The sequence below is a fragment of the Etheostoma spectabile genome, chromosome 9, assembly GCF_008692095.1.
Source record: "Etheostoma spectabile isolate EspeVRDwgs_2016 chromosome 9, UIUC_Espe_1.0, whole genome shotgun sequence".
Classification (NCBI taxonomy): Eukaryota; Metazoa; Chordata; class Actinopteri; order Perciformes; family Percidae; genus Etheostoma; species Etheostoma spectabile.
Window position 1 is genome coordinate 38,464,004 of NC_045741.1, and position 67,488 is coordinate 38,531,491.

A 67,488-nucleotide genomic window follows, 5' to 3' on the forward strand; every position below is an offset into this window, starting at 1 on the left:
AACATGGAACTTCCCCAGTTAATTACTTAAATTAAGACATACTATGTTTTAGAAATATTTGGAAATGTTGTTTAAATATGCAAATTAGGCATTATATTGTTTGTGTGTAAACACACAGCGGTCTAAATAAGAAACTTAATCTCAGTATCATTTAATTAGATACACGTCTCGTTTAAGATAATGTGACAAATCCAATATGCAGTGGTAAGGACCATTGGAAGTAAGATCACAGTGATTTTTCTTTTTAAAAAAAGCCTAAAAGGCCTACTGAGTAAGGAAAAGAAAACAATGTGTAATGTATGTAAAATAACAGTAGATAGTTCAAATCAAAGTGAAAACAGTGATTCATTTTGTTTGTGATGGTACAGTTTGGGACATTGGTGGTTTATCGTGGTACGGCACAGAGGCGGTAAGGTTTGGGACACAGAGTTGCCCCTAACTTAAACTCCAGAGTGGGCGGCTCTCCAGCAGGTGCTGAGAAAGAAAACCTCTGAAGGAGGCAGGTGAAAAAGAGGAACAACTCCATCCTGGCCAGCTGCTCCCCAAGACACACACGCTTCCCTGAGAATACACAATACAGCAGATGAGTTGTATTCCCGCAATATTTATTCACTTTGATGATCTTTTTCAAAGAACACAAACACCTGATTCCCTCCGATCTACAAGTAAATGGTTAATTCAGTTCAATTCAATTGTATTTATGTTATCAATTCATTACAAGAGTTAAACAGGCAAATGATTTTTATTCACTTCTGTGAAGCCCTTTAAGGTTCAAGCAAAATATGACTGAACTTTAGAGGGTCTGACTTACCTGCTGAAAAAGGAAGGAAGGCTTCTCTCTTTCTAAATTTGCCGTCCCCATCCAGAAAATGTTGAGGGTTGAATGTGTGTGGAGTTTCCCACATCGACTCATCACATAGAACCGAGACCAGTGTGGGCAAGACAAGGGTGCCCTGAGGAAAGACCATTGATGAAAACGGTTAATCAAAGCAATATCTCCTTTGTATTGTCTTGTTTTAAAGTGCCCATATTATTGGGAAAAAAACACTTTCTGGAATTTGGGGAGTTATTTTGTGTCTCTGGTGCTTCCACATGACTACAAACTTGGGAAAAAACTATCCATGTTGCTTGGAGTGAGATACGGTTTCTGAATGTCCTCTGCCTTCAGTTTCCCGGTGAACTAGGTGGCTAACCGTAGCATGCTAACTCGTTCTCAATGGCAAAACACTGGTACAACACACACTAGTTGACCATACTCTCCAAAAGAACAACTTCCTGTTCCTGTTCTGCAGGTATTCCACAAGTGGCCCTGGTCTAGAAGAAGTCTCCCAGCTAATCCTGGCTTGTACTGACCAAAGTTGGTAAAACAGAAGCTAGCTGATGTTACCACTACCTAGCTACTGAGCATCTGCGACTCCAACAAAGATAGTAAGAAGTGAGATGTCTCACTAAAACGCTAAAACAGAGACCCAAACAAAAAGGGTGAAAACAAGATCTGCAACAATGTGCAGTACTACAAAAATATGGTTTTAAAAAATGAAACCATGTAAACCTATTCTGGTACAACCTCAAAATACAATTATGACCCGGAAAACAAGCATAATATGGGCCCTTCAATAAACCAAAATTAATATGTAAAATGTACAAAGTTCAAACAGCAGTTGGTGATGATAATTATTGGAAAAATATATATCAATCAAAATTGGAGGAATTATTTGCTCAATTGTTGTTTCCAATGTCAGTAAAGTATTTCTATTCTCAACAAATAATTCAACATAGACCAGGAGCATATCTTGTGCTCCAAGGCAAATAGAAATTTAGTTATCTATAATTGCATGACAACTGGCCTCCCAGAGGAGGCACTAAATGGACTTTGTAGTAAGTCAAATTAAATAATTAAGTGGAAAATGTCTGGTATTTTCTTATAAAAAAGGTTATCATAATGAGTATTTTCCACATGAATTCTGATTATTAGTATACCATTAGTATACCATGGAATTTGTCAATATTAAGCTATCAAAAAGTCAATGTATATTGATTTTTCAGTTCATATCATTTTTTCAAATCAACTTTTTTGGTCTGAATCACGTCTTCACGTCTTGTGCAAAATGCTGCTGCTTGCTTTTTAACAAATACATCTAGACGTGTACATGCCACTCCCGTTCTCTACACCCTGCATTGGCTCCCAGCGTGTTTTAGAATAGATTTTAAGATTTTATTATTTGTTTTTAAATCTTTAAAAAGTCCTTTTCTGATTTGACTGTTTTCTATGGTCACTCTTTCTATTGTATGATATGTGTTTTTACTCTTGGTTTCTGATAAGCACTTAGAATAACTGCTGGGTGCTGTAAAGTGCTATGTAAATAAATTTTGATTGATTGATTGATTATTTTATTAAAGTTATCTTTACATAGTTGAAAAGGAATGGTTTGAGTCTTTGTGGGAACTGTGTTTTTAGTAGGTTGCCAAGAAATAACACATCCAAAAGTTATGCTGCTAGAAAATCCAACTTGGAAAACAAAGAAGAAGCAAAATGCTCACATGAAAACAGTAATTGATCACGTGTACCTTTGGAAGCTTGTACTTGTCGAGCACAGTGTCCTTGCTTGTCATGCGAGCCACATTTAGGGGAAGGATGTTGGCCATTCTCTGGATTTCATGGATGACTGCATCAGTATAGGGCATCTTTTCTTTGTCCGTCATAGAGGGCTGTCTGGATGAGCCAACAACAGTATCTATCTCAGCCTGGACTCTCTCTGCACACAGTGAAAACAGGAAACATGTGACACTGTGCACCTCATAGATGGCTGAGGGGAATTTGACGTGCATCCCCACACTTACTCTCCCAATGCAGGCCAGACCTGTGAGAGTCTTCTGAAAGACATTGAGTCAAGCCACGTACAAACCATGCAGGAATGGAGTGGGACAGATATTACTCATACGCACACCTACACACCTTGAAGTGAGGGTAGTAGATCATGTACAGCAGTCCCCAGTGTAAAGTAGTGGTAGTGGTTTCAGTTCCAGCAACAAACAGGTCCATAGTGCAGATCTTTAAATTATTTAAGTCAAAACCAGAATCTTTGTCCTTCATCTATCAATAACCCAGAAAGAGACAATTTTTAGTATAAGTTGACATGTCATTAAATACAGAAAACAAACATAATACAGACAGACGCATGAAAACGATCACCTCGCCCATCTCTGTGAGGAAGCAGTCGATGTAGTCTCTCTGTGATGAAGGGTCAAAGCTTTCTCTGTGTTCTTCAATCTTGATGTGTATGAAGTCAATTATATTTTGTGTCAGTGTGAATATCTTCTGGTGTGGTCCAGGCAGCCACTTCATCAGCCAGGGTAACGTGTTATAAACCTAGAGCATGAAGACAGGTACCAGATCATTTGGGGCAATATACTCAGGATAATCTTTTAGCCTATGCTTGCCTTTCACATATTTTAAGTTGTTCTTTTTCTTTCAATGTATTCTAATGGTGTACCACATAGATATATACAAAGATGTATAATGTATGAGAGACGGCTGACTCATTATGAACGGGTCCAGCACGGGTCGAACGGCGGATACACACGTGTGTGTATTAAACGTCTGTATCTTCACTGCGCTGCATTTTTATGAACTATGATATTCTGGCCATGGTCACATCTCTGGTCCTGGTCCAGCTTCGGTACAGCAGCTCCGTCTCCCACGCTGTTACTCTACCAACTGAAGTTAGCTGCATCAAAAACTTCTTCTGTGTTCTTCGCCGTAGCGGCCGCGATAACAGTTACCGCGGAAACACTGGTACAAATACAGGTTTGCCCCCTCATACTTAACAATATACAGCTGTGTTAATGAAAAATTAAAACTGTAGACATATATCAGAAGTGTGGACCGGCGGCGCTGTGTGGCGGGGCGCGGAGAGTAGAGAGAGAGAGTAGGACGAGAGAGCTAGAAAGATCCAACACAGGCACGGCTTTACAGACGAAATGGGTATGTAACGCAAAATTAAACCGTATCCATATAAACAGCTTTGCAGCGGATGCGAGGACATTAGCACCGGTGCGTCCTAGAAGAGTAACAGCTAACAGACGCTACTAGCTAACAGCTAACAGACGCTAACTAGCACCGACTAGCACTGGTCACTGCTGTTGTCTGAAAAAACAAATGGGACAAAGTGTTGCGTTTAATGGTAAACTGGTAAACCTTGAGACCGACGTATTACCGACTGCTATCTGTTGAGTTTTCCTCACGCTACTCTGTCCTCTGTGACTGTCTAAACATCCAAAAAACATATATCCACCCACTCCTCAAAATCAGCTGACTCTCTCGATATAGGCCACTAAGACATTTTGCCGCAATGTGCAAAACCAACTTTTTCAAACTCCTCCTACTCGACACATAGAATCTGCAGATGGAATTGACCAAATGTTACCAAAAGAATTTGGCTGGGTTAAACTACGTGCAATTTACGAGCAAACACAATTTTGTAACTAGCTACAAAACACACACTTTAGCATATCTCAGCCAAATTAAAGGCTAGCTGTGCAAAACTTTAGCTGATGGATTCATTCCACCCTGAGCAGCTGTAGCAAATTTGACAAAGATCGGCCGTTAGAGTGTGCTATAATCCATGTAGACGTGTGTTGCCAATAACTCAAGGCATGTGAATAGGGAAGACTTGGGGAAGCCACAGTAACTGTTATCAAGGAAAAACGTGCTATTATTGTTTGACATGCCACTCTGAGGATCTGTACTGTATTGGTATCTGGACTGATTATACTTGTATTTTACTTGTTTAAATTCAGGACTTTTACTTGGAGTGTTTTTACTTCTGTATTGATAATTTTTAGGGGTGCAATGAGATACCCAGCTCAAAAGGCGAGACTATACGTGAGATTGGGTTCACAAGATCAAGACAAGATTTTAACACTATTTTCAAGAAAAACTTAAATGAAAAAAATAGTATTGGAAGAATAGTTAACAGTTACACTCTTACTTATCCATATGTATGGTGGAGAGATGGTCTCTTCACCTAGAGAACCAAGGTTACAACGTAACCAAGCCTTTTCTGGCAGTAGTTGTTTGTTTTGTACTTAAATTTGTCATACAGTAGAGAGGGAGAGAAATAGAGCTTAATTTACTATTGTTTCACATTGCTTACATTCTAAAGCACAAATCAGTTACCATCAAACACTCAAAATTATTTTTGTGGAGAGCGGCGTACTCTCTAACGTTCTAACACTGGGGTTTACAGTCAGCCTCTTGTCTGACATCGCTCTGCAAAAGTTAACTCTGAGTCAACTTTGGAGAACGGGGGGGGGGATGTTCTTCTATGCTAATTTTGAGGTCAAAGTCCGACTCATCCGTCATCAGAATCAGCTTTCTGATTCTGATTCTGATGCTGGCTGCTGCCCTGCACTTGTGTACTGATAGTGCGGTCCATCTACCTTGGAACATGGAAGCCGAGCTGGGAATAATGTCACACCCGAGTTGAATGAGTTCCATTTACAAGTCGGATTTTCATTGTTTACATTCGCTCCTTACCTCAAGTGAAGGAGTTTAAGTACCTTGGGGTCTTGTTCGCAAGTGAGGGACCATGGAGCGTGAGATTGGTCGGAGAATCGGAGCAGCCGGTGCGGTATTACATTCTGTTTATCGCACCGTTGTGACGAAAAGAGAGCTGAGCCAGAAGGCAAAGCTCTCGATCTACCGGGCAATTTTTGTTCCTACCCTCACCTATGGTCATGAAGGCTGGGTCATGACCGAAAGAACGAGATCAAGGGTACAAGTGGCCGAAATGGGTTTCCTCAGGAGGGTGGCTCGCGTCTCCCTTAGAAATAGGGTGAGAAGCTCAGTCATCCGAGAGGAGCTCGGAGTAGAGCCGCTGCTCCTTCGCGTTGAAAGGAGCCAGTTGAGGTGGTTCGGGCATCTGGTAAGGATGCCTCCTGGGCGCCTCCCTAGGGAAGTGTTCCAGGCACGTCCAACTGGGAGGAGACCTCGGGGAAGACCCAGGACTAGGTGGAGAGATTATATCTCCAACCTGGCCTGGGAACGCCTCGGGATCCCCCAGTCGGAGCTGGTTGATGTGGCTCGGGAAAGGGAAGTTTGGGGTCCCCTACTGGAGCTGCTGCCCCCGCGACCCGATACCGGATAAGCGGATGAAGATGGATGGATGGACATTCGCTCTAGCCCTGTGTGTTGCAATACCAGAACAACGCATTACACCGTTTTTTGGGCATACAAACAGCGTAACAACATGTCCACAGATAGAACTGTAAAGGTGCCCTTCCACTTGTATTTCATTACTTTGTGGTAATGTCTGAAGTTCTACCATGGACTCTGTAACATTTTTTGTGGGAAAAATGCCTTGGTTCTAATACTGAAGTCGCACTGTTATCTGTTTTTGTATCTTAAGCAGTTTTTTACTTCTCTTTAATGTTTAATTTCTTATACTGCATTGTAACTTTTTTCTGATATTTTACCTGTTTTTTAATTTTTCTTTTAATTTTTTTCATGTAAAGCACTTTGAATTGCCCTGCTGCTGAAATGTGCTATACAAATGATGCTTCCTTGCCTTGCCTACATTGTTTCAAGCCATTCTAGTGTGGTTTAGAAAGCCTGCAGGAAGACTCAGCTACATTTGTGCCAGTTCTTATTATTATTCAACCAGCTAAGCTGCTTGACTAACAACTAGCCAATCAGAGTTCAGTTCATTTTCATATTCACCACATAACACAAACACATATGGACCTAACATATTTCAATAAATGCAAGTAAAACGGTTTTGTGTGGCAGGGCACCTTTAACATGCCTGATTGAATGACCTAGACACAGTGAGACACAAATAAGACAAAAGTGCTTAGACCTTTGTTACTACAGCTTTTACAACTGTTGATACAGGGGGCAGCCATGTTTCAAACTTTGACCCAAGGATGTATTAAGAGAATGCATACAGCATTTGGTGCAAAGCCCCGTTCATTCCAATGTGAATTGCTCAAAACTATATAAAACAATCATGGAGCCTGAAAATACTCTGATGTTCTCATGGTTGTAACTTTGACCCATGGATGTACTAAGAGAAAAAGTTCTGGAAGTAGTGGAACGCACTATGATATCGCGAGACACTTTTAACCCTGACAAGAAATCTTGTCACGTTTAATATCGCGAGATCTCGTCACACCCCTAATAATTTTACTTTAGAAAAGGGTCTGAGTGCTTCTTTCACTAATGGTCCCACATTCGTGTCACAGTTTCTCATTTCTCATTTTTTAGGTTTGTTTTATTTAATTCCATACACTCTTGACTTATGGGGTCTGGCTGGATAATTCCTGATTTAAAGAAAAAAAAGGTTACTGTGTGCTGCATCTCGTTTACAAAGGAGGCTCACCTGTGCCCAAAAACCTCCCTCCAAGTACAGTAACTCATTGAAGGTCTGAAGAATCATGTGGTGCTGCTTGTCAGTGTACTCAAAGCGATCCCCAAACACCAGGCAGCAGATGATGTTGGACACAGCACTGTTTATCAGTGACTGGGCATTAAAAGGCTTGCCTGTTAAATAAAGAGAAAATGTAGATAAGACACACAGAACAGAAAAGGACAAAGTCTTTTCGATAATGAAGCAGGGAACTAAAGAGTCACATGCACACGATCTAAAGGCCATTACACACCAGGGATGTTTTTTTTTTTTTAATTAAATTGCACATCAATATATTTTTTCAAACTGTTTTTATCACCAGTCCTTTCAAACGTGAATATTAAGCGGAGATAAAGCAACATTTTGTTTTTTAGCAAATAAAGAAATCAACCAATCACATTGTGTAGCACTTGCAGGAATTAAAAGAACAAGAAGAAGTGCAGGAGTCTGTGTAAGGCAAAATATTTGCAGACAATTATTTTGCATTTTCACGTTGCTTATTCATCACGGCCTTGGTGTGTAACGGCCTTAAGGTGCATGGTCCAATGCACTAGGCTGGGGGTGCATGCTTCTGTGTTGCAAGGCTAAAGATAAAACACATGGTCATAGAATAACCAAGAATAAACGATTTACACAGATCTTAAACCATGTCATTCTGCATAATGAATACTTTTCTCTTACTTGAAGTACTTAAAGTAGTAATATACCTATAATTTGATGCTAACACTTTTAAAATTTTACCTCAATAAACAGAGGACTTTTTTGTATTTCTACATTGACATAGTATTAGGCTACTTCTAATTTTAGTACTACTTATAGAAAGTTTTTATATCTTCTTACCACTTTTACAACTTGCCTTTTTATTTCATTTTTCAAGTTTTTTTCCCCCTTATTTATTTCCTGTACCAAAACGAGAATACGGTAAATCTTAAAAGGGGCGTTTCCGTCCTAATTATACTTTTGAACAATAGTTTGACTTGGGTGCATTCACAAAAAGACTCTAGGTTGCATTTTGGTGAGAGTTAGCTTAAAGTAAGGGTTATATAGCATAGCAAGACCCTCCTCCACATTGCTGCGAAGGAGGGTCTGTCTAGTCCACAGCATTCCAGGATGGCAGAAAAATGTGCTCTGGTTTATTGGCATTTCTTTAAACAAATCACAAACGTCTTGGGCGGTGCTAAGCACCGGACAAAGCAACCGTGCTTCTGCATAATAGCCTCAGCAAAGAACTTGTTTTGGTGGAACATGTGTATGTTTAGAAGTTATTTTAATTTAACAGGAAACTCAGATTGGACAGATAGTTTAGCTAGCTGTCTGGATTCACCATGCAGAGATCTGAGGAGCAGGTAACCTTAGTACTCATAAATTGACCGGAGTTCAGAACGCCAACAGAAAAAAAATGGAAGGTGATGGACATCCGGCCTAAATGAGGGACATCTGGCGGAATTTTTGGCATCACCTGAACAATCCTGGAAATTAAACGTTGTCGATATACACTAAGTAAGGGTTAATGCCAGAAGAGGGGCTACTATCATGAATTAATGAACGTGGAGGTCATCAATCACCTGATAATGGACACTTTGAAGGGCATTACGTGCTTATACCATTGTCATTTGTCAAATCATTTTTAAAAGAAATGTCAATGTATAAAAATTATTATATTTAATTTAGCCAGTTTATGTCAGTTTCAAGTGAACTTCTTAATACTGTTTCTTATATCACTTTCTATGGACACCTTGCAGTCAATCAGAATTTAGTATTCACTCAGACCATGGTATAAGAAGCATTAGCTGATTAGTAGTTTGATGAAAATAAATTGTATTTAGTGCCTTGTTGAAGGGCATATGCCTCAGTGAGGAAATGGCACTCCTGCTGGATGGATGGCTCCAGTGACTTCTTGCCCAAACCAAAGTTTCTGAGCGTACGAAGAGCAAATCTCCTCTGCTCCTTCCATTGATTTCCATTTGATACCACCAGACCTATCAGAAACACAAAACAGCATTGGAGAAGTAACTGGAAACAGGTTTAACTAACAACTAGCTAAATGCTACTATGCCAGTCTGATGCCAAAAAAAACTTTTGAACAAAACGCAGTACACATTACCTTTATTTCCAACTAAAGTGTGAAACAACGGTATGGCAGGACGATCCATGTAGTCCTCTCCTCTTTGGACCAAGGCCTCTCTCACAAGCTTGTAGCCATTGAGGACCACAATCCTTCCACCAAAGAGTCGAAGGCTAAAAATGTTTCCATATTTCTCTGCAAACTGAATACAGAAAGACACTTGAGTCGACATACATTCTGAGGATGTCAACAACAAATAAATCAGTCTAGCTTTAGAGGGCTACTGCAGAAACATGCACCTGGCTGATGTGGCTCACTGTTAGCGCTGCATGTTAAACAAAATGGACATTGCAATATATTTTACCCCTGCTTTATTGGGATATGAAACATGAAGGCATGAATTGTAACCATATAACTTGAAAAACTCTATTTGGAAATTCTCACTAATCACTATTTTTTGTGCTTTATTGAGTCAGTCCTGTTCCTTGGTGTCATAGTTTAGTCATGCATCCTTAAAGGAGAAAAATTGTAAATAGTAAACAGTCCAGTCGGCTGATCGGGGAGGCAGAACTTTACCGATTGCTCCTGTATACCAGACAGTTATAAAAGGTAGCTAACTCTATTTTAAATGACGACTCCCTTGAATTTAAGCTTCTTTCTTCCGGACGGAGGTTTTTAGTCCCAAGGTGCTGAAAACAAATAGCTTTGTTCCTGCTGCTATCACTGAACCCAAATTGCACAAATATGACAGGAGCATTATTTAGTTGGGGTTTAAACCTGCTTTTGTCTTGATTTGAGAGAACATTTAAATTATTTTATTTCATATGTTTATATGTATCTCTCTGTCTGATTGGTGGAGCCCTGATCACTGGTATCAGATTTTACGTACTTATGTACTTATCAGTTTTAGCATTGTGTTTGGTATTTTTTTTTTTAAGTTGTGTCATGCTACATTCTTTCTTGCTGCAGAACAAATGTACCTTGTACCATGTAATGATGTAACCTGTACCTGATATACGGCGCCGCTCTCGCACTGCGGCAGTAGCAACAAGTCTGTCAGACGTTTGGATGTGGGTGCAAAGTTGACTTTTTTGTCCACCAGCCAAATGGCCAGTGACTGTTAACATTTTACTAGCCTCTCAATAGATTGGTGAATTAAGCAAATCAACCAGCCACTTAGGCCAAAAAAAAAAAAAAAAAAATCGAGTCACCCTGTTCACGATTTAATTTTAAAATAATTGTGAGTTTTAAATATTGACTATTTGAAGTAGGTTTTAAAGCACTTCCAAGCGCTGCAATGCTCTCCCTTCTCTTCATTGAAGCCTCTATGTTTACAAGTTTGTGGTGATGCCCAATCTGCTCTAGGTGCCAAAACAAAATCAATGTTTGGTACTGCCAATTTGTTTTTTTGTGTTGGGGTTCATGTGTGCAAAAAAACGTTTGTAAGAAAAGAATCTTAGTAGAGTATCGTGATATCAATTCTAAGCTAAAAAAATCGTGATTCATATTGTTCCCCAAATCATGTAGGCCTAGTATGTGTGAGGAGATAACATGGTCACAGTCTAATTATTGCTAACTAAAATGCTAGTTAATATTAGTAATTAAACCGAAACAGCTAATGTAAGTCAAAACTGCCAGTGAGCTTATCCTGTACTGTTAGGTAATGCCTTTACAATGAGAGAGTAAGTTGCATGCCTATTTTTACCAAAACGTCTGCTACGGTGCCATAACATGAGATATAAGGTAATGGAGTGTTTCTTTAGAAATGGAGTTACTTTGTTAACTAAGGTTCGGGAGCAGGGCCGCGCCTAAACCACACCTCTAATCACCAGACAAACCTACATATACCGTGCTGCGCAGGCAGGCTCGTGTCTCTGATTGCTTGACGCAAGAGTGTCAGCGTTTCACGCTCTCAGTCATGAGTCCGGAGATATGGCTAAGCTCGCCTGATGTCAACGACGATCTATTCGAAACAGGGCATGTTTCAGTTGCGCCGCAGCAGTCGGATCCCGTCATATGTCTCAACGGTGGCGATTGCGGTTCGCGGTCACCGTGCCTCGGCTTCGCCCGGATCTCCACTACTCCACCAAACAATCCTCGGCTTCCAGCGGCTCTCAGGCTTCTTCCCCTCAGTCTGTAAGGTTGGGAAATCGGATCCGCTGGGATCGGCGTCCACCCTCTTCTAGTCATCAGCCTTCCGCCCTTGGATGCGCCCGCTAGTCTCTTTGGCGCTGCGCGCCCTCTTTTGTGGCGCGGCCGTCTTTACCTCCGTAGATGACATCCGATATCAGAGACTGAACCGTGGCCCGCCTTCAACGGTACCTCACTGACAGCAGTACTGCATTGTACCAGCTCTTCCTAACCTCCGTTGCTACCCCCGGAGGCGGCATCCTCCGGGCCTCCGGCCCTTCCGGGTCCCCTGCCACCGTCGGCCTCGGCCAGTGTCGTCACGTGTGTCATGGGCCTATTCGGCCCTGGGATGCATCACCAGCTCCCCCTGGCGGGAGTCAGGTCGTATTTCCCCATGTACCTCTCCTCACTATGCGGAGCTCCTACGGCGCAGTTTTTTCTGCTATTGAGCTGTTGCCCGCCGTTAGTGTTTTGGAGCACTTGCCAGCAAATAACTTTGCATCTACTTGGATCTTCTACTGTGACTGTTATTGCCTCTAACTATTCAAATGCTCACATGTTGACAACTTCTCTCTGGCCTCTGTGACTCCGGTCAGTCAGCCCGCTTCGTCAGCCTCCACTACTACCCCTGCTGCAACAACCTCCAGGACTCCAGCACTTCTCGACGGCCACGGCACTCTTCACCAGCTTCCAATAGCGGTGGTCAGGTTGTTTTTCCCCATGTGCCTGCTCCCTTTGTCTATCATGCCTCGGGCGTTCTCCGCCTTTTCATCCCTGTGTTCGCAGGCTTCACCAGTCCCCGTGCACATGCATCCCTTCATCCCTTCCTCTAGCCTACCCTTCCTTCAGCTGTTCCTAGCCGATCGGCTTCTGCTCCCTCCCTTTCCCTGCTGGCCGCACTGCAGTGCCACATCCAGCTACTCAAGGGGACCTACCTACTATCGTGCTCGACGATTCTTAGTCTTCTCCTTTCCAACTGGTCTGTCCTTATCGCCATCCCATCCACGCATCCCCTCCCTTCCCCAACACCCAAATGTATTTTGCTCTTTGTGTTAACGATTTTTTCTCTAGCCATGGCAACTCCAGTCGCTCGGCCAGCTTCGTCAGTGCATTGGCCTTCACCGGTCTCCCCTGCTCTGCACCAGCTTGCTCTCTGGCACTTTGGGCCACGTGCTGTTGTTGACGATTTCCCCTCAGAATTCAGTGATCGTGCATGGAGTCCTGGTCTCCTTTGTCAACATTCCATAACCTTTGGGCTTACCCCATTGTTGGCTTCCTTACTTTTGGGGGCAAAAATGGTCTCAAGTTTTACTCATTTACTCAAACACAGCAGTAGAAGACATCTTAAATAAAGAAATTCAGACACTCGGCTTCAGAATCAAACATTCACCCCACACCATTGCTGCCGTTTTTAGCCACAACGTTCAATTAACACACCAGCTGAGAAACCTCTTACGCATCACAAGACGCCATCATCAACAGTCTTGCCCAGCACTCACTCAGCCTACTTAACCGGCTAAAATTGCTTTAAGGCAAGTCACATATCGGCTTCCGTTACCCTCTCTGGATGTTACCTCCATCTGCAATCTCATTCGTCTATAATCCTTCTCTTCATCCGGTTTATCAGACATCACCATCCACACCTCAAACTCTCTCATATTCACACTCAGAAGTTTCCTTCCCCATCTGTCTTTGACCACAGCTCCTACCTCAACCCTTCAAGCCACTAATCAAATACATTGGCTCCAGGTACGCCACCAAGGCATCTACACAACGCCCAATTTTCACTATTCCAAAATGGCCACCAACTCTGGTTTCAGTAACATCTGAACAGCATTCTTTGCATTTCAGCCATATCACCCAAACATTATTCCAGCCACTCTTTCCGCATCGGTGCAGCATCCACAGTCCCCAGATCAGGCATCTACCACTAAACCATTCAGTTCCCAGGCCGCTGGTCATCCCAGGCATACCGATCTCACATTCACAAACAAGCTCAACAATCTCAGTTAAGCCCAATCACAACTCAGTTCTACACAATCTGACACTTTTGGGGGTCTGTAAACTATTCGGGCAAAAACTGATTCTGAGACGGAACCCCCACCCTGAGTCTCTTCCACCCGGTCCTTACACATCCTCCCAGACCAGCCATCAGAAGACATCCACATCAATTCATCTATCTGCACATTCACAATGTCCATCTGCACATTCATAATGTTCATTAAATCTTTAACTAACACATGGTTGTGGCGTGGTCCATGCTAGTGAAATGGAGTTAATTTGTTAACTAAGGTTTGGGAGCAGGGCCACGCCTTAACCACACCTCTAATCACCAGACAAACCTACATTTACCGTGCTGCGCAGCCAGGCTCGTGTCTCTGATTGCTTGACCCACCCTCCCTTTCCCTCTCGTTCATCCATCTTCCCCCTCTTCCCTTCCTGCTGCACATCTCCCTCTTGTCTCTTCTAGGTACCGTCTGGGGGATTTGTAAACTATTCGGGCGAAAATTGCTTCTGAGACGGAACCCCCACCCTGAGTCTCCTCCACCCGGTCATCACACATCCTCCCAGACCAGCCATCAGACAACATCCACATCAATTCATCTATCTGTACATTCATAATGTTCATTAAATCTTTAATGGTCCATGCCAGTGAAATAAACAATGGACAAATAGAGTCTTTAAATGTTTCAGATGTAAAGTTATTAGCTGCTAGACAAAATGAATGGAATGGTTTGTGGATGCTCGCTTAGCTCCTTGGAAAGAACTTTCACTCTCTTGATACTTCCGGATTCTGAGCTGGTTGCGGTTCCACCAGAGTTCCACTGGGGGTGATCACAGGCACATGCAGAATGAATGGGACTCTATGGAGCAATACCCCTCAAAATCCACTTTTCTTAGGACATAATGGAAAAGTCTAGTAATTTGAATGTTGCATTTGAAAGGGGAGGCTAAGAATTTTTTTTTTTTAAAGTTGCCTTATTAGCATTCAAAAAAAACTTTTTTATGAAAGATCATTGAACAAAGCAACTAAATGTCCAAAAAAAAGCTTCAAAACAGTGGGAGAAAAAACAAAACAAAATGTCGCTAATGAGCAAAGGCTACCAACATGCTATTTCTACGGACTAGAAGAAGAAAAAGGTAAACAATGGCAGAACTGGCAACAGCATTGACATCAATGCTTCGATTTGATTCAATGACCTACTTTGTCGAATTAAGCCTTTCATTCACCATAAAAGGACTTTGATCTTAACCCAGTAAGTTTACAAGAGAGACTTGCATGCAGTCACTCTGAGAGTCCTGGCATCCGGTTACCCTCGAGCTCTTGAGTTTCCTGTTTCCGCTTTGTCATGCACCGCTTAAAAAAAAATAGAGTGGTGCGCACCACCAAGATCTACACGACAAGGACAGGAAATCATGAACATCAACATCTGGATGCTCATCAATTAGACTTTTTATTTCGTGGGGGAATGTCAAGCTCCTAAACTAGATTCTTTTTGTAGACTACGACCTATTCCATGAGAAACAGACGGACACACTTTCATGGGAGGCATTTGGCAATTCCATGTAAATGTCATCCTTACCATGGAAAAAGTAAAGTTGTGCTCATACACACAGAACTGTTGTTAATATATTCCTTTAAGGCTATATTTTCCTTTATTTTACCACTGAGATCAAAATGTATAGATACGTATACAACAATTGGGTTCTATGAAATTATTTATTTTGGATTGAGCGAGAGCCGAACAACATCTGTAACTCCACTCTCAATAAATCAATAACACACTTTGAATGGGTGTTCTTATAAGCGTCCAGTGAGGAACAGGTGTGTGCAGTTGCTTCTCTGGCCTCTGACTTTGACGCTACAGAAGAGGAGGCAAGTACCACCTCAGAAGAGTCTGAAGTGGAGGACGATCTTCATTTAATTAAGGATTTTCTTCAGGGGTGGTCCTTAAAAAACAAGATCTCCCACACTGCCTTGGATGACCTTCTTAAAGGTTTAAAATACAGTGGTGTGAAAAAGTGTTTGCCCCCTTCCTCATTTCCTGTTCCTTTGCATGTTTGTCACATTTAAGTGTTTCGGAACGTCAAACCAATTTAAATAATAGTCAAGGACAACACAAGTAAACACAAAATGCAATTTGTAAATGAAGATGTTTATTATTAAAGGTGAAAAAAAATCCAAACCATCATGGCCCTGTGTGAAAAAGTGATTGCCCCCTAAACCTAATAACTGGTTGGGCCACCCTTAGCAGCAACAACTGCAACCAAGCGTTTGCGATAACGTGCAATGAGGCTTTTACAGCGTCCTGGAGGAATTTTGGCCCACTCATCTTTGCAGAATTGTCCTAATTCAGTTACATTAGAGGGTTTTCGAGCATGAACGGCCTTTTTAAGGTCATACCACAACATCTCAATAGGATTCAGGTCAGGACTTTGGCTAGGCCACTCCAAAGCCTTCATTTTGTTTTTCTTCAGCCATTCGGTGGTGGACTTGCTGGTGTGTTTAGGATCATTGTCCTGCTGCAGAACCCAAGTTCGTTTCAGCTTGAGTACACGAACAGATGGTCGGACATTCTCCTTCAGGATCTCTTGGTAGACAGCAGAATTCATAGTTCCTTTTATCACGGCAAGTCTTCCAGGTCCTGAAGCAGCAAAACAGCCCCAGACCATCACACTACCACCACCATATTTTACTGTTGGTATAATGTTCTTTTTATGAAATGCAGTGTTCCTTCTACGCCAGATATACTTGGACACACACCTTCCAAAGAGTTCCACTTTTGTCTCATCGGTCCACAGAATGTTGTCCCAAAAGTCTTGGGGATCATCAAGATGTGTTGTGGAGAAATTGAGACGAGCTTTGATGTTCTTTTTGCTCAGCAGTGGTTTTCTCCTTGGAACTCTGCCATGCAGGCCATTTTTGCCCAGTCTTTTCCTGATGGTGGAGGCATGAACACTGACTTTAACTGAGGTCAAGTGAGCAAGTGAGGCCTGCAGTTCTTTGGACGTTGTTGTGGGGTCTTTTGTGACCTCTTGGATGAGTTGTCGCTGCGCTCTTGGGGTAATTTTGGGCGGCCGGCCACTCCTGGAAAGGTTCACCACTGTTCCATGTCTTCGCCATTTGTGGATAATGGCTCTCACTGTGATTCGCTGGATTCCCAAAGCTTTGGAAATGGCTTTATAACCCTTTCCAGACTGATAGATCTTAATTACTTTCTTTCTCAATTGTTCCTGAATTTCTTTGGGTCTCGGCATGATGTGTAGCTTTTAAGGATCTTCTGGTGGACCTTACTGTGTCAAGCAGCTCCTATTTAAGTGATGCCTTGATTGTGAACAGGTGTGGCAATAATCAGGCCTGGGTGTGGCTAGAGAAATTGAACTCAGGTGTGGACAACCACAGTTATAGTATGTTTTAACAAGGGGGGCAATCACTTTTTCACACAGGGCCATGACGGTTTGGATTTTTTTTCACCTTTAATAATAAACACCTTCATTTACAAATTGCATTTTGTGTTTACTTTTGTTGTCCTTGACTATTATTTAAATTGGTTTGATGTTCTGAAACACTTAAGTGTGACAAACATGCAAAGGAACAGGAAATGAGGAAGGGGGCAAACACTTTTTCACACCACTGTACATGGCTACACCGAATTGCCTTCAACTGCTCGTACTCTGATGAAAACTCCAAGACACACTGAAGTAAATACAAAATCGGGCATGTAATACATACATTTTGATTTCAAGGACACATTCACAGAACACCTGCAGCTTTACCCCAGATAAGGTATTGAAGTATTAGGAGAAATAGAAATCTCTTTAAATATGAGCTGCTGCGCATCCAACTAATAACTCAGAGAAAGTTCCAGGTTCGGAAAAGAACAGTGGAATAATATGAGGAGTGGAAAGTCTAATATTTAAGGGCTCCTCTCTAGTAAATGTTACCAGAGAGTGTTGGTAGAAAACAGAGATAATGAACAAAAACACGAAAAGCACAATGGAGCGTAATCCAAAGCGCGGCCATCTGCGGCGCCATCTGGCAAATATGCTTATTTATTTAAAGTAAGTGCTGTAGTACAACTAGCAGGAGACAAGTTAAAATTGAGAAAAATTATAAATAAAATGTATTATTATTTAGCCTACTTTGGCTTAAAAGTGAGCAGAGGGAATTAATGTTCCATGGGAAATGTATCCAAGGACTTAATTTAAAAGCCCTTATTTACAACATGAGAACATGTTTCACAACCATATGCACAAATCTCTATAAGCTATGTCTAATTCTTTGTACAATTAATGTTCATACAGAAAAATCAGAAAGGGACAAAAACTAGAAAAGTAAATAAGTGACTTCAATACATGCTGTAGGCATATACTGTATGTAAAACAATATTCATGTTTTTTTATTCTTGTGACATCACCAAAATAAAAAGATTAAGAAGCATTGTGGTGTTCCCGGTGTGATGAATGTAAACTGCACTATATACATATTTAGACCACGTTATTGGTCCAGGGATGTGAGACTAATTTAGAAGGTTATGAAACCAAAGTAAGCTATAATAAAAAACATTAGGCCTACATATTAGGGAGTAACAAACTATTAGAGAAGGACAAGCAACAAGAAAATGAATCATGAATGTATTGGTCTCTGACCAGTCTGGCATTAATATCATCTGGGAATATAGGAATATAGTGGACAGTGATGCAATGTGCAGGTCTGCCGCCGGGCAGCGGCCGCACGCCAGGCGGCCTCGACACACTACCGTCCCACCGGGAAAAGTCCAGACTCTCCCGATTGCCACTCCGCATCTGGGTGCCAGCGCAACCATTTCTAACCATCTAAACAACTGCTATTGTAGGGTTTAAATCAAACTCGTGACAACAATAGTGACAAGTAATGCATGTTAATAAAAATAAAGCAGAACACATTCAGAAGAAAACAGAATAACTGTTCAACACGTTTATGTTGGATCAGAACCACAGTTGATTTAACACATGAGACTCCAGGATTAATCTTAGCCTGGCTGTTAGCCTGTTCTGGACCAGGCTAGCCGCACAGAATAAATCCCAATGGTTGCTTGGCTGGGTTTCATTTAGCCTGGTTTTGTGCAACCAACTCAAAGCTAAATTCCCGTTAAATTTGAATATCCAGGCTTAATCACTTTTCCTGGTTTTGTGCAACAGGCCCTGGGACTGAGAGGCTTTTCAACGGTATTTACTAAACCACGCCCTGGTGGTAGTTCCCCTTCAAGGGGAACTCGAACTGCGTTGGTTACGACACTATGGGAACGCCTTTAGGCATGACAGGGCTGAATGCGAATGAAAACTACTCCAATCCTATTGGTCCTAGTGAGAGCGGTAGCATGTGACGGCATAACCGTAAGGGCATATATAGGCACGCCGGCACATAGCTCATTAGCTTTTTTCTATTCAGCAGGCACGTTGGTTGATGTTGTGTTGAAAGATTCCAAGTTATCCTACTCGCCTGGAAGTTGCAGTCTGTCCAAGCAGTTAACCAGTTCCGGAGATGTGTGTCTCCCTGCCCGTGTTTCATCACGGTAGGAGACTCGCATGAGCTGTGTGTTGCTTGTCTGGGCCTGTCGCAAGCCACGGCAGCTCTCGAGGGGGTTGTTTGTGTCCATTGCGTGGCCCTGCCCGTGCGGGCACTGCGGTCCCGCATGGCTCTCTTTTCCGCGGACGGCCGGATTCGCTCTCCCGTGGCTCGGGCCCCGCGGTCGCTGTGGCGGCTCGGTCATGTGGTTTGCGGCGTGATCTGCTGGAGGTTTCCAAGACGGCTGATGCCCCGACTCGTCCTTCGTCTGCCGGTTCCGACTCCCCCAGTCCCCGTTCGAGGGCCGGCTTCTCCTTCTTCTGTTCGGGGATGCTGTCTGACGCAGTGTTTTCACTAGTGCTCTGCGGAGCACGCCGTGCTTGGCAGCGTGGGGGAGGGAGGGGACTTCCGGGTGTCGGTCCGACGTCATCTGAGGAGCGCTGAGTGTGCCGGATTATGATTGGCTGCTGGGAGTGGTGCCGCGGGGGCTCCCGCGCTCCCCTCCCCTTCCCAGCAGGTCGGACCTGTGGGCCGTCATCCTGTGACGTAGGGGCAGGGCACAGTGGTCCTGACTGTGTGTTTGGCCCATGGAGGCCGACTGAGGTTCCCTCCTTGGCGGCCGCTGGCGATGTTTGTTGGTGGGCTCTTCCTGGCGGCCCGTAAGGGTTGTTGTCCCGCCGCCGTGGCGCTCAGGACGCGCTGGCTGCTGCCGGGCCTTCTCCGCTCTGCTAGCCCCGAGGGTTGGCAGTAGGCCGGGGGTTTGGCTCCCGGACTGTGGATCATCGGCAGGTTCTTCCTGACGGCCCGCTAGTGTTGTTGTCCCGCCGCCGTGGCGCTCGGGACGCGCTGGCTGCCGCCGGGCCTTCTCCGCTCTGCCAGCCCCGAGGGGTGTCAGTAGGCCAGAGGTTTGGCTCCCGCACTGCGGATTATCGGTGGGCTCTTCCTGGCGGCCCGCTAGCGTTGTTGTCCCGCCGCCGTGGCGCTCGGGACGCGCTGGCCACCGCTGGGCCTTTGCCGCTCTGCCAGCCCCGAGGGGTGGCAGTACGCCGGAGGTTTGGCTCCCGGACTGCGGATCATCGGCGGGTTCTTCTTGGCGGCCCCCTAGTGTTGTTGTCCCGCCGCCGTGGCGCTCGGGACACACTGGCCGCCGCCGCGCCTTCTCCGCTCTGCCGGCCCGAGGGGTGACGGTAGGCCGGAGGTTTGGCTCCCGCGCTGCGGATTATCGGTGGGCTCTTCCTGGCGGCCCGCTAGCGTTGCTGTCCCGTCGCCGTGGCGCTCGGGACGCGCTGGCCACCGTGCCATAGGCGTGCCTATACATGCCCCTACGGTTATGCTGTCACATGCTACCGTTCTCACTAGGACCAATAGGATTGGAGTAGTTTTCATTCGCATTCAGCCCTGTCATGCCTAAAGGCGTTCCCATAGTGTCGTAACCGACGCAGTGTCTCGTTCCCCTATCTCGGGGAACAAGGGTTACATACGTAACCCGAGACGTTCTGTGTGCTATTGCGTAGTTGAATAATATTTAATCTGTTAAGTTAACATAGCGGACACCTAAGTATTCACCTTGTTGTTCTGTGTGCTATCGTATAGCTAGTTGAATAACTGTTAATGTGTTACCGTCAGAGGCGGACTTACCATTAGGCAAAGATTGGCAATTGCCTTAGGGCCCAAGCTACCAAGGGCCCCGTAAAACGCCTCATAAACTTATGATTACGATTTGTTGTCTTGCTTTTCACCAATTAATTATATCTCTAAACATTGATACGCTAAAGTGCTATCCGATTGTTTAATTCATGATGAGAAACTCCCCCCAGTCCCCACTGCATTGGACTATTCCATTATCCTACTGCGCTGTAAGATGGAGGCTACAGACGGTTGGAAAATGAAGCGAAGCTACCGAAGTGGTTCTGAAAAAAGGAAGAAGCGGGAAGAAAGCAGAAAGTTTTTAGCAAAACTTCCAAAGGTATCAACCTTTTTCACGACGGCTACAGACAACACTAAAGAGCAGAATGAAGCCGGTGGTTGCGCTAGCAATGCTAACACTGATGAAGAGGAGCTACCCACCGGCAGTGTCAGCCCAGGTTGCTCTAGTGAAGACTGGAGAAAAGTTACAAGTAGGCCCTACGTCTTTCTCAGATAAATAAGGACTGAAAAGGGGGAGAACAAGGGTTGTGCCTGTGTTTGCCTTAGGCCTCAAAATGACTAAATCCGCCCCTGCCTACCGTATGAATGCGACTATAGTCCAGTGTTACATGTTAAAATAATTTAAATTTATCATTCCAATACACATCTTGCACACTACATTTGCACTATTATGTCTATATTGCCAATAAAACTGATTCTGATTACCGTAATGTATATATGTTTTGTAATTTTTTATATAGTATATTAAAGTTTTAAATCCCATCTAGTTTGCCTCTTCATTATTTCCTGGGCGCCCGGCCTGTGCTGTACCTATAACGTCACCTTAATTAAAAAAAAATAAGCCCGACTTCTTTTACCTGCATCTAAATCTCATAATGTCAAAGCGTCCTAAACTGTCTGGTGCCCAGGGGAGGAAAAAAAGAAAAGAAGAGGAGGAAAAACGTGACAAAGACAGAGGTAATGTTACAGTAAAGGTGATGATGATAATGATATTATTTTGCTGTTGCAGAACAATGATCCATAATAGCATTAGCCGTTAGCATGACATAGTTGGCTAATCAATAAATAGCGAGCGCTATCTGTTAGTTTTAACATCAGTTAATGTTATGGAAGGGCCCAGTTGTTGGAAAATAGTGATTTAAATGCCCCCCCTCTTGCCATCCTCAGGCAAATGTGTATATATTAGATTTATTAAGCAGATATTATAATGTTAATTGCATTGACATGGTTATTTTACCTTTTCCCAGGTGGTAATAGTCGTTCAAAATACTATTAATTTTTCATACTTATAAGCCTAGCTATTAGCTGTGTTATAGCTCATATTATCTTAAGTGTGTTCATCATGTTAAACTATGTTAGTGTTAAAGTGTACATCATTAATGTTACAGCAAAGTTAGCATTCCCACATGCTATAGTATATTATTCTGCAGTTTACCGATCCATTGCATTATTCTAATTAGCATTTCACTGTAATAACAATAAATTACAGTAATAATTTTTCTAATCCAAAATTATATTGTATATTATAAACAATAGTGTACATCATGCATGCATCTCTTTTTTGTTTATATTATTTAATTTAATTTTACTTTATTCTTGAAATAATGTGTTTATTATTAGACTGGGGTTTCAAGTAAGCTTTTTAGTTTCTTGTGAGTATATGTACACTAGCAGACATGCAAGTACTGTACAGTGATGCAAGGGGGCGCCACCTAAAATCTTGCCTAGGGCACCATATTGTTTAGGGCCGGGCCTGGTTGCAACATTAGGATAACGTTCCCCTAACGTTACCTTAACGTTGCAACCTTTAGAGAACGTTACACCCAGAACGTTAAGGAAACTTTCCGATTCACCAAGGCACAACCAAACCTAACCTTCAGGGAACCAAACATTGTTAGCTGGGTGGCATGCAACTGCGCGGACCTGGCTCATCTTGAACGAGCCTGCTGGTGCATACCTCTCTGATCTGCAGGTGGAGTCGTGTGGAATCAACACGATGAAGGTCTCCGATAAAAGGAAGAGCCCACGGTCCTGGTGGAAAGTTGGGCGACACCCTGTTCTTCAAGACATCAGCCAACAACAGAAAAACAAACAGAAATATCAAAATACTCCTGCCGCCTATCCACTCCAAGCCGAGTACACTTTGTATTGTGTCCATTTGTTAATTTATTTATGCTAGTTTGTTAATTCAAGGGCGTTCATTTATCTATCTGGGCTGTAACGATTTACCAAAAATTAGGATAAGACTTCCTGTTTGCATGCCTGTGACCTACAAAATAAAAGCACGTCCTGCATCAGATGCTCAACGTAGCCTAGTAGCCTAATGCAGAATGGCCAATTTCATGATTGAAATCATTGGATTTTAACTATAGATGCATCAATTTGTAGGCTACGTATTATTTTATATATTTGAGCAAATAAAGGTGGAGCTAATTAAACTTTCCGTAACTAGGCCTACTTAGTAGCCTATATACTAGGCTACTGGGTAGCTTCATATTAAGTAGGTATAGTTAATTAGTTGATTATATTTTGATAGTTTCAGTAAGGTGCATAGACAGTTAAAGAACTGGACCAACAGATACCGTGATTCTGGACGGAGAGCGGGTTAGGAAAAGCATTTTGTTGGTCACTATCAAGTCTATAAGTAAAATCATACTGACATATTTCCATCTGTCAGCAAGCGGACACGCTGCTGTCCGTCACCTTTGGGACACACCCAGCTAACAACGTTCGTTTTTGGTTGTGGGAACGTTCCCTGAAGGTTTGTTTTGGTTGTATTTTGGTTGTCTGTTGGTTAATTGGAAGGTTTTCTTAACGTTCTGGGAACGTTCGTTTTTGGTTACCGCGAACGTTCTCGGAACGTTCCCCTAACGTTCTCTAAAAGTTACAACCTTTAGAGAACTTTAGGCGAACGTTCCGAGAACGTTGCAACATTTAGCGAACGTTACGGGAACGTTCCCTTAACGTTGCCACCTTTAGAGAACGTTAGGGGAACGTTCGCTGTAACCATAAACGAACGTTCCCAGAACGTTAAGAAAACCTTCCAATTAACCAGAAGAACGTTAAGAAAAGATTAGATTCCCCTAACCTTTAAAAAAAACCTAACGTTGTCCGTTCCGATCACGGGGACAGAGACGGGACAGCTCGCTTCAACGCAGCGTCTAACTCCTGAAAACAAGTTCCATCTCACAAATGTATCTGTCTCTGAGTCACCTCAACCATCGAATACAGCAACAGGAAATAATACACGGCTTTTTTTTCCCTGTGAATTTGTTTTTAGAGATGTTGGTGCATGAATTCTTTAACAAAAAAAAAAAAAAGTGTTCCCAGCACTGCTTCTTTCCATAGCACACAGCGCACATGCGAAGACTTCAAGTTCCAGCCTTGTTTTTCAGTTCAGAGGCCCCAGAGGGCACCAGTGTTACATAATATTACATAATATTTCCTGGTTGTGGCTGGTTAGGAGCACAGTGATTTTACAGAGGGCCTTTTGAAATACACTAATCATGATTTTTCATGCACTCTTTGAATATTTGGACTTTACTGGTTGGCTGTTGTTGAGCTTTGTAGTGTTACTCCTGACAGATGTGGTCAGAAACTGGAGGCCACAGAGCTTTCCACCTGGACCCTGGGCTGTGCCTTTTCTTGGAAATGTCTTCACAGGAGTTGATTTCAAAACAATGGAAAAGGTGAGGTGACCCCTACCGCTTTACTTTATATTACTTAGATTTAAGAATGGTGGAGAAGAGTTGATCTTTAATATTGTAGCAATTTTACTTATGTAAAGTAACCTTGTCAACACGATCGGTATAATGAGTAATAATAACACCATTACATTGCAACTCTTAAGGGTTTTCTCATCTACTGCCATAATGATTCCAGTGCATACAATATTCATTCATTTTACCCCAAAGTGCCTCATAAAGTTAATGTCAAGCCCTAATGCACCATGGAAAATGACTTTAAGTCACAAATAACAGTGACAATTACAAACACCACTAAATCAGTTATAGCCATAAGCGGCCATAAAGGTTTTTGACAAACAGAACTTAAATAGGGTATGTGAGTTTGAAAAGCACATTAGCAACATAAAATAATTTACAAAGCTCAGAACATGGCATGTAATCCGTGACAAACTGCAGGTCAATGGAATATAAGTAGGCCTACTCTTTTATTTAGTTTGTCAAAAATCATAAAAACCTATTTAATGGGAGACAACCCACGTGAATAGGATCAATTAAATAACTAATAGATAGCTATCACCATGAAACTTGGACAGATGATTAAGGCAGCTATCCTTTGTATATTAAGTTTTCTGAAATGTTATGTTAAATATGGAAATGATTCATTATCTATGCCCTTATTTGCATATTTCAGATGTGAAATCTGAACATTGTAAAAACTAAGGTTCAAAATTCTTTTATTTTGTTGACATATTAGAATCAAAGGGTTTTACTGAGGCGATTTTGGATATAGTATCTCTTTTTATCACTGCATGAAAATGGTGTCAACAGACATAAAAAAAATCTTTTTTTTTGTCACGTTTTTAGTTATAAAATGTTACACAAATCAGGCTATGAATGATAGCTTATCTGAATGAACCCCTCTGTAAAACCCTTCAGAATATAGATAATAAGAGTGAAACTGGAAGGTTTGGTGTATGTAAGTGCTGCTGAAGTGGAGATTTCTCGCTCAGAGTCTGAGAAAAAAACCTTGTGTGAAATGGCCTTTGAAGATATAGATTATAAAATATCTGACATTTTGCAAGACATTACAGATAGCAACATGGAACTTCCTCAGTTAATTACTTAAATTAAGACAAACTATGTTTTAGAATTTTTTTTAGAATTGTTGTTTAAATATGTAAATTAGGCATTGTCTAATGCTAACTTTTGGTGAATTTGGAAAAATGTTAAGGTGCAGATAGACAAAGGTTAGAAAAACAATCACCAAAATGTGTATTTTGAATGTTGTTTTTTTAGTCTAAGAGAAGACATGATCCAGAAGCTAAATATCCCTAAAACAAAAATTGAAAAATGATGGTTTTGCCTGGGATGTCTCCCCTTAACACAGAAAAACTTTAATTCCTCTAATATTTTTGTTGTATCCTTTACTCCTTTATCTGACCTTTTAAGAATATGGATAGTGCTAAATATAATGTTATTAAGTGTGTTGCTACGCATAGAGAGAGTGGGTGGGGTGGTGTATTCTCTTTTTTTTTTTTTTTTCTTTCTTTTTTGGGTGGGGGGGAAGGAGTGGAAAAAGGGAAAGAAAAAGGGAAAAAAAGAAGAATGTTGTATCCTTGATGTAGATTCTGTATGGACACACATTCTGAATAAACATATATATACAAAGAAAAACTGCATCAACACAGGAACAGTTGGTACAAGATGAAACTAACAGTATTATATAAGAATGCAAGTCCAACCTTTTGCAGTGGTTGCTAGTGGCTGTTAAACTTTAACTTTACAGTTATACCGGTAGTTATTTTCCATGTTGTTGAAATTGTCTACTCTTTTTAAGCAATTCACCGTAAAAAAAGGACTTAATTTCAATTCGTATTAGTTAATATATACAATGAATACCAAAGTCTTTGTGAAACATTCCCACTTATGAACGTAATTTGTTTTAAAATGCAGCTTTCTCAGGAGTACGGTCCAGTGTTCAGCTTGAGGAGAGGCAGTGAAAGGATGGTGTTTATTTCAGGATACAAGATGGTCAAAGAGGCTCTTGTTAACCAGCTAGACAGCTTTGGTGATCGACCTATTGTCCCTCTCTTCCATGTGGTCTACAAGGGGCTTGGTGAGTAAATGTGAACAAATGAGTGAGAAATACAAGCCATAGAAATAGAGAGTATAATGAACATTCCCATTCATGACACGCGCCTTTGGCGTGGGATATCTGGGTTTGATTCCCACTGCGATATCAACCAACGTGTCCCTAAGCAAGACACTTAACCCATAGTTGCTCCAGAGGAGTGCGACCTCTGCTCCATATAGCAATTGTAAGTTGCTTTGGATAAAAGTGTCATCTAAACGACATGTAATGTCGGAGTGCGGCCATTTATACATGTATATGTACATTGCAAAAAAGCTGTGACCGTTGCGGGTTAACTTCAGTAGTGGAAAATTGTGGACTCACTGAGGATGGGGTTTTGCAGAAAACCAAAACGAGCAGAGCATACTTTAACCAGTGTATTAATAAAGCATGGCTAAAGCATGACTAGCCAGCTGTCCACTAGTTAGCTATAGCTAGCTAAACAGCAAGCAACAGAGCTGGGGTCCCTACCCCTCCCCTCCACTCTGGAGACGGACAAGCTGGCTAGCTAATTTGTCTTGGAAGTTTACACTCACTCTTGGCGAAGAAGTCGAACCGGACGTTCACTCCACCACCGACTTGAGCGTCTAAAGTTACCAGAAGTCATTCATTTTTTAATGGAAGCCGGCTTCTCTCAGCTGCAAGGAGCGGCAAATCTGTCAGCGTCGCGTTAAACGTCAATCAGAAAGTTGAAATTTTTCAACTAAGGTGTAGATAGAAGGTGGTGCTTTCTGAAAGCGGACAGCAGCGGCTAACGCCAGCCGCCAATCGGAATATAGACGTCCTCGCGCTGGGTGATCCCGGAGAAACATACGATGTAAACTTTCATTCCTGCCAAAACATTAATGCTGAGGACAAGTTCATAATCGCCGTTGCTGGGTTACCTATTGTTTATAATACAATGTTGTTTGTACATAGGGACCAGGTAACGTTATCTGCGGGTCACATCATCTCTAATGGTCCGCTCACAGTGAAGTCCTGCACGAGTCACTAGATTAGTCTGGCGGATGCTCGCTCTGCCTGCACGCCGCTACGGCTCAGCTAACGAGCAAGCTAACTGCTAACAGACTCCGCTGCGACAAATTAACAATACATCTTCTGTCATTATAAATGTAATTTATAAAAGGTGTCAGTGTCCGTGTATTGGCCGTGCCGTGGCTGCGTGATCTTCTCCCGGTCGAACAGAGAACGCCGCCACGTCAGAGAGGCCAATGCAACAAAAAGCTTCCCCGTATTTTTTGACAAGCGTCCTTGGCGGGATGGCCAGAGCTTTTTTGCAGCTCAAATCGGTCGACTTGAGCTTCTAAAATTACCGGAAGACATTCATTTTCCATGGAAGCCGGCTTCAATCAGCTGCAATGAGCAACAAATATGTCAACTTTGTGTGCTGAGCGTTAATACGAAAGTTAACATTTTTCAATTTTATGGTAATGAGGAAGCGTCCTTCACAGGGCAGCCAGCCAGAGCTTCTTTGCAGCTCAAGTCAGCGGCGGTGTGTACGCACGGTAACTAACTAACAACATACAACAATCGCCATTTTCTTTTTTAACTCAGCAACTGACTACAACAAACAGTTCATTGTCCATTCTTTATCTATGTTGAGAGCATGGTACAGAAAATGTATTTTGCTGTATTAAGTTCTGTCCCAAAACTGAATATCTTTATGCTGTGTTAAAGGATTTAACCAAAAAGCATAGCTTAGTCAGACAACTTACACGGGACAAAGTATATTGTCCCACCGTGCAAGGATCCATTAAATGCAGCACACTACCAAATTAGAAGTGACAATAACTCCTTATTTTCAATGTACGTATGTGCTCAGAAATGATCGACTTCTAACACTACATGATTGCTTTGTTAAAAAATGTTATATTACATTCCCACAGGAATAGCTTTGAGCAGTGGTTACCTGTGGAAGAAGCAGAGGAAGTTTGCTAACACTCACCTGCGTTACTTGGAGAGGGCCAGAGGTACTGGAAAAATACATGAAAGGAAACACTTCCTCTGTGAAGCCTTTAAAGAGGAAACAAGGCAATAGAGATACATCTGTTATTTCACTGAATGATTTACATCCTAATGGATATCATACTTTATTGAATTTAACTTACGTGTTTTCCAGGAAGACCATTCAACCCCCACTAATTATAACAATGGATGTGGGTAACATCATCTCGTCTGTGTTCTTCGGACATCGCTTTGAATACAGTGATCAGAGCTATCGGAGGTTTCTGGAGGTGGACAACGAGGCAATTTTTCTCCTGGCTCTGCTCAGACAGGTAATTCCTGATCTTACTAAAATACCATTTGTGATCATACAACAAACTGTGCTGTTGGTAGATAGCTGATCTGAGTTGTCCCGTTGACAGCGATGATGCTCTCCGGGCTTGCTGAAGTACCTGCCAGGACTCACCAGACTGTACATGCCAACTAACAGGAGATCCTGATTTCCTGCAAAAGGAAGTAGAGAAGCACCAGGAGGAGTGGAACCCTGTGACCCTCGTGATTATATTGATGCATACCTGTCGAAATGAAGAAGGTAAGATATTTCACATTTTAGTAAAGCTCAACGGAATCCTTGCAAAGGATAGCTTTACCAATGTTCACATTTGTCTGGAACCAGTGGCAGGCCCCCTATGATCCCGTTTTTGGCATTGACTGCATAAAATATGGACGTAGTCTCTGTGAGTCACCGGTGAATGTAGCCTACAGTCTACAATCACCTCCTGCAGCTAACCTGTCTCAAAGGTAGAATGTCCTTTATATTTTTAGGCTGAATATCATAATGGTTAAAACAAATCCACCCCGTACAGTAAAAATAGTTTAAAAAAATAAGAAACTGTTTTGCTTGCTGTAATCATTTCTCTGTTTATCAGCCATGGACAGATTTTTTTTACGCTATTCCAATTCGAAATAGCAGTAAATAGTGGAGGAGGACGCAATCCACAGCACAATGGATGGTCATTGACAGAAAAAAGAGGATCCCATGTGGTTTTAACGTTGAAACCCTGCTGATATGCCTCCTCGAACCTGATGGAGGATGTACAGAAAGTTGCACCACTTTACGTGGGCCCTCGTATACATGATGCACTACCCAGAAATACAGGGTCCGTAATTTATCATCACACATAGGAAACATGAGTATTCTCATGATATTATAGATGGTGTTGGTTATTTCAAGTGTATAAGTGTTAATGACTCTGCTCCTAATTCAGATAAAAGTCAGGCAGAGATAGACAGAGTAATCGGACAGTCTCGTCAGCCCACCCTAGCCGACAGACCCAACCTGCCTTACACTGACGCTGTCATCCATGAGACTCAAAGGATGGGAAATATAGTTCCCCTGGGGTTCCCCAAAATGGCCAGTAAAGACGCTACGCTTGGAGGATACTTAATACCCAAAGTAGGGACTATTTACCAGACTCACCCAGTCTTGACAAGCTGTAATTTGTAAATTATTAATACACAGCTGATATCAACCCCTTATGCTTATTTTTCCAGGGCACAACTGTAAGTACAAATCTTGCATCTGTGCTGTTTGATAAGAATGAGTGGGCGACCCCAGATATCTTCAATCCAGAACATTTCTTGGATTCAGAGGGCCGGTTCCGTAGAAGAGACGCCTTCTTACCATTTTCAGCAGGTTTGCCAGATACTCCTCCTCTTTCAGTGATACAGTTTAGCTGACAGGAATTACTGCCAACATACAGTAGTTCATGAGGGTATAGATGTAGACTGGTAACCTAAAGCTGCTGTCAACTGTTTCCTCACAGGAAAACGTGTGTGTTTAGGGGAGCACCTGGCCAGAATGGAGCTGTTTCTTATCTTCACATCTCTCCTCCAACATTTCACCTTCTCCCCTGTTCTTGGAGAAATGCCCAACGTGGAAGGTGTAATGGGCTTCACCCATTCCCCTGAGGAGTTCAGGGTGCTAGCTATCCCTCGCTGATTTGGCCCCACATTTTCTCATCCCTGCATTACAGTAGCATAAAGCATCAAATACCTCCTAGACAACAATACTCAAGATTACATATCTGACTCACCACTGAAAAGTAGTTTGCATAAAATATAGACATTCCCCACCAAAATAAATAAATATAAAAAATAAAGAAGAGATTCACAGTTATCCAGGTCAGAGGGTAAACAAACCAAAAAACATCCGCTGTTCTACAACATACTTGTACTGATGCAACATTGACCAAACCTTGTCTGACAAGCTTTTATCTCAGATAATATCAGATAATATCTCAGGTGATTTCAGTTATTCTGGCTGATTAGACCTTTGCTCAGTTTGAATGTGGGCTGGAGTTTTAATAAGAAGGAATGTCCAGTTCTAACAGGTACAACAAAACTCACAGGACTAACAGGAGACTCAGGAAGATGCCAATCAATCAGTCTATGCAGACACACACAGTCCTGGGAAGACGTCAAATCAGCCAAACTGAAAACACCTGTGTGGACGTTCATGGCCTCTAACGTTCATAAGCTGTTGATCCATTAAGTGTTATAATGTTTTTCTGAGTAGATAATTAATCAGCATGGAGCAACAGGAAAACATAATATATACTCATGTATCCATTAGAACATGATGTCACGTAATAGCTTCACATTACCTAAGCATGTTATTCATATTAGCCTCTTTGATTTTGTTGCTACTCAATCAAAAATGTATTCTGTTGCAAAGATAGTACATAACCATGTATCTTCATCTAAAGGCATAGATTTTTAACAAGTAAGTATTTTTAAAATCAGTATTAACCTTCAGTCTGATTCAAGACTCCTCGGCTTTGTGTCGGGGTCCTGCATGACCCTGGGGTTCTAAAGGGATGATGTAGAGCGAGCAAATTTTGCGAGATTTGCTAAAATAGCAGACCACAGAATGTAGTGATTGACCAGTCAGTCATGTATTCAATAAATCTTGCAATGACAATGTTTTATTCTGTTCTTAAATCAATAAATGATTTTGGTTGTGTTACAGAGTTGTCCATTCACATAGATAGTAAATTTAACCACCTGATCAAAAAAGTCCCCTCTTTATCCACTTTAATACATCATAGATTAGTCATAATATTTTGTATATTTCATATGAATATGCAAAGTAAAGCTATAAAAATAGATAAATAAAATGTACAGTTGGCAAGTATGAGAAAATAAAATACTCAAAAGTACTTTAAAGTTGTATTGAAGTAGGTTACGCAAATTTTGTTTAAAGCACTTGAATAAGACTTTATGTTGTTTAGTTTAAAACAGTTTAAGGAAATGGCCAATCATAGTGTGAATAAAACTCACTATTTACATTAGTACAGTACTTGATTTACAGCTGAATGTTAAAAAGTACACAAGCTTATTCGTTAACAGTAATTTAACCACCCCTGTGGTGATCAAACAACAACCTGTGAAGGCTTGTGAAGCAGTGTCTGAGGAGGCAAGTGATAGGCTCAGGGACTGCTTTGAAATTACAGACTGGAAGCACTCTGCAACCCCCCACGGCACCGACATGACAGCAGACACAATGCATCACAGACTATATCAACTTCTGTGTGGGAACACTGTGCCCTCCAAGTTGGTCCGTGTTTCCCAACAACAAACCCTGGGTGACTTCTGAGATAAAAGCTCTGCTAAATGAGAAGACGAGGGTTTTTGCATCAGGGGACAGAGAGGAGCTGCGCAGAGTCCAGAAGGAACTCAGACTCAGGATCAGGAGGGGAAGGTCATTACGGAGGAAATTAGAAAAGAGTTTGGAGCAGAACAATGCTAGGACGTCTGGAGAGGCTGCAGAACATCTCCGGCCACGGCAAAGCGGTGGGAAGAAGCCAAGCCGGAGGAGACAAGGACTGGGCAGATGAGCTGAATCTGTTTTTTAACAGAGTTGACTCTGCCTCCCCGCTCCCTCTTCACACCCCCCAGCCCCCTCTTTCACAACCTCCTGGCCTTCTCCTCCTCCCCCCCCCCCCTCCTCAGCCTGCCACCTTCAACGACCCGATCAGCAATGAACCCACCGCCCCTCCTCCCCCTCTCCCCGCCATCAGTTCACCCCCCCCTCTCCCCCTCCCTGAGACCCCCACCTCCACCCCTCCACACACCCCAGTCATCCTCCACCCACTTCTCCATACAGATGATCAGGTGAAAGTCAACTGAAGAAGCTCAAGGCAAGGAAGGCCCGGGCCCGGACGCATCACCCAAGTCTCCCCCAGGACTGTGCTGGGCCAGCTCTGTGGTGTGTTCAGGCACTATTCAACCTGAGCCTGAGCCTGGAGAAGGTCCCAGCCCTGGGAACCTCCTGTGTGGTCCCGTACCAAAGTCACTGCGACCCAAGGGGCCAAACCACTTCAGGCCCGTTGCCCTGACTTTCCCTGATGAAGACCATGGGGATCATCCCCGGCTCACCTGCGACCCTGGTGGGCACACAGCTGGACCCCCGCAGTTTGCTTTCCAGCCTGGGATTGGAGTGGACGACGCAGTGACTACCTGCTGCCACAGATCGGCTTCTCACCTGGGACAGCGGGCACTGTGAGAGTCATGTTCTTCGACTTCCCAGTGCTTTTAACACCATCCCAGCCTTCGCTTTCCCCAGAGTGAAGATGGAGAGTGCCGGAGTGGACCAACATCTGGCTGCATGGACTAACGCACCTCACCAACGACCACAGTATGTGAGGCTCCATCACTGTGTGTCTGACGTGGTGCACTGCAGTCACAGGTGCCCCTCAGGGTACGGTGCTTCCCCCTTCCTTTTCACCCTCTACACCTCGATTTCACACAAAACCCCCCCCCTGCCACACCAAAAATTCCCTTGAACCCCCCTTTTGTTGGTTTGTCCTAGGGGAACGATCTGAAAACAGGTCTTTTATAAAGGGACTTGTAGCTGGTGGGGCTCAACCGTCAGTTTAACACCAGCAAAAAAAAAGGAGGATATCGATTCAAGGAAAAACATCCCCCTTTCCCCGGGTGAGCTCCAGGGTGGACTTGTGTAGTGGAGAGCTAAAAATTCCGGGGTTTTCCAAAACAAAACAAACGGCTGAAAACCCCGCACTCTACAAAAAGGGCCAGAGTCCCCCTCCATCTGTGGGGAGACCGGCCTTTGGAGTGGTGGATTTCCCCCTCCCCCTTTCTAGACTCGTGGGGGCCCTTTGCCACCTCTACGCTGTGGTCGCTGGGGGGGGGGCGCTCAGGGACGGGAGCGACTAAATAACTGACCCGGGAGACGAGCTCTGTCCTGGACTGTCCTCGGCCCCCCTAGGGGAAAGGGGAGGGGAGGATTTAGCCAACGGACCCTCATGGACAACCTCTCCCCCCTAAAACCCACTTTTGGGGTCCCTGACAGTCTTCAGCAGCAACTGATACACCCACGTGTAAGAAGGAAGGTCCCGCAGGTCCTTCACCCGGCCGCTGTCAACTCTAAAACCCTGCCTCCTGATAGTGTTGTGTTTTGTTCCTTTTTTTCTCCCATCCTCCACACACTTTCTTTTTTATCTTTAATATTGGATTTTTTTTTTTTTATTCAAGTACTTTTTTTCAATATTTGGTTCATTTAAAAAATTTTAATACACCGCTTTGCTTCTTTGCTCTAAAAACATTAAAACTTAACTTAATTTTTTAACGTCCTTTACACCGCAATATTTTTTTCTCTTATATGGCAACCGCACTTTTTAAAATTCCTTTTGTTTGACGCATTTTACTTACTCAGTATACCATATTTTCATTGTCTATTTCTTGCCTGTTTTTCTTGCCTTGTATTTCTTTCGTGCTTACTTGTTTGTGGTGTTATTGTTTTGTTTTTCTGTTTTTTGCTGTTGCTGCTATGCTGCTACTTGTAACGACAGAATTTCCCCGTCGTGGGATAAATAAAGTGTAATTAATCTAATCTAATCTAATCTAATTTAGATTTACTGCGAACCGTCACAGGAAGTGCTTTTATTTTGAAGTTGCATACACGGAAGTTGTCTGTTGTGTACTCTTGCTAGCTTACTGAGATGATCGTGAGACGCTAGAGCAAAACATGTTTGTCACGGTTTTTTCCTGGGAAGAAATGTTTAGCGATGTTGGTGAATTAAAAAAAAAAAACATGTCTAAAATGTTAAATGCGTTGTAACTTGCGTTACAATGATTGTATCGCGTTACCAGGTAACGCGTTACTCCCAGCACTGCTTCTTTCCATAGCACACAGCGCACATGCGAAGACTTCAAGTTCCAGCCTTGTTTTTCAGTTCAGAGGCCCCCAGGAGGGCACCAGTGTTACATAATATTACATAATATTTCCTGGTTTGTGGCTGGTTTTGCAGGAGCACAGTGATTTTACAGAGGGCCTTTGAAATACACTAATCATGATTTTTCATGCACTCTTTGAATATTTGGACTTTACTGGTTGGCTGTTGTTGAGCTTTGTAGTGTTACTCCTGACAGATGTGGTCAGAAACTGGAGGCCACAGAGCTTTCCACCTGGACCCTGGGCTGTGCCTTTTCTTGGAAATGTCTTCACAGGAGTTGATTTCAAAACAATGGAAAAGGTGAGGTGACCCCTACCGCTTTATTTTATATCACTTAAGAAAGGTAGAGTTGCAGAATCCAGGGCTGCCAACTCTCACGCATTGGCCGTGAGACACACGCATTTGACTGGTTTCACACGCGCACACGCCACACCCCCGATTTCTCACGATGAAGTGTCAGCCCAGTTGGTCAAATTTATGAAAGATGAGTTTATCTATGTTTTTACCTGTTGAGCCACTTGTGATCGACTAGTTGTGCTTTCAGAGACTGTGAGTGGGTTCAAGAGCGCTCCCTGTCTGTGGAATTTTCAAATTGTCGCAAAATGAGAACCCTTTTTTTCACGAGCCATCCCAGGTGCATTTCACCGGCTTCAGGTATGAGCTCTGAGGATCACAGACCCGACCGGCGCTTCAGGTATGAGCTCTGATTATCACAGACCATCCGTCGCTTCGTGTCCACCTCTCTGTAAAGATGGAGGTGAGCAGCGCGGCTGGTAGCGTAGCAACTTCAGTTCATTATAGTTGACTCGCTCTGCTGTGGGCAGTGACGCGTTGCATCCATGCGTAGACCTCCGATAAAGAGCAGCGTACGGACCACCTCTAAACTCTGTCAGAGACCAGAGACCCAAAGGGCCTCTGAGTCTGTCAGACGGTCTGAATGAGATCTACCATATCAGCGGAGCAATGACATGCACAGCAGACTATATTACAACTCTCACATCTCGGACAACAGAGATGGGAGGAGTTATAATTTGAATGTGCACAAAGTTGTAAATATGAGCAGAAAACTGGTGAAACACATCTGAGCTACTATATACTATAATATCTATAATCTATATATCTATATATATATATATATCTATATATAAATACGATACTGCAACGTTGGGCCACTATTGTGCATCTCTAACCTCTGTGCATCTCTAAATGTAACTGTAAATAATTAATTTGATGTTTTTAAAATGAACAAATAGTCTTTATTTTCACAAAAAAGTAAATCCAGTAAGGTGGGCCAGAGGATGAGGGCCAAACATTACTGAACATTGGCACAAAGGTTAAAGGAATAGAACTTATGCAACTCAGTGGTCTCATTCTTTAGAATTTCAGTGGTCTAAGTTGATCCTCAACATTAATTTAACTTTGGGTCCCTGGTCCCTACACCAGGGACCCCCTGGACCTGTTCACCACAGACCCAAATCTTCTCAGCTGTTGCTGACATATGCTACTGTCTCTTCATGTGGTTCATTATGTTTGGCACATGTGTGGGTCAGTTTATATCATAAGAAGTTAATAATGTAAATGCTGAATGCCCTAAAACCTGTTGATACTACAAACAATGCAAAGGTTCTTAATCCTACAGTTTTGCACATATCATGTAAGACTTGATTTCTCCATTTTTTCTGCAAAAAACTCTCAAGAATATGCCATTTAATGGTTATTTTTCAAATTCTTTCCCTGGGGGGGCATACCCCCAGACCCCCTAGGGAGAGCTCCATCCCCCCACATATAACAATCCCAATTTAAACCCTAAAGGATAAAGACCCAAAGAAATTGCTTTGTACGTGGCAAAATATGGGTTGGCCCCCCAAATCTCACTCCAAGGTTTGGGGAAAAGTTGGCAGCCTGAGAATCTTTAGGCAATTTTACTATGTAAGTAACCTTGTCAACATGATAGGGATAATGAATAATAATAACACCATTACATTGCAACTCTGTGTGTTTCTTATCTACTGCCATCTTGATTTAACTGCATATTCATTCACTCTAGCCAAAAGTTGACTTATAGGCTATGGGTAAATAATGCAGTCAGGGCTCGACATTAACTTTTTGTTGGCAAGTGGAAGAGAAATGTACTTGCCCCACTGGAAGAGTGAAAACTCAAACAAAATAAAATGCCATGTTACTTATGTGCCACTCATTACGTCTATGTTACCATTTTAAAACGAATAGCCTACATTTATGTTCTGGGTCAGCGGACGGCTAATGTTAGACCCAGCCCGCTGTTCAGGACGGTGGGATCCAGCCAGGCGGTGTCCGTTTATGGCGAGTGGTTCCACGGTAACCTACCGAAGAGTCTAACGTGTGGATTGACCACACCATCGCCGCGTAGCCTGCATCGTAGTTGAGAAGTACACCGCCAAACCTAAGCGTCGTCGCCAGACAAAACTTATTTAGTGAATTCCAGTCAATCAATATACAGTTAGCCTATAGGTTTAAATGTATTTCAATTCATTCAATGCACCTGACCCTTTATCCATTATACAAGTTGCTTTAAAAGTACTGACAGTATAAAAATAATACGATAAATTAAATTCTAGTTCCTCATCATCAGCTTATGTGACCTGTACTGTTGAAGAATGCATTTTAACTCTAACATTGATTGAACATTGGCGCCATCTACTGGATCATTTACACTAATTGCCTTAGGTCTACTGTTTATTAATCTTCATTGATACATGCAATTTTATGCACATATGTACATATGTATGCATGTATACATATATTATATAGTACCAGTGGTTAAATTGGCTTTTGTAGGGAGGGGGAGCCCTTCTTTACGGTGAATGGTCATTATTTAAAATTGTGTCATAAAACGACTTCATGTGTTTTTACACCAAATTGGGTTCTTTTTCCATTAATGTGTAGGGTTGATTAGTTATTCCAACAAAGAGAAATACTTTACAATGCACTTACTTTATTATTATTTTTTACATGTAGGCTAATGTTAACAGGTAGGAAACGGATTGTACTCTTTGAAAATGTATGGAATTGAACAGATATTGAAAATATTTGTTGGCAAATATGTAAACATCTTTTTAAACAAGAAAATGATCTTGGTTTAAGAGAATCAGGGACAGTTTCTGATGCGGGGTCCACCCCTAGAATTGTTTTTTTAGCATTAAATACTTAATTTCCTGCATTTTGGTGAATTTGTATGCACATATTTCAATCTTTTTCTGAATCAATATGCCTGAAATATCTTTGTAAAGGGAAACATTACAATAAAAATATAAAAACATATTTGGAATACATTGCAATAAGGCTTTGTATTGATTATCCTATAGATCTCTACCTTACTATGTAATTATATCTGACTCAGCATAGACATCATTTATTCTTCCCTCTTTTGCATCTTTTGTTGGGGATGTAACCTCCTTAAATGTGCACGACAATTATTCACCTCAATGCTTCATTATTCATTTTAATTTATTAATAAACTGGACTGAACTGTAATATTTTAGATGTTTGAGCAAGATTTCTGCTCATGTCCAAAACTTTGTGCGCATTCAAAATATAACTCATACCATCTGTGTTCTCTGAGGTTTGGAGGAGTCGTGATATTTTGAGAAAAATAAAGTTATACTTGGCTATTACAAGAACAAAGTCACTATATTTCAGAAAATAATCTACCTGCACATAGCCTGCTGTGCAGTATGTGATTGCTCTGCTGATACGGTAGAGCTCAGACCTCTCAGACACAGAGCCCTGTTTACGTCTCTGGTCTCTGGATGAGACAAAGTTTAGAGATGTGGCTGTACGCTGCTCTACATCTGAGGTGGAAACCCAAATCTGCAGAAATACACGGAGCTTAAAGTTTAAACGCAACACATTTGCCGCAGCATGTCGACAGCAGAGCGTGTCCATAAACCTGAAGCTGCACGGCTTTTTACAGCGAGAGTGGAAACTAAGCAATGTACTGTTTGTTTTTAGCAACTAAAAACAAAGATGAACAAGGTAACGTTACACATTATATGAAATATACTGTAAGTTCTTTACTTATTGTAGCCTATATTTGCAGATACCCCCAATTAAAATGAAGACCAGCCAAATCACTGAATATTTATTCCATTCATCTTCATCCGCTTATCCGGTATCGGGCGTGGGGGCAGCAGCTCCAGCAAGAGACCCCAAACTTCCCTTTCCTGAAATACATCACCCAGCTCCGACTGGGGGATCCCGAGATGTTCCCAGGCCAAGTTGGAAAATATCTCCCCACTTAGTCCTGGGTCTTCCCAAGGCCTCCTCCCAGGTGGATGTACCATGAAACCTCCCTAGGGAGGTTCCCAGGAGGCATCCTTACCAGATGACCGAATCAGTATTATATAAGCATGAAAAGTCCAACCTTTTGTGCAGGGGCTGTTTAACTTTACAGTTATACCGGTAGTTATTTTTTATTTTATTTTGTTAAAAGTGTTGTTGAAATTGTCTACTTTTTTAAAGCATTTCACCTAAAAAAAAAGCCTTTATTTCAATTCAATATAGTTCATATATAGAATGAATACAAAAGTCTTTGTGAAACATTCCCACTTATGAACGTAATTTGGTTTGAAATGCAGCTTTCTCAGGAGTACGGTCCAGTGTTCAGCTTGAGGAGAGGCAGTGAAAGGATGGTGTTTATTTCAGGATACAAGATGGTCAAAGAGGCTCTTGTTAACCAGCTAGACAGCTTTGGTGATCGACCTATTGTCCCTCTCTTCCATGTTGTCTTCAAGGGGCTTGGTGAGTAAATGTGAACAAATAAGTGAGAAATACAAGCCATAGAAATAGAAAGAGAGTATGATGAACATTCCCATTCAAATCATAATAGCTGGACGGTCATGGCAGTGGATATGACATGTGCCTTTGGTTTGGGATATCTGGGTTGAATTCCCACTGCGACATCAACCAATGTGTCCCTGAGCAAGACATTTAACCCATAGTTCCTACAGAGGTGTGTGACCTCTGATATCTATAGCAATTGTAAGTCGCTTGTCAGAGTGGCGGCCATTTATACATGTATGTATAAATGCAAGCTAAACAGCAAGCAACACCGCTGGGGTCCCTACGCCTCTCCGCCACTCTGGAGACGGACAAGCTGGCTAGCTAAATTGTCTCGGAAGTTGACACTCACTCTTGGCAAAGTAGTCTAACTGTAGGTACACACCGTCACCGACTTGAGCATCTAAAATTACCAGAAGTCATTCATTTTCAGTGGAAGCCGGCTTCTCTCAGCTGCAATAAGCGGCAAATCTGTCAGCTTTGCGTTTTGAGCGTCAATCAGAAAGTTAACATTTTTTAACTTTATGGTAATGTGCTATGACACGCTTCAGAGGCAAGCAGAGGCTAACGGCAGCAACCAAACGGAATATAGACGTCCTTCACGCGGGCTGATTCCGGAGAAACATACAATATAAACTTTCGTTCCTACCAAAACCTGAGGACAAGCTTATAATCGCCGTTGCTGGGTTACCTATTGTTTATGATATAACATTGTTTGTGTATAGGGACTAGCTAACGTTACTTGCTGATCACATCGTCTCTAAACGGTCCGCTCACAGTGAAGTCCTGCACGGCTCACTAGGTTAGTCTGGCGGCTGCTTGCTCTGCCTGCACGCTGCTGCGGCTTAGCAGCTAAGGAGTGAGCTAACTGCTAACAGACACCGCTGCGATTATAACAATACAAATTCTTTCATTATATATGTGTGCGTCTCCCATAGTCGGAAATAAAACACTGCCACTTCAGAGTGGCTAAAGTGTAAAAAAAAAGCTTCCCCGTACTTTTTGACAAGCGTCCTTCACAGGGCCGCCAGCCAGAGCTTCTTTGCAGCTCAAGTCGGCGGCGGTGTGTACGCAAATATCAACTTACAACAATCGCCTATTTTTTTTACTCATCAACTGACTACGACAGTTCATTGTCCATTCTATTTCTATGTTGAGAGCATGGTATAGAAAATGTATTTTGCTGTACTAAGCTCTGTCCCAAAACTGAATATCTTTATGCTGTGTTAAAGGATTTAACTAAAAAACATAGCTTAGTCAGACAACTTACATGGGACAAAGTATATTGTCGATTCAGAATAGTGTTGATCTTTCCACGTCTACCTGGGCCTTGTCCCACCGTGCAAGGATGCACTAAATGCAGCACACTACCAAATTAGAAGTAACAATAACTCCTTATTTTCAACGTATGTGCTCAGAAATTATTAACTTCTAACCTTACATGTTTGTTTGTTAAAAATGTTATATTACATTCCCACAGGAATAGCTTTAAGCAATGGTTACCTGTGGAAGAAGCAGAGGAAGTTTGCCAACACTCACCTGCGTTACTTTGGAGAGGGCCAGAGGTCACTGGAAAAATACATTGAAATGGAAAACAACTTCCTCTGTGAAGCCTTTAAAGAGGAACAAGGTAAGTAGAGATACATCTGTTATTTCACTTGAATGATTTTACCTCCTAATGTAATATCATTACTTGAATTGAATTTAACTTACTGTTTTTCCAGGAAGACCATTCAACCCCCACTACATTATAACAAATGGAGTGGGTAACATCATCTCGTCTGTGGTCTTCGGACATCGCTTTGAATACAGTGATCAGAGCCATCGGAGGTTTCTGGAGTTGGACAACGAGGCCATTTTTCTCGCTGGCTCTCCTCAGACTCAGGTAATTCCTGATCTTACTCAACTACCATGTTGTGATCATACAACAAACTGTGCTGTTGGTAGATAGCTGATCTGAGTTTGTCCCGTTGACAGCTGTATGATGCCTTCCCGGGCTTGCTGAAGTACCTGCCAGGACCTCACCAGACTGTACATGCCAACTACAAGGAGATCCTGATTTTCCTGCAAAAGGAAGTAGAGAAGCACCAGGAGGAGTGGAACCCTGATGACCCTCGTGATTATATTGATGCATACCTGTCAGAAATGAAGAAGGTAAGATATTTCCACATTTTAGTAAAGCTCAACGGAATCCTTGCAAAGGATAGCTTTACAATTGTTCACATTTGTCTTGGAACAATTGGCAGGCTCCCATATGATCCCGTTTTTGGCATTGACTGCATAAAATATGGACGTTGTCTCTGTGACGTCACCCGGCTGAATGAAGCCTACAGTCTACACTCACCTCCTGCAGCTAACCTGTCTCAAAGTAGAATGTCCTTTATATTCTTTAGGCCTGAATATTCATTAAATGGTTAAAACAAATCCACCCCCGTACAGTAAAAATAGTTTAAAAAAAATAAGAAACTTGGTTTTTGCTTGCTGTAATCATTTCTCCTGTTTATACTAGCCATGGACAGATTTTTTTTGTACTGCTATTCCAATCTCGAAATAGCAGTAAATAGTGGAGGAGGACGCAATCCACAGCACAATGTATGATGTCATTGACAGAAAAAAGAGGATCCCCATGCTGGCTTCAACGTTGAAACCCTGCTGATATGCCTCCTCGACCTGATGGAGGCTGGTACAGAAACTTCTGCCACCACTTTACGCTGGGCCCTCGTATACATGATGCACTACCCAGAAATACAGGGTCAGTAATTTATTCATCACAATAGGCACATGAGTATTCTCATGAATATTATAGATGGTGTTGTGTTATTTCAAGTGTATAATGTGTAATGACTCTGCTTCCTAATTCAGAAAAAGTCCAGGCAGAGATAGACAGAGTAATCGGACAGTCTCGTCAGCCCACCCTAGCCGACAGACCCAACCTGCCTTACACTGACGCTGTCATCCATGAGACTCAAAGGATGGGAAATATATTTCCCCTGGGGTTCCCCAAATGGCCAGTAAAGACGTACGTTTGGAGGATACTTAATACCCAAAGTAGGGACTATTTTTACCAAGACCCAAAAACCCAGTTTGTTGAAACAAGGCTGTTAATTTGTAAATATTAATACACAGCTGATATCAACCCCTTATGCTTATTTTTCCAGGGCACAACTGTAAGTACAAATCTTGCATCTGTGCTGTTTGATAAGAATGAGTGGGCGACCCCAGATATCTTCAATCCGGAGCATTTCTTGGATTCAGAGGGCCGGTTCCGTAGAAGAGACGCCTTCTTACCATTTTCAGCAGGTTTGCCAGATACTCCTCCTCTTTCAGTGATACAGTTTAGCTGACAGGAATTACTGCCAACATACAGTAGTTCATGAGAATATAGATGTAGACTGGTAACCTAAAGCTGCTGTCAACTGTTTCCTCACAGGTAAACGTGTGTGTTTAGGGGAGCACCTGGCCAGAATGGAGCTGTTTCTTATCTTCACATCTCTCCTCCAACATTTCACCTTCTCCCCTGTTCTTGGAGAAATGCCCAACTTGGAAGGTGTAATGGGCTTCACCCATTCCCCTGAGGAGTTCAGGGTGCTAGCTATCCCTCGCTGATTTGGCCCCACATTTTCTCATCCCTGCATTACAGTAGCACAAAGCATCAAATAACTCTTAGACAACAATACTCAAAATTACATATCTGACTCACCACTGAAAAGTAGTTTGCATAAAATATAGACACTCCCCACCAAAAACATAAGGATAAAAAATAAAGAGATTTGCAGTTATCCAGGTCAGAGGGTAAACAAACCAAAAAACATCCGCTGTTCTACAACATACTTGTACTGATACAATATTGACCAAACCTTGTCTGACAAGCTTTTATCTCAGATAATTTCACTTATTCTGGTTGATTAGACCTTTGCTCAGTTTGAATGTGGGCTGGAGTGTTACGGGACAGAAGGGCAGACTCAGATACACAGCTCACAAAGGCAGATTTATTTAGGTTGTGTAGGGGAAAAGAGAGGGAAGGGGAGTGAGGTAGGAGGCGGACGATGGAGCACTGGAGCGGAGGACCGGAGCACAGGTGAGGGATCGGGAACTGAGAGGAGTGGCGGGGGACCGGGGAGGAGACACCGGCACACAGGGGAGCAGAGGAGAGGATGGGAGGCTGGTGAATAGCGGTCAGAGAGCAGATGTTGATGCGAAGAGTGGAGGAGAGGAGGGGGCGCCGAGGGAGAGGGTCCAGGGTCTTAAGCCAGCTGACCAGAGGAGTGGATAACTGGAAAGGAGAGCACAGGGAAGGTAAGCTCATGAATAGAACACGAGGAAAGCACAAGAAAAACACAAAGAAATTCAGAGTTATCTCTGATGCGGTGATTGCAGGCAGGTGTGATCGGCGGGAGCAGGTGATGATTAGCAGGTGTGGAGGAGATGATTACTGCTGGCAGACTGGCGGCAGGTGTAGGCAATCAGCTGGCTTCAGACAGGCGAGGGGGAGGAAAAGGGAGAAACAAAACAGAAAACAGAACAGGAGAAAAATGCAGGGAAAATTACTCACGGCCAGCTGGACCCCAACCATGACATGGAGCTTTAATAAGAAGGAATGTCCAGTTCTAACAGGTACAACAAAATTCACAGGACTAACAGGAGACTCAGGAAGATGCCAATCAATCAGTCTATGCAGACACACACAGTCCTGGGAAGACGTCAAATCAGCCAAACTGAAAACACCTGTGTGGACGTTCATGGCCTCTAACGTTCATAAACTGTTGATCCATTAAGTGTTATAATGTTTTTCTGAGTAGATAATTAATCAGCATGGAGCAACAGAAAACCATAATATATACTCATGTATCCATTAGAACATGATGTCATGTAATAGCTTCACATTAACTAAGCATGTTATTCATATTAGCCTCTTTGATTTTGTTGCTACTCAATCAAAAATGTATTCTGTTGCAAAGATAGTACATAACCATGTATCTTCATCTAAAGGCATAGATTTTTAACAAGTAAGTATTTTTAAAATCAGTATTAACCTTCAGTCTGATTCAAGACTCCTCGGCTTTGTGTCGGGGTCCTGCATGACCCTGGGGTTCTAAAGAGATGATAACGAGAGAACAAATTTTGCGAAATTTGCTAAAATAGCAGACCACAGAATGTAGTGATTGACCAATCAGTCATGTATTCAATCAAGTCTTGCAATGACAATGTTTTATTCTGTTCTTAAATCAATAAATGATTTTGGTTGTGTTACAGAGTTGTCCATTCACCATATTTAGGGTATCGTTTGAAAAGGCAAACAGAGCTAAAAGATAATGGCAGTGAGCTTTAAAACGCCCATATTATTTTCATTTTAAGATTCATGATTGTATTTTGAAGTTTTACCAGAATAGGTTTACATGGTTTCATTTTCAGAAACACTTTTTTTTGTACTGCACATTGCTGCAGATTCTGTTTTCGCCCTGTGTTTGGGTCTCTGTTTTAGCTACAGAGTGAGATCACATTAGTTACATACCTTACTTCCTGCTTCCCAACATGCACTGGTTCTATGTTATTATGATTACAAAGATAAACCACTCCTAAACTGCTGAAACAAAGTAGAAAACCCGTTTTCAAGCGGCCTGAAACCAACTTCTTCTAAACGAGGGCGCACTATAGAATACCGTTAACGTTGCTTAGCCTGAAATACAGTAAAATAATGTTGCTAGAAGCTAGTCTAACAGTAACAAGGTTAATATTAGGTAGGCTACTCACCAGAGGTTCCCAGTTTCTTCGAGATGTGTTTAATTGCTTGCATTTTGCTGTTACGGTTGGAATATGCCTGGGTCCTAATGTCATAAAGATAGGGTTTCTCTTCCCATAATTAGTCCACAATATTATTATTCCTTCTTCTGGCAAATGAGGGGCTTATCATACTCAAAAACTCACTGAAATTGGCGGTCACATCAAGCCTGGTGAAAATTTACATATTCTAAGGGTTTCGGGAATAGGTGCACAAAAATGGCTCACTAGCGCCCCCTGCAAAGTTAAAGCCCCTGCAGTACTTTTAACGTAGACTAACAAAACTTGGTACACGTATGTATCACGTCAAGACATACCCTAAACCCAGCAGGAAGTCCGCCATTTTGAATTGAAAGTTAGAAATTTGTGCGATTTTTGCCATTTCCACATGTTGTACTCTAACAATCTCCTGGAGATTTCATCCAATCAACTTCAAATGTGGTCGCTCCTATCTTAAGACAGTAAAGATGAAAAGTCATAAAAATAATTTTTTGTTGTCATAGGGCCTGGCTGTGGCGGGGCGGCCATTTTGTTCGTTTTGCCATTGAAACAGGAAGTGGGTGTAACTTGAGTGTACATTGTCCAATTGGCTCGAAACTTTTCAGGATTCATAAGTGTCCAAAGGCCGATATTTACTTCAAATCATAGCGCTACCTAGTGGCAATAGGAAGTAGGCCTAAAAGTCAAGGTGCTATACTTTAAAGAACTCCTCCTAGAGATTTCATCAGATTGACTTCAAAATTGGTCTTTGTCATCTAAAGACCTTAACAAAGAAAAGTTATCAAAAGCAAAAAAGAAATTCCCAAGGGTGTGGTGTGGTGGCCATTTTGAGCATTTTTCGATGTACAGAGAAGTTGTCGTAACCTTAGTGTACATTGTCCAATTTGGACAAAATTTATCACGATTGACAAGGGTCCAGGCCTGAGGACATTTTTAGGCAGAAATAAACTTTAGGTCATAGTGGTCTTATGTAAGATATAAATGAACTCAGCTGAGACTTGGGTCCAGAAACAAGCTATTTCCAAACTTCCTCAATGTTTCCAACGCACAAACTACGAGAGTGAGTGATGCACAGCTGGATACAAGGTAACTGTGCTGGCAGAAGTTCTGCTCTGTGGTGTCAGGTTACAGCCTGTTTCTACATAGTAAAAACAGGCTTACTAAGGACATAACAATGGCATAACGTTTTTTTGTGGAAAAAAATAGTTCAACAATTGATTAGTGGACTTCACCGGAAAACAGCAAATAAACAAAGGTATGGATTAACATGTTATCACCTACTTCAAGATAGCAACTTACTTTTAATATTGTAAATATTTTATGTTATTAGGTATGTTCCATATTCACAATTTTCCAAATCAACCCCATGTTTAAAACTATTCTAAATTGAAATTGATATTTACTTTGAGTTTCTTAAATTGGTAACAAATAAGAAAGGCATGTTAATAACTTACATCTCCTCAGAATTATTTCATTAAGAACACCTGCTATCACTGCCTTTAATGAAGTTTGCAAGTCTGTCACTTCTTTATTGATGAATTATTTTATTTTTGTTTAAATTCTTATTTTCATACTTATATTTCACATTGTCATGCATATTTATTCACGTAAAATCTTCAATTTTATGTTTACAAACTTAGATGACTTACTGTAAATTGAAAGCATTACAAATTTTTTCCTTAACCAACTTAAAAAATGGAAGTTTAAAGGGTTCACACACTTTATAAAATGTGAAACAACTAGCAGATACTAATATCTGGTGGTGAAATTGTAAATTTAAATATAAATTCTGACATTTAACCACACTTGACACACATGACTGTCCATTTGTTGTTTTAGAACAATTTTAAAAAGTCTGATGCAGTAGTGTTTTGGTCATAGAATAGAATGAGAGTAGAAAATTAAACTTTTGCGGCGGCCATTTGATTAGTTTGTGAGAAAATAGCATCTGTTAATTATTATAGTAACAACACGTTATAGGGGGCGTAAAGTTTGTCATGCTCATGAGATTAAGAACTATGTCAGACCCACTGAACCATTATAAATTAAATTTACTACAATTCTTAGCACTCTAAGCAGTTAGTTTGGAACGCATCCAGACGACCAATGGACCCGATATTTTACGCACCGCACTCTTTTGGTCCAATTTGCATGCGGTCTGCGAATCTCTATAGGAAATGAAAGACTTCCGGTCGTTTCACAGCTGTATCGGGCCTTCGCTGTTGCTGGCCCAAAACTCTGGAACAAGCTCCCCCCTGACATTCGCCCTATAACGGATGTTGTTCATTTTAAATCAAAACTTAAAACTTATTTATTTAGAATGGCTTTTAATACACAGTAGTGGTGCAACAACTTCCCTCTTCTTCTGAGGATTTTAGGCAACTTTATCTGTTTTAATGTTTTCTATGTTTCATGTGGGTTTTTTTTTTATTGAATGTTGTGTTTGTTTATTCTTAGTCAATGTAAAGCACTTTGGACACCTGTTGGTTGCTGTAAAGTACCATATAAATAAATGTTGATTGATTGATTGATTGTATTGGAGCTAATTTCAAGTGAAGTCAGTGTGAAGGTGGCATAAGCTGTTGCCCAAAGGCACGCAGGGCTTCCCAATGTCTTCTTCAGCAACTCCAAATGTTTGGAGGCATCTTTTAGGGAGGGGATCGAGGGGCCATGTTGGCTCTGGACCTCAGCCAACCTTAAGACTTCAAAGACACCTTCCTGATAGAGAATAAAATAATGGTGTTTACAATGTTAACTAAGCCAATTAATATTTATGAAGTAAAAACTAACTTGACGTATACTTGGCTGCTTAGCATGACAGCACAACAGTACTAGTGAACTATGGCAATCTGGTTCTATGTTGTCTGGATTCGTCCTGGCTGGTAGGGTGACTTTATTTACCCTTGTCTCACAGCAATTCGTGAAATTGTCATGTTATTTTGATTTATTGATTTGTCAACAGTAACACGATTTTCTAGGGAAAGTACAATGGGGAAAGGAACCATCACACTTGGGATGCGGACCCCAGTTTCTGGAGTGAAAGTCCTGTGTTGTTTGAGAAATCCACCCCCCCAACCAACCTCCTTATGCAAAATTTCGGCTTTTCAATACTACTTGATACTGTAATTGTGCTTTTATCACAAAGGGTGCTTTTCATTGAAATACGTTAATATTTGTGCTCACCACCATGAACAAAACGAGAAAATCAATAGATCAATAGATTTAATAATGTCACCATTTCACAAACTGCCATGAGACTGGGCTGTTTATTGCATGCCACAATAGATCTGTTAGTTGCCTTTTATCCCTACAGCACTTTGTTGGCTTGACTCTCTTGACACAATCTATTTCCAAAGTCCAAGTTTACTGAAAGACAGGTTTTGGACATCATAGTGTTATCATATTACTAAGCTGAGATTGATGTTGCTCAATCATACGTACAAAGATCTTGTTGGCCATTGTAAAGGTAGGCGTGTCTTTATCTGGTTATGTAAGTTTAAGTTGTTACATAAGTTGTCGGTAGTGTAATGCAGTGAAAGGTCTTGAAAATATCTAAGATTTAACTCTCTTTAACAATGTGGCTTTATAATTTTTTGCTGGGTTTTGATCTGAAAGTGCTTTTCCTGTTTATTTTTATTTCTATCCTGATAGCAGACTTCCTAAAGTTCAGGAATCCTCCAAATTATCCTCCAGGACCTCTGCCTCTTCCTTTGTGGGAAATGTCTTCAGTGTAGATATGACACATCCACACATTTATTTTACTAAGGTAAGGTATAATAAAATCATATTTTCGTATTAGTGTGATTCGATTCTGACACATTCTAATACGTTAAAACTACATTTAATATAACAATAATAACAGGGAAAACTTTGCCAATGTACTAAAAATATTTAAGAAATTTAAATTATTTTAATATTTCACATAGTAAATGTAGGCCTACTTTACATTGTTTACATTATATAGGAAATGTGCAGTTGTGTTTAAACTATTCATTTTTATATCCTACTATAGAAACCTATGGCAGACACTGACATCTGGTGGTTAAATTGTATATATGAATGTAAATTCTGATTTTAGTAACTTGGGTGCCCATTGTTCCACATTTGTAGATTTTTGTTTGAACAATTAAAAAATGTACATGATGCAGACAGTGGTGTGTTCAATTCAATTCAATTTTATTTGTATAGCGCCAAATCACAACAACAGTTATCTCACTGCGCTTTTTATGAAAGAGCAGGTCTAGACTGTACTCTGTGATGTTATTTCCAGAAACCCACTGTGATTCATTAATGTTTGTTTCCAAATGTGTTGTCCACAGCTGGCTGACATCTATGGGAAGGTGTTCAGTGTCCGCCTTGGCAGTGAGAAGATGGTGTTTGTGTCTGGGTACAAGATGGTGAAGGAAGCCATAGTGACACAAGCTGAGAATTTTGTGGATCGACCATACAGTGCAATTGTTGACAGGTTATGCTCAGGAGACTCAGGTGTACAAATCTCTCCCTTTCTCTTGTCTCATGCTCTGCAGGAATTAGTTCCCGTGAGTCATTAACTCTATTTCGTCTGCATGTTTGTGTGTAGGTGGTCTGTTCTCAAGCAATGGTGAAATATGGAAGAGACAGCGACGCTTTGCCTTGTCTACCTTACGTAACTTTGGCCTGGGCAAAGGTACCATGGAGCAGAGTATCTGTGAGGAGATCCGACATCTGCAGGAGGAGATAGAGAAGGAGAAAGGTTTGCATAATAAGCTCATAAGAAGCATTCTTCAGCAGTAAAGCATTTTCTTAACAGTGGCGTCCTCTCCTCCAGGTGAACCTTTCAACCCAGCAAGCTTCTTCAACAATGCTGTGTCCAACATCCTTTGCCAGCTGGTGTTTGGGAAACGGTTTGACTACAATGACCACAACTTCCAGACCATGCTGAAGTATATGTCTGACTCTGTTTGGCTGGAGGGCTCTGTATGGGGTACGGTAAGTTAGTAACATCCATTTAGTTCAATCACGTTCAGAGACACAGCATTCTGGCGGGATTATTGGTGAGACCCATGCCTGGGGTCAAAGTTCATCACAAATGTAAAGGGTGATGAAATGTGACATTCTGTTTTCTTCTGAGCAGCTGTATGAGTCATTCCCTGGAGTGATGAAGCACTTGCCAGGTCCTCACAATAAAATATTCAGCTACAACCACGCCATCCTAGACTTCATCAGTCAGGAGATAAAGAGTCATAAGAAGGACCTGGATCACAGCAATCCCAGGGACTACATTGACGCTTTCATCATTGAAATGGAGAATGTACGGTAACAGTTGCACTGCACACACTGTTTAGTCCTGACAATCTACCAGCCATTCAATACTGTATCTTCTCTGCATTTCTGAATAGCACAAAGAGACCGGTCTGGGCTTCACTGAGACCAATCTGGCTTTTTGCACTCTGGATCTATTTGTGGCTGGATCAGAGACAACATTCACTACTTTGCTGTGGGCTTTGGTTTTCCTCATCAAAAACCCGGATATTCAGAGTAGGTGACATGTTCGGCCATAGAGACAGAGCGCATTTTAAGTCCCACCCCCACTAAAGGGGAAATCAACTCTTGGTTCTCTAATGACTGTGCATTGCGTGAAGATCCAGCTAGCAAACAACAGAACAATACCTAAAAGCTGTGTGTGGTAGGATACACTACGAACAAGGTAAAGACCCCATAACTTACAAGCTGCTGGACTGGAAAAACAGAGCCTTTGAAAACAAGAGTGGATACAGACATGAGGAATCAGTGGAAATGGGCAGAACACAGAATCTTGACAATAAGATAATGTTATGCATTACATATGTAACAGCACATTTTGTTACCAAGTCAAATATCCATGTCAGTTTAAGGCTAACTATTTTCTGTATTTAGGCCAAAGCATTGGACAGTATCCAACTTGTGTTATAGTGGAATGTGGATCAGTTCAAATGTTCCACGCGTTTTAGCTTGCTAACACACAACTAACAGATTTATATCAGCATGCTAACATTTCACAATGACAATGACCACATGCTCATCGTAGTCTTAGTTTAGAATGTAAGCATTTTGCAATAAAGGCTCAATTATATGAAGGAACACACATGTACAAGGACAGCTGTAGCAACCACCGACGTGTAGTAGCTTTGTTGATACTATGAGCATGGAAGACATGTTCCACACATGGTCAGTAGGCCTACATCGCCTACACTACCACTTGTACCAGTGAGGCTGCACCAATGTGTCTGGACACTTTGTTTTGTCCGAGTTCAACTTCAACAGAATTTAACAAGCTGGTGAACACAAACAGTATAATTTGGCTTAAGATGTCACTCACATTAACTTTTTCTCAGCCTGTTGCTACAAGCTTTATTCCTTTAAATTTCTTGTTTTTCTAGACAAAGTCCGGGCAGAGATAGACAGAGTGATCGGACGAACCCGACTTCCCAGAATGGCAGACAGACCTAACCTGCCCTACACCGACGCTGTCATCCACGAGATCCAGAGGATGGGAAACATTGTTCCCCTCAATGGACTTAGAATGGCTGCCAAGGACACAACACTGGGTGGTTACGTAATACCCAAGGTGCATTTAGTACACATTCATTTTAAGTCTAAAGAGGATTGTCTCTGTAATGTGGTGTCGTTTCAGAATTAATTGATGTTTACCTATGGATCTTTTTATTTTTTAGGGTACGTCCTTGATGCCCAACCTGACCTCTGTGCTGTTTGACAAGACTGAATGGGAGACGCCAGACACCTTTAATCCTGGACACTCCTGAATGCTGAGGGAAATTTGTGAAAAGAGATGCTTTCCTGCCTTTCTCTGCAGGTAAACCACATTCATCTGAATCTTTCATCTAACCTGAACCAGAATATATGTTTTACTCTCAGCTGTTACACCAAATGTGTGTTTGTGGACTCTTTAGGGAAACGTGTGTGTCTTGGAGAAGGCCTCGCCAAAATGGAGCTGTTCCTGTTTTGGTTGGTTTACTACAGAAGTTCTCTTTCTCCGTTCCTGATGGAGTAGAGTTAAGTACAGAAGAAGGAGTGTGGAGTAACACATGTACCACACCCCTTTAATGTTTACGCTAAGGATCGCTGAATTATACAAATATCACTGAATCATTTTTCATCTACACAATGTGAACAAACACAGAATGTAAAAATAATAAATGAAGCTTCCAAGTCTAAAAGTCAAGCTAATGCAAAATTTCCTTAAAGCTGCATTCTATTTAAATTCCAGCAGGGGGGGAAGAAGCTGGTATCTAGAGAAGTCTTTTTCAATACAGCTTGATATCTATTTTGTAAATTATAGTCACATTTCTTTTTAAAAAGACGATAACGCAGATCATGTGTAGGGCTGATCTGTAGTACTCTAGTCGGTCTTGGACTTGAGTCCGGACTCAAGACCATTTTCTATGGTCTCGGACTCGCTGGTATTCGGTATTTCGGTCTTGGCCACTGGTCTTGTCAAATATGGCTTTTGGTCTTGACCGAGTCCATGTGTCCTTATTATGTCTTTTACCTACATCTGGAGTAAAGCTATATTGTCATTTAGTTGCTCAAAGGCTCAGCACTACTACCTACTGTAGCAGTATCAGTTCTAACACTGTTATTATGAGCTATCACCATATGTCATTCTGTTTTTTAGATTAGATCATATATCAAGGGGAATGGCTATACTTACAAACCTGGGTGTAGTGACACTGTTTTTGCTTTATATCAACAAAATAACCCAAATTATTGTCTTGATAACGTTATGCATGAGACTTTTTTTTCTGTCCTGGACTCAGTCTTGACTCAGACTCAAACCTTTTGGACTCAGTCTTGACTTAGTCTCAACTAGTCCTGATCTTGGACTCGACAAAGGTGGTCTTGACTACAGCCCTGGTGTAGGGTTTGGCTAAATGCCACCTGTTAATCATAATAGAGGCTTAGCAAGGCGTATTCATGGTACTTTGTACATAAAAAAGCCCAACTTGTTTTTGTGTGCTGTTTTCTCGCGTTTTTTTTTTTACTTCGTAAAAAAACGTCTTGTTCAGTGTTCAGTAGCACCTTGCCAACTGAGCCTAACTGGTTAGTGCTAGCATTAGCTTCTTACTTAAGGGAACATTTGCCATTTTTTGTTTAACTAGCTATATGTGCAGATGAACTTCACCAGTACCTGGAGGTTTGCATTTACCCATAAAAATCTATTATTTATCAACTTTGCAACCATAGGCGACACTTATAGTGTGTTCTATATGTACTCAGAACTCAGATCCAAAATAAAGATCCAAATAAAGGCCTATATAATCCTGTGTATTCATTAATTGGAATTACATTGATCATTCCCAGCTTTAGCTTCCGAGTTCCGAGTTAAATGGAACACACCATTAGCTGTGTCATCCTTAAAAGTTCCACCCCTTATTCAATAATTGTCATGTCTGTTTCGAAAAGACAAGATGGCTATGGTCAAATTGCCAAACGTCACTGCTGCTACATTAATTATTTTTATGGTCTATTTGTAACAGAGCACTTAAAGCCCACGTTGCAGGTTTAATTTTCCAATGAATTTGCACTTATTGATTGTTGGTAATAAACATTCAAACTGTTATCCACTGTATATGATATTGAAAAGTATCACATAACATAAAATAACACAAAAAGTAGGTCATATTTTACAGTGGTTTGCTTTTCTCCCACAATGCATTGCATGACGTCACACAAGGGACAATAGGCAGCCAGCTAGAGAGACCATTGAGAGTTACAAGAGAGAAAGAAGACAACAGTGTAAGAAAGAGTGTTCAGCAACAGATTATAGATAATATATACATATACATAGATAGCCTATATATAGCTAGACATATAGACAGATACAGTATTGGTAGATATATTTAAAGAGAGAGAGATAGATAGCTATAGATAGCATACCAGTATAGATAGCATACCAGTATAGCTAGCGAGCTAGCTAGCTGGAGGTTAGCTAGCTAGTAGGAAGGTGGGTACAATTTGTCCGTGTTAGGCGGGCCGATTTTTCAAAGACGGACGTAACCAAGATTCAAAGATCTGAAAGTGAAACACAGCTTAGACGGGGATTGGTTGTTCGGCTTTTCACAAGTTTAGAGCTAGCTAACGCTACGCCACCGGACGTTAGCACAACAGCGTTAGCCTAACCTGCTAGGTAAATATTAAGACTATCCTTGGTGTTGCCTACATATGCGTCCATGTTGTCAACATCATACATGTGGCATTAGTGCACCTTTTGTACCATAATTGTATTGAATGGAATAGTAAGCATCGCTCCTACGAGATGGGTGGGTTTTTGTACTTTACACACAAAGCTAACTGGCTATAGTTAGCCTGTACAGATGCTAGCGGATTAACGTTGTGTAGCCAGCAACTTCGGCAGTACAGTTTCGGTAAGCTAACCACGACGGCGTTGTCGCCCACAATCAACTGCAGTGATGTTTGAAATGGAAACACGCATATCGTTTCTTTCCCTGAGATCCTGGACATTATTTCATTTATGACGTTAAAAATAAAGGAAGAGTAGCCCGAGTGTGAGCGGTATGAGCTTCCCGACCAGAGGCTCACTCGCCTACAGCACCCGCTCTCCACCGCAGCTTCGCCGCCACACACACACAAAGCACCGGCCAAACAGCGACACGTTTCACCGGAGGTTAGAGGTAAACACTTAGAATAACACTTGGGGATGCCTTCTATTCCTATATAGATAAGTGTACCAGTACTTATCTGAACTAACAACATGATCCCTGTCACTAGATCGAGAGAAAACGTTGACGTTCACTCGCTGCTATTCACTGACAGTAAAAAGTAAAGTCATTGTATGCACTGCTGCGTTGCTAAATGAAGGAGATAAACAAAGGACATAAAAGAAGGAGACCCCCACAACCTTGACAATTCCTCATTTTCCCTCTCACGTCTGTCAGGGTCGTAATTATTCGGCTGCTGGCCTTTCCTCCTCTTCCTCATCCCAGTCAGTCACCGTAGTTCTAGTGCCAGGCTGAGACTTAACTCCCTTGAGTGACGTCATCGCCGAATTGACTCCATAAACCCGCAAATACCAAAAATGACCAAAAACTAACTTTAAAACTATTCAGAGACATTTTTAAAAATGATATACATATCTTGAGTGCTTTGTGTACCCAATAATCAACAGTGGTGGTTAACTTGCAACATGGGCTTTAAGGAGAAAAGCTGTCATTATTTTTCATGAACCTTTCACTGTTGTTTGATTGTCTCATGTAGGTCTACGGTTTAATGTAGTGTAAGTTGTTTTTATATATTTTTAAATCTTGCAACAATGACACTTGTTTGTCCAGTCTTTTGACCTTGATTTTATGAACTACCTTTCTGTAAAATTACAATTAAGCTGTTTGTTAAAAGTCCTTTAAGCAGCACCTGAGCACGCCTTAGGGAAAGGACAAACTACTACAACCAACATTTAAAAAAACATTTATTTTTAATAAATAGACTATTAATATTAACGTAATCCTTTTCATTAAAAATCACAAAATCACGTTTTAGCAATCTATGAATGTTTAATTGCTAACGTTAGCTCAAAACTCCATTCAAGTGACAGCCTTTGTTGTGTTTGATTGCTAGCTTGTAGCTAAGCTAGCAGTCATTTAAAAAACGTTTTAGTTATCTATGATTATTGATTGCTAGCCTTTGTTGTGTTTGATTGCTAACTTGTAGCCAGCAGTAAACGAACTTTACTGACATTACAGAAGTCTCTTGTTAGCATCTTTGGCTACTTGTCGCAAAGTGACGCATGCGCAACTCACACCTGCAGTTGTCACAAAGTGACGCATGTGTGTTTCAAATCTGACTGCACTAACAGACGCGAGGGAGCTAATGTTGGAAGCATAGACTGTATATATATTGGGTATACGTTCTATGGTTGGAAGCCAAGCTAGCAGCACCTGGGCAGCCGAGGAGGGAAACATCAACAACGTCAACTCAGTGTTTCCAGGCACTTTTCCTGGTAGACATTTTGGAGATGAGGATTTTTCCCGTTCTTTTCAGCCCCAGTGGTTTGAAAAATGGAGGTGGATACACTATGACATTGATAATGATTTCACTTTGGGAGGTAGACACCGGGGAGGGTTTATAGTTTTTTACCAGAGCCTCAGAGCCAAAGACCATAGAAACGCCAGTGCTCCTTATCGTGAAATGTTGTTTGCCGATATATTGGACTAATAAACCTCACAGAATGCCATCTCGCCTGGACAATGAACGTTTTTATCTCTGCTTAAGATTCACTCCTTCGGTGCCTCAGTGGCTGTTGGACATTGAGTTTTTAGTTTTTGTTCACATGTTAAGGTGAATTGCCACTACAGCCTCTGCTAAATTTTGTCTGGACGAGAAATTGGCCATTCATAAAGATGTCATCAGTACTCTTGCCAGGTTAGAACAAACGGCAATAATCACTCTGCTCTCCGATTGTAACTGTTTGAGGGACAGTGCTACTGAGATTACATGTTAGTCCATATTTTGATAATTCCATTAGTGTGTAAATTCATACGGTAATTAAAAACCTTAAAAATGTAATAGACAAGAGTTTAAAAGAGATGTTTGATCTAAAAGTGTACTCTTTATATTTTAATATTTTTGTTTACATTTTTCTTTATTACAAATGCTATTTTTTATGTTGAGGTCAAAGGTCAAATGACCAGAGGTTATCGAAGGCCACACCTGTTGCATTGTGGGTAAAAAGGTATACAGAGAGCGCCAATGTGGCAGCAGAGGGAAAATGTTTGGGCTCAAACTAAGATTTTGCATGGTCCAAGTAGGTGCACAAGGTAATTGTGCTTTTGTATTTCAGCCTTGTTATATGTTAATATTGTTGTAATTTCTTTTCATTTAATGCATTTTCTGTACTGTTGTGATGATAACGTTGCGGGGCCCATCTAGTTAAGGAAACGTGTTCAAGAGACTGTAAAATGACTGAAAGAAGTATATTTGATTCATTGTATTTTATGTGTTTATTGTCTTTGTAGTTTTCACGGTGTCTTACAATGGAAATGTGGAAATAAATGTTCAAAGGACATATGTATGATGCGTGGCCGTATTTAATTGGACCAATGTAATTACACCAATATTGCCGCCAAAGACCAGCAAACAGCAAGGAATGTCCTGGGGCTTCATTTATAAAACCTGTTACGCAAGAAAAAGTTGGGTGAAGCACAGTGAAATTTGCAGTTGCAAAATTTCTTGCATTTTGACAATGCGTGTGATGGTGCATAACACTCCCAAGGCTTTGTAGACTGCGTTTTAGTGACCTCTGATGGTAACACGATATACAGTATCACATGATAAAGGCTCCATCACTGTGTGTCTGACGTGGTGCACTGCAGCACAGGTGCCCCTCAGGGTACGGTGCTCTCCCCCTTCCTTTTCACCCTCTATACCTCAGACTTTACGCACAGCACCACCCGCTGCCACATCCAGAAGTTTTCCGATGACACAGCCGTTGTTGGATGTGTTTCTTAGGGGAACAATCTGGAATATAGGTCTGTTATCAAGGACTTTGTCAGCTGGTGTGAGCTCAACCAGATTCAGCTCAAACACCACCAAGACAAAGGAGATGGTCGTTGACTTTAGGAGGGAAAACATCCCATTTCTCACCGGTGAGCATCCAGGGATCGGACATTGAGGTGGTGGAGAGCTACAAATTCCTGGGTGTTCACCTAAACAAAAACCTGAACTGGACTGATAACACCAATGCACTGTACAAGAAGGGCCAAAGTCGCCTCCATCTGCTGAGGAGACTCAGGTCCTTTGGAGTGTGCAGGACTCTCCTCAGGACTTTCTGTGACTTTGTGGTGGCCTCTGCCTTCCTTTATGCTGTAGTCTGCTGGAGGGGGGGCAGCTCGGACCGGGACAGGAGCAGACTCATTAGACTTATCAGGAGAGCGACCCCGTAGAGAAAGTAAGGGAGAGAAGGATGTAGCTAAGCTGACAGCCATCATGGACAACACCTCTCACCCCCTACTCAACACTGTGGGGTCCCTGAGCAGCTCCTTCAGCAGCAGACTGATACCCCCCCGGTGTAAGAAGGAGAGGTACCGCAGGTCATTCATCCCGGCCGCTATCAGACTCTACAACACCTGCACCACCTGATAATGGTGTAGTTTCTGTTCCTTTTTTTTCATCTACTCTACACACTTTCTGTATATCTGTATTTATATTTTTCCATTACAAGTACTTACTTTTTCAATTTATTTATGGTCACAGTTAAAATCATTTATATTATGGTTACCTACTTTTTCTTTACTTTAATTACATATTCAATTTAATATTAACATCACTTACACCGCATTATTGTCTCTTGTACTATTGCAACCGCACTTTATAATACCTTTATTTGATGCCACTTACTTTCAGTCTACCTTCTGCTCATTGTCTGTTTGCCTGTTTTTCTTGTGTGTTTACTTGTTTGCTTGTTGTTTTGCTTTTATTGAAGAAAATGCTGCTGTAACAAGGAAATGTCCCCGCTGTGGGATGAATAAAGTATAATCTAATCTAATCTAATCTAAGGTACTGCATCCAAAACACCTGGACCATTTAACCCTTGTGTAGTGTATATGTTTTTGTTACACAGCCAATGTTCCGGGTCTGGTGGACCCACCACATTAGTGGGTCCAACAAAATACTTAACAGATGTTTACTTTAGCTCAATTACCAACGCTATATACATAAATATATAGCCCTACAGTTCCTGATGGCCTGTAATATTGGTTGTTTGCTCACTGGATCTACGTTTCAGCAACATGTAGCCGCTCTCTCTGCAACGTGTGTGTTGTGTGTATATATATATATATACACACACACTACCGTTCAAAAGTTTGGGGTCACCCAAACAATTTTGTGTTTTTCCTGAAAAGTCACTTATTCACCACCATACGTTGTGAAATGAATAAAAATAGAGTCAAGACATTGACAAGGTTAGAAATAATGATTTGTATTTGAAATAATTTTTTTACATCAAACTTTGCTTTCGTCAAAGAATCCTCCATTTGCAGCAATTACAGCATGCAGACCTTTGGCATTCTAGCTGTTCATTTGTTGAGGTAATCTGGAGAAGTTGCACCCACGCTTCCAGAAGCAGCTCCCACAAGTTGGATTGGTTGGATGGGCACTTCTTGGTACCATACGGTCAAGCTGCTCCCACAACAGCTCAATGGGGTTCAGATCTGGTGACTGCGCTGGCCACTCCATTACCGATAGAATACCAGCTGCCTGCTTCTGCTCTAAATAGTTCTTGCACAATTTGGAGGTGTGTTTAGGGTCATTGTCCTGTTGTAGGATGAAATTGGCTCCAATCAAGCGCTGTCCACTGGGTATGGCATGGCGTTGCAAAATGGAGTGATAGCCTTCCTTATTCAGAATCCCTTTTACCCTGTACAAATCTCCACCTTACCAGCACAAAGCAACCCCGACATCATATTACCTCCACCATGCTAACAGATGGCGTCAGGCATTCTTCCAGCATCTTTCATTTGTTCTGCGTCTCACAAACGTTCTTTTTTGTGATCCAAACACCTCAAACTTGGATTCATCCGTCCACACACTTTTTTCCAGTCTTCCTCTGTCCAATGTCTGTGTTCTTTTGCCATCCTAATCTTTTCTTTCATTGGCCAGTCTCAGATATGGCTTTTTCTTTGCCACTCTGCCCTGAAGCCCAGAATCCCGCAGCCGCCTCTTCATTGTAGATTTTGACACTGGTGTTTTGCGGGTACTATTTAATGAAGATGCCAGTTGGGGACCTGTGAGGCGTCTGTTTCTCAAACTAGAGACTCTAATGTACTTATCTTCTTGCTCAGTTGTGCAACGCGGCCTCCCACTTCTTTTTCTACTCTGGTTAGAGCCTGTTTGTGCTGTCCTCTGAAGGGAGTAGTACACACCGTTGTAGGAAATCTTCAATTTCTTAGCATTTCTCGCATGTATTAGCCTTCATTTCTAAGGACAAGAATAGACTGTCGAGTTTCAGATGAAAGTTCTCTTTTCTGGCCATTTTGAGCGTTTAATTGACCGCACAAATGTGATGCTCCAGAAACTCAATCTGCTCAAAGGAAGGTCAGTTTTGTAGCTTCTGTAACGACCTAAACTGTTTTCAGATGTGTGAACATGATTGCACAAGGGTTTTCTAATCATCAATTAGCCTTCTGAGCCAATGAGCAAACACATTGTACCATTAGAACACTGGAGTGATAGTTGCTGGAAATGGGCCTCTATACACCTATGTAGATATTGCACCAAAAACCAGACATTTGCAGCTAGAATAGTCATTTACCACATTAGCAATGTACAGAGTGTATTTCTTCAAAGTTAAGATTAGTTTAAAGTTATCTTCATTGAAAAGTACAGTGCTTATCTTTCGAAAATAAGGACATTTCAATGTGACCCAAACTTTTGAACGGTAGTGTAGCTACAACAAGACTCGCTAGATGGTAAATTATGTTAGTGTAATAACATACAGTACATTTATAAGAAATGCAAAGATTGTTCTGTCAGCTGTATGTGTGCTTAAAAACCTGAGGAAAAGTACGTAATCAATGTGATTCACATAATTTCAGTTATTCTTAAACTATGGAAATGCATTCAGTCATACTCTACGACTGAATTTATTAACATTTTGTGTAGAGAAAAAATTCCTTTGTCTATATTGGGCATGACTATGGATTGGAGTAAAAGATGTATAAGTGCTGTAAAAATATATTATATGTAACAATACATATTACAATACATACAGTATATACAAAAAAAACATGTATGTATTTTGACCAGTATAGCGTATATGATTTTGTGCAGTTTTGAGTATATAACATACATATGTGTGAGTATATTATTATTTACACACATGTATATTCTGTAATAATAATTTTGTGAAACGGTATTTGATGGTTTGAAAGATGTTGTACATTTTTATTCTACTTTATAATAAAGTTTATCTGTTTTTTTGTCTGGAAACAAAGGTATCATTGAAGATCGTTGCCTTACTTAAAAAAAAAAAATCTAAATTGTCACTACTGATAGAATGATGTGAACAAATATTTAACAACATGAAGTCATTCAGTGTGCCGATGTGCTGCAATAGCAGCAATCGGCGCAATGACTATTGTTGCCCAAACTTATTATTATTCTTCCGCCAGATTTCGTCCCGCTACTAGTCCGGAGCGTTGCCAACAGGCGCACACAAAATACATCATAACGTGTGAAATGATCGGGAATGGTATGCTATGACTTTCTAAGAGATTTGCCACACGGTTTTCATGAAATCGGCAAAAAACGGCAAAAGATTTCTCATTGACTTGAATGGAAATATTCGGGAAATTGCTCAACATTGCTCAAAACCCCCCCTCTTTGGGACTGTGCTGTACCGCCATACTTTCACGTAGAAACTTGATTAAAATTCTAAACCGAAGACAAGACTTTGACGTTTATCGGGCTGAATGGGCATTCAGATATCAAGCACAGTTTCTCCAAAATCCCAGTTTACGTATCGTCCCGTTTTCGACCGTCTCAGATTTTCCTATGTGTGTGTATGTGGCGGAATGTTGAGGCTAGAGTGGAGGACAGAGTGGGGAGATTAATAAATCATCTCAGTTCTCTCTCTATAACTTGCTCCCACGGCAACAATTCTAACCTTTCATGGACAGTTTATACATCAAAACGTAGGTATTATTGTCTAGATTCATTCAATGTGCTCATGTATGCAATATGAATTATATTTTTGCTCAGCGAGCTTTCAAATGACAAGAGTTTCAATTTTTCCTCCATTCACTGTAATGTTATACATCATCCACATTTCTGAGCAAAACGCAGAGCGACACACTTTTTTACATCGCTGATACGCCCACATTTCTAAGTTTATCCACATAAATTTTATATCAATACATTCACAAAGCCTTCTGATGCCTACGAGAACCTTATGTTATTGATAGCTAGTATCCCTTTGATGATATGATCATTTGTTTGAGAGCTTGTTCAGTATCTGAATAGCTATTGACAGCAGGTGCCAGGTGCAGTCGTTAACTGATTACAGATCAAAGAGATGACATCACAGAGATGAAAGGCTTCCTATTGGTCCTTAGTAACCCGGCAACTATACTCTGTATGTCTGTCTGTTGACATCTATCTGTCTCCCTCTCTCTCAGACACACATAGACAGACACACACACACACACATCCTAGTCTTAAATGGGTTTTAAAAAGTTATATCTCAGAAGGGTTAAGACACTTATTATATTTCATGAAGTTTTATTGCTATTAGCATGTGCACCAAGTAGGAGGCACACCGATAAATTTCTGCGGAATTTTCTAGTTCCATTTACCATTTACCATTTACAGCAGTTAACACAAGCTGAGTGTCGTTAGAGTTAGGAGTGGTGGGTTACTTAATGCTTTCGGAATAACGCACCTCAGAGAGAAATACCTAAAAATAATTCCACTTAGCACGTCTACGTCTCTCAGAAATGGCAACGTAGCTTCCCACCACAAGCCTGTTGTGTTTGTCATGGTGTGTTACAGCAGATGAGTGATTGAGAAAACATTTATTCACCTGGTAATAACTTCATGTGAGGTGTCTGAAAACGCACTGTTTACACACTGGAAATGAATAAATACACAAAGACATTCTTTCATAGTCTGGTAATCTTAAATATAGGTGCAGGTGAAAGATTTTGAAGCTTTTAAATTGCATTAACTCATTTGTTTTAGTGCCACATTCTCTGACTACACTGTATGGTGGAAACATTACGACTGGAGTGATTTCTGCTCAACTGAAACCTTTTTGTCATGAAATAAATATGCAGGCAGGTGGGAGCTGAGGTCATGGGGTGTATTTTTCTCTCTTCTGCAGCATCGGTTACTGTAGGAGAGCCATTCACTGACTCACTTACACAGTCAGTCTCATGGCAACATCAGGGCCACAGCAGGTCACCTACTTCTCTACTCCATCTCATGGTAATAGGAAAAGTTTACTGTGGGTTTGAGGCTGTGTAAGTTAGTCCTCGTTTGCTGGGTTGATGATCTCCATCTGTTGTTTTTCACTTTGCAAGTTACGACGACACCAAGATAAACCAGAGGAAGGTTTTAGAGAATTCTAATGGGATGTTCACGCTGCATTTACAGTGGTGTAGGATGTATTAGATCCTAGTACTAAAGTACTAATACACAGAGATGGGAAGTAACGAAGTACAAATACTTCGTTACTGTACTCAAGTAGATTTTTCTGATATTTTTACTTAACTTTACTACTTATTTTTGAGGCGACTTTTTACTTCTACTTCTTACATTTTAACCCAAATATCGGTACTTTCTACTTACATTTTACAAAATTGTCTCACTTTCGTTTTGTACAAGAGGTTACGTCGGACACGCGCCACACACGCGAGCGGGTGCGCGCGCCATACGGAGAAAAAAGTGAAAGAAATGAAAAGGAGACTAGCTGTCCGGAGGATAACCAGCTGAGATTGCGTGTGTGCGTCTTTGAGAACTGTAAGTCGTATAACTCATGTTTTCAGTTCACTTAAGCCTGTTATTGGTCAATAGTTCTTCACATTTAAATTAAGTTAGCTAGTGGTTTTGGTGTGTTCTTCACCTGTTAGCTAGGTTGCACGTTGGTCTTAATGAAGCATCAACACTTTCACCTGCTCTATTCGCATGAGTTTTTTTTTTTGACCGAACTTCAGATAATGTAATGACACGTGGATGGAAACTTAGCTAGATAGAACTTGTCTCCGTCTGTGTTTTAACAGACACACCTGGGGTGAAGCTGGAAACCAGAATCAGCTTTAATCCAGTCCTAATCTAGTCCTCAACTTTCACATCATTTCACTGGAGTTATCCTTATTATTGTTTTTGTCATCAATACCATATTCAATCTAAATGGATGGTAATACATCTACTGTACGTTGCATTTGACGCACGACTAAGACAGCTCAACAGATTCAGCATTCTGCATTAATTCACAGCAAATCAATGAGGCTTGATGGCGCTAACGTTAGCACATAGTATTATGGAGGGCGCTAACGTTAGCACATAGTAGCATGGATGACGCTAACGTTAGCACATAGTAGTATGGAGGGCGACATGATTGAAAATGAAGAAAACAGCAAGACATTCCCATCATCCTCAACCTTATCTGAAAGAAATTTGAGACAGTAGACATCAAGAAGGACTCCTGGCCAATGTGCTGGGGAACTCCTTCATTATGTCTGTTTAGTCATTCATTTTTATCCTTTATTTTATTTCCAGAAGCCATATTTGAGCACACACATAAATGTAGATTCATTGAAATGTTAAGGGGAAGATTAAAATAGAAACTGGATCTGTGAATTCTCACAGAATCCCAACTGAATTCATATCTTGCTAATAAGTCAGAATCTATTAACCTGGAGTCCCAGTTTCTGTCATAATAATCATATATGTTATGTTTTAGGCCTATAGGCAGACATCCATTTAAATGTAGCCATTGCAAATAACGTCATGTCCTCCATGTCCACTGAAGTTCCTCAGCGTCTCTTTAGTAACATTTGAGAGTGCTGCAGTAGCTTTGCATAAAAATTTGCAAGGCTACTTTTACTTTTATACTTTAAGTAAATTTCCAAGCCTGTACTTTGTACTTTTACTTGAGTAAAGAAGTTTAATCAGTACTTCCACTTTTACCGGAGTATTTTTAACACAAGTATCTGTGCTTCTACTTAAGTACGGAAAGTGAGTACTTTTGCCATCTCTGCTAATACAACAATGTAAAAATACTCCGTTAGAAGTAAAAGTCCTGCATTCACAGTCTTACTTAAGTAAAAATTGTCTTTCAAATATAAAAGTACCTGTTCTGCAGAATAATGCCTCCTGTGACTGATATGTTATCACACATAACATGATACAAGTATTAAGACTGTCTCAGAGATTTAGTGGTTCATTGCGGTGGTTCCAACTACTGGTTTAATTTAGTATTTTGTCAGTTTATCATGTTTTATTGGTGAAATAATAATCAGACAAGTACATAAATGCCAAATTGAATCTCTATATTTAGCAGTTATAATGTTCATTCATGTATTCAAGTTGTTCAATGTCTCACTTTTTTTTGAATAGTATTTGTTATGTAGTTATATGATATAATCTATTTTATTTGCAGTATTCAGTACGGGATCCTGAGGCATCTCGGGAAGAGGTCTACAGCCATTAATGAAAGCCATAGATGGCATAATGGATGTTGTCTGTAGGGAGGTGCGTCTTAGGCAAACATTAATTAAAAAACAAAATTGGCAATGAATGAGGTCAAATCTGACTTGATGCGGGAGAAAGAACGTCACGGTAATGAAAAGGAGAAGCTTCATCACAGAATCCAACAATTGGAGCACCTTCTGGCACAGAATGAGTTGGAAGGTTTCTTTAATCATGATGATGAAAGTGTTTGTGTTTAGTAGACGTTTGCATGTTGGCCAAATATGACTGTGGTGGAATGGTTGATTTGTGTCATCTGATTTATTAAAAAAATACACAAAAAAACATGTTACTAGAACCAGTACAGAGTTGTGAACATGAACTTTCTGGTAACAGTGTGTTCACATTATAGTTCACTTTGTTTTGGGAGTGTAATATGGATGTGATAATATACAATTTTGGTTTTGATTGTGTTGTTAAAAAAAATATTGTGAGACAAATGCTTAGTTATAAATGAATGTGTTTTATTGTATTCTCAGCACTCTTTAAAAATGAAACGAAATGGCTGCAGAAAGGATGCAGACCACAGTGTTGTCCAAGGAGGAGGAAGGAAGGAAGCTGTAGAGGAAGATGAAAAAAAAAAAATGAAGGGAAGAGGAGGGGTTTTGTATTCGTATTTATATTGTTTTTTTATGTATATTTGTGTTGTACAGTTATAGTAATGTTTAATAAATATTATGCTAAAAATGTTCTCACTAATGGGGGGGTATCTTGACAGAATATGTGTTTGTCATATAGAATGCTGTGTGAGTTAAATACAGATTGATGTAGAGAATAATTCATCCAGTATAAGAAGGTTTTTAAGAAGTATTTACCACAGAAAGTAATTGCTCAATATTTGCCCTTGAAATATATACTCTGTGGTCTCAGCTACAATATACGGCCTTCTGTAGGTTGCCTACTATTTTGGCTTGGTACCTTGCTCTCTCCTGTTGCAATCCGTGCTCACGGTTTAATAAAACTGAGCAAAGTAGGACAGACGTTGAAAGATTTTAAAATTCTGGGATCAATTACTCTACAGTGAAATTATATTAAATCACAAATGACCCATCTTTCCTAAAGTATTAACATTAACAACAAGCCACAAACTCATTTTATCAAAACGAGCCGTCCTCCAACCTGGAGAAATGATATTGGTCTTTAAAGCAGCCGGTGGTGCTTACAGAGCTGCCAACTTTTCCAAAAACCTTGGAGTGAGATTTGGGGGGGCAACCCATATTTTGCCGCGTACAAAGCAATTTCTTTTGCTCTTTCAGCATCATTAAAAATTGAAAAAAACTATTAAATGGCACTTTCTGGAGAGTTTTGTGCAAAAAAAATGGAGAGAAATCAAGTCTTGCATGATATGTGCAAAACTGTAGGGTTAAGAGCCTTTGTGTTGTGTAGTATCAACAGGTATTAGGGCATTCAGCATTACATTATATAGGCTACATTATTAACTTCTCATGATATAAGAACTGACCCAGACAATGTGCAAACATAATGAGCCCGATGAAGAGACAGTAGCATATGTCAGAACAGCTGAGAAGATTTGGGTCTGTGGGGAACAGGTCCAGGGGTCCCTGCCGGGTAGGGACCAGGGACCCAAAGTTAAATTAATGATGAGGGATCAACTAAGACCACTGAAATTCTAAGGAATAAGAACCACTGAGTTACATAAATTCTAATCCCTTAACCTTTGGCCGAGGTTCAGTAATGTTGGCCCTCATCCTCTGTGCCACCTACTGGATTTTACTTTTTGGGGAAATAAAGACAATTGGTCATTTTATAAAAATTAAATTAATTATTTACAGTTAAATTTAGAGATGCACAGAGGTTAGAGAAGCACACTAG

At 41.2% G+C, this 67,488-nt stretch overlaps 1 protein-coding gene, 1 long non-coding RNA gene and 3 pseudogenes across 2 annotated transcripts in view; 3 read left to right on the forward strand and 2 right to left on the reverse strand.

Annotated features, from left to right (window-relative positions):
* Positions 1-249: 249 nt before the first annotated feature.
* Positions 250-23,046, reverse strand: LOC116695044 (cytochrome P450 2J6). Its single transcript, XM_032525080.1, has 9 exons — positions 22,758-23,046; positions 9,514-9,676; positions 9,239-9,388; positions 7,383-7,543; positions 3,194-3,370; positions 2,957-3,094; positions 2,569-2,754; positions 812-953; positions 250-561 (listed from the first exon to the last, which is right to left on the reverse strand). Exons 1-9 carry the CDS (start codon positions 22,956-22,958, stop codon positions 386-388), a joined length of 1,494 nt encoding a protein of 497 aa, XP_032380971.1. The 5' UTR covers positions 22,959-23,046; the 3' UTR covers positions 250-385.
* A 1,171-nt stretch (positions 23,047-24,217) lies between these two features.
* LOC116695042 (cytochrome P450 2J2-like) lies at positions 24,218-31,589 on the forward strand (annotated as a pseudogene).
* Positions 31,590-34,867: 3,278 nt separating this feature from the next.
* On the forward strand, positions 34,868-44,886 carry LOC116695041 (cytochrome P450 2J2-like; annotated as a pseudogene).
* Positions 44,887-48,911: 4,025 nt separating this feature from the next.
* On the forward strand, positions 48,912-52,519 carry LOC116695043 (cytochrome P450 2J6-like; annotated as a pseudogene).
* Positions 52,520-53,825: 1,306 nt separating this feature from the next.
* LOC116695045 (uncharacterized) overlaps positions 53,826-67,488 on the reverse strand; it is an 18,448-nt gene continuing 4,785 nt past the window's right edge. Inside the window, exon 3 of the long non-coding RNA XR_004333337.1 lies at positions 53,826-53,934. This is a non-coding gene — a long non-coding RNA (uncharacterized LOC116695045). The remainder of the gene's footprint in view (positions 53,935-67,488) is intronic.

What these genes read in the sequence shown, in the direction of transcription:
- LOC116695044 (XM_032525080.1), bottom strand. Translation starts at nt 22,958, where the DNA reads ATGGACACAATACAAAGTGTACTCGGCTTGGAGTGGATAGGCGGCAGG. An exon ending in CACTTTAGTTGGAAATAAAG is followed by an intron (nt 9,389 to 9,513) that starts GTAATGTGTACT and finishes TGTTTCTGATAG; the next exon opens with GTCTGGTGGTATCAAATGGA. An exon ending in AGGGAGGTTTTTGGGCACAG is followed by an intron (nt 3,371 to 7,382) that starts GTGAGCCTCCTT and finishes TTCATGCTCTAG; the next exon opens with GTTTATAACACGTTACCCTG.